The sequence below is a fragment of the Bicyclus anynana genome, chromosome 4 (genome assembly GCF_947172395.1).
Source record: "Bicyclus anynana chromosome 4, ilBicAnyn1.1, whole genome shotgun sequence".
NCBI classification, from domain to species: Eukaryota; Metazoa; Arthropoda; class Insecta; order Lepidoptera; family Nymphalidae; genus Bicyclus; species Bicyclus anynana.
In genome coordinates, this window is record NC_069086.1 from 1,112,096 (window position 1) to 1,184,184 (window position 72,089).

The 72,089-nt window shown below is 35.5% G+C and overlaps 2 protein-coding genes across 2 annotated transcripts; both read right to left on the reverse strand.

Annotated features, from left to right (window-relative positions):
• Positions 1–23,845: 23,845 nt before the first annotated feature.
• On the reverse strand, positions 23,846–31,864 carry LOC112044576 (sphingomyelin phosphodiesterase 1-like). Its single transcript, XM_024080447.2, has 10 exons — positions 31,649–31,864; positions 31,018–31,142; positions 29,751–29,906; positions 29,153–29,314; positions 28,010–28,393; positions 27,713–27,888; positions 27,165–27,359; positions 26,139–26,309; positions 25,515–25,686; positions 23,846–24,232 (listed from the first exon to the last, which is right to left on the reverse strand). The coding sequence occupies exons 1-10, from the start codon at positions 31,719–31,721 to the stop codon at positions 23,903–23,905; spliced, it is 1,944 nt and encodes a 647-aa protein (XP_023936215.2). The 5' UTR covers positions 31,722–31,864; the 3' UTR covers positions 23,846–23,902.
• A 3,476-nt stretch (positions 31,865–35,340) lies between these two features.
• Positions 35,341–36,918, reverse strand: LOC128198057 (uncharacterized). Its single transcript, XM_052881235.1, has one exon. It carries the CDS (start codon positions 36,796–36,798, stop codon positions 35,626–35,628), a length of 1,173 nt encoding a protein of 390 aa, XP_052737195.1. The 5' UTR covers positions 36,799–36,918; the 3' UTR covers positions 35,341–35,625.
• Positions 36,919–72,089: the final 35,171 nt, after the last annotated feature.

The window sequence follows — 72,089 nt, forward strand, 5'->3', positions numbered from 1 at the left end:
TGAGGGAAAAGCATTAAGCAAAATTCGAGTAAAATGATCTTACTTAACGTTCCTAATCTCTTGAATTATTTGAAGTGGCTTTGTGTTCATCTTTATACTTTACTGTGTGTTTGCGGGTGCAGTGGTTATATTAACCAATTAGTTGATATATTAACAAAAAGCATAAAAATATATATATTAAATTAGAGCAGAGTGATGGGCTTAAACTATTTATTGAAACCCTTGTGGGCCTTTAAATATAATGGTAAGGAACCATAGTTAGTGACAACTATAAAATTTATGAAAAAAAAGCTTTCCAATACAGACTAAACAAAACGAGAAAATAGTAGTTACGAAGTAATAATAATTTGAATATCCGTTTGAACAAAATCCTGGTCGAATATCCATTTTTCGGAATGTCACGTACAATGGCGATAGAGAATTTGTGTATTCAAATACAGTACAAAAATTTATTGTAATCGTGTCATATTTCCTAAGAACAACAGGCGGTATGGCTCCCGTGTGGTTTGGTGAAGTCTCATTTATAACTAACGACACGACGAATTAGTATCCTTTTGCTGTCGATGTCCAGTCGACTCACACAGTCGTTTCGCATTGACGTTTCTAATAAGAACAGCGAAGATGTGGAATGCCCTTCCGGCTTCTGTGTTTAATAACACTTATGATTTATGCACCTTCAAGACAAGAGTGAATAGGAATTTTCTAGGCAAGCGCGTTCCAACCTAGACCTCATCATTGCCCTCCACCAGGCATGATTGTAGTCAAGCGCAAGTCTATTTAGAGTAAAAAAAAAAAAAACTTCATTTTTAATGATCGGCAGATAGTCAAATAATATTTTTTTAAAAGTGCACAGGGCAATTATTAGAGCTGCATAATGACTCGTATGGGTTTGTTGCTATACTCGTACCTTTCAAATTCGTTCGTAGCACTCCCGATGGTCCGCGCAGGCCATCTCTGCTCATGCAGCCCCGCGCGCACGACTTCACACTCGCGCAGTCCTTTCTCCCCGTCGCCTACATATCATGGGTATGAAAACGTGCGCGCGGAGCATCGCTACCTCCCTAATTTGCCAAGCTATAATTTCAGTAGTAGTCTGGCTTATTTTGTTACAATTTTAGTAGTAGTAAAGCTTACTTTACAGAACTCGTCAAGGGAAGTATTACCGCCATTGTTATTAATTCTGCTGCTGTGTTTCTGTTTAAAATACAGAGTTGCCGATGTAATTTCAGGCAAATGAGGCATAAGACCCACTCCTTAATGTAGGACATGTTCCTTGCATCTTCTTCTCTTCGAAGTGTTGGATGTTTATAGTGGATGCTTTAAGCTTTACACTTTACCTTCAGACGCATAAAAAATTCGCTTCCCAATAAATAAACTGTCCGGACTGATTTCCCAAAAAATTAACTCCATCACTGACGCCAGCAGAAAAAATTCGCTTCGTTATTTAAATCATGGAATTAAAAAAAATATACAATTACAGGAAATATAATCACATTAAAAAACGAAAAAAGCAATTTTTTATAATCTTAGTCGTATAACGTAAAAAGCTTTAAGGTTTTATATCCACATTTTCTTAAAATTTATCTGTTTAGAATATACCGCTAGGAGACCTCTGGCGCGGTTTTTCAAATAAACTTCCCATTTAACTATTCCGCAGAAAATATTTTCAACAGTTTACATGCAAACATTGTGATATTTACTAAACCTAAGAAGTCTGTGTAGATCAGACCTTCGTCATTTTATAAATGATGCCTCTCTTCGACAATAGGTAGGTTAGTGCGGTAGACAATATTGTGGACTTCTGAAGACCTCTTGTCTCACAGTTGATAGTTGGTTCTCAACATAGAAGACAGAAGTCCTGACTTCGTTTTCCAGCTCGGATCAATTTAGGACGCCCGCGACTTCGTCCACCCTCAGACCTCCTTAACCCGGCCCTCTTGCAATATCCGCTTTTCGCGAACGTCTACTACCTCCCTGACAAATCTCAGTTTTGTACGTGTGGTGTTCGAGATTGCGTGATGTGACCTTTATCGCGCCTTCGTCGCACCGAGTAGAAACCGTTGAAGTTAATGTAAGTAGAACAAAACCTTCATTTATTTATTTATTTATTTTTTTATTTCTTTACAAGTTAACCCTTGTCTACAATCTCACCTGATGGTAAGTGATGATGCAATCTAAGATGAAAGCGGGCTAACTTGTTAGGAGGAGGATGAAAATCCACACTCCTTTCGGTTTCTACACGACATCGCAACGGAAGGCTAAATCGCTTGGCGGTACGTCTTTGTCGGTAGGGCGGTAACTAGCCTCGGCCGAAGCCTGCCATCAACCAGAACTGGATCAATTAAGAAAATTCAATCCCTCAATCAGCAGGGATCGAACCCAGAACTTGTAAATATGCTCACACCACTGCGCCACGGAGGCTGTAAAACTACCATATTTGAGTTAATTAACGTTAATTTGAAATTAACTTCCGAAGTTTATTCGTATGGGTTGATATTGAACATTAACATTTAACAAGTATTATAATGATTCCGCGAGAAAATATGCAATATATTTTTATGAATACTTACATAATATTTTTCCGAATATTACAGTAGTAATCTTGATTAAAACTGCGAATGCAAACTTTTAATCCAGTCGTATGGTATCTGAGCAACAATAAACCCCCTACCAACAGATTTTTGTCTGAGGGCTTATTGCACCACACAATTGCAATTAATTTTAAGTAGTTTCTACAGTCTCAATAGCTCCAGGATTCCCGCCCGCTGGAAAAGTGGTAGTCGATTTTAACAACCATCTAAAATCTTTCCAACTAATTGGAATTAATGGATAATTGCTCATATTTAAAAATAAGATCTGGCAAATATAAATCTTTTTAATAAAAAAAAGTACCTAATGGTGAAAGTAATTAGTGAGTAGGTTTATCTAGTTATAAAAAGTTAACCTTTACTGATACCTTGTTCTCATAAATTTCGTCTTACTGTGGCTAGTTAGAAAACTAAACCAATATTGATAATTTTTTTTACTTGAAAAAATACTCATGCATTTGCATAGTTTTGGATATTGTAATGCTGTTTGATTGTAACTGCACTGCGCAACAAGCCTTATGGTTTTAATTGTCACCCGAGTTTCGTTGACACGGATTTATTTGAAAAGGAGTAATGATTAAGCAAATATCAGAGCTTCACAGGGGAATGTGGTATGAATTGTATGTGGGAATAAAAGACGCCATGTTGTGTGGGAATTCCTATATATTTGTACCGTCTGAACAATGAGATGGACTGATTTTAGTAACATCAGAAGTGGGATTATATCTAAAAATAGTATAAAACAAAGTCCTCCTATTTGTCTATTTGCGATAGAAAACGGATTTTCCTACAGATTTTACTGTGATTTATGAAAAACGTTTCATTATAATTATAATTTGTCAAGATTTAGTAAAAATAAATTAAAATATGACGATAATTGTTGGAAATTTCGTAAGTTTAGAAAGTGATAAACAAAACAACATCACTGCCTAATCCCTTGAAGATTTATAACAAAAATATGCATAGTGGAATAGTTTTTTCATAGATCTCGACGGTGTATATAACTTATATTTCAGGAACAATAAATTAGGGTTATCTAGGCTCTAAAGGGTAAAACGGAACCCTAAGTTTACTTTTTTTGTCTGTCTATAAGACTATTTATTTCTCGTAAAACAGAGTGCAATATGGTAAGTATCAAAAAAGACCCCCATTGGAGCAGCGTGGTCGATCTATGATCCATATCTCCTTACGTATAAGTAGAGAGGCCTGCCGTCTGTTGTTTTTCCATAAATTTGACGACCTCCGTGGCGCAGTGGTATGCGCGGTGGATTTACAAGACGGAGGTCCTGGGTTCGATCACCGGCTGGACAGGCTGAGATTATCTTAATTTGTCCAGGTCTGGCTGGTGGGAGGCTTTAGCCGTGGCTAGTTACCACCCTACCGGCAAAGACGTACCGCCAAGCAGCAACAAGCTAGCCCGCTTCCATCTTAGGCTGCATCATCACTTACCATCAGGTGAGATTGTAGTCAAGGGCTAACTTGTAAAGAATAAAAAAAATATAATTATATATATATATATATATATATATAATTTGAGGAAAAGCAAGTAGCATTAAGTACCTACTTACTACGCTATCAAAGCTGTATCTACTAGAATAGTTATTGTGGCCGCACACAATACCAAAACGTCACTTCTAATCCAAAATTCACCAGAATTTCCATTTATTGCATGCGACGCCCATCGCTTGTGTGACATATTTCAATTGAATACAGCCACGTTGCTGTTTTCCGATACAATCCGGTTTTAGGCAGATTACGCAAAACAGGCAAGAAATATTGCCTGGCGTGTGCATGTTAGAATTTTCCGGCAGATACCGAATTGAGGCGGAATTTTGTTGACTTTAAGTAGTACAACTGAAGTCATACGTTCTAAACTTAACAAAACATTTTGTAAAAATAAAACGACCATTCGTGTAGAACTTAAATAGATATCAGAGGGCATAGTGGCAGTTTGATACTGTTACTATCGCGTTAACGTAAACGCGAATTTCTAAGTAATTCAAACAGCGCCATCTAGTGGCACTACTGCAAAACCTTTTTAATTCTATATAAATTCCCGTTTACATCAACGCGATAGTAACAGTATGAAAATATTAAAAGGCCCATTAGGCACACTGAAACTTAAACGATAACAGAAAAGTTATATAGAATTAACAACACACATTGTCTAGTTACTTTATATTACAAGGGAATTTTCCCTGAGATTTATTTAGTGATGATGTTATTTATTTAGTGTTCCCAAAATAAATAACATCATTTATCTGGAAACTCAATCAGACCAGTTCATTAATAGTAATTTTAAAAACACAGCAAGTAAAGTACACTGACAATTAATCAAAATAATAATATCAAGGTAATTTTTCGTAGGATATAATATAGTGTAGGAAACAGTAGTCTGAGACGGATCTCGTATTGGCTCGTATCTACGCTAGGTGGGACGACTTGTTTCCGTAAAGACTAGGGATTTAGAGAGGGGTAGCGATCGGGCGGAAACGACTCGCGATATAAGGACTGCTCAACCTATTTTCATACATTCTAGGGTATTGTTTTGGTTACAGTTTGATTTGTTAATTAAGTTGTCCTGACAAATATTGCGACATCGACCTTTGTTCGAGATTGTTTTTTTTTTTTATTTTTGTAATCCACTTCTGAATCTGCTTAAATAAATATATTATTCTATATCTATACTAATATTATAAAACTGAAGAGTTTGTTTGTTTGTTTGTTTGATTGAACGCGCTAATCTCAGGAACTACTGGTCCGATTTGAAAATTTCTTTCAGTGTTAGATAGCCCATTTATCGAGGAAGGCTATAGGCTTAATATTATCCCCGTATTCCTACGGGAACGTGAACCACGCGGGTGAAACCGCGCGGCGTCAGCTAGTATAACAATAAAGTCAAATTAATTTAGGAAATCTATAAATCCTATAAAGTAAATGTCGGTACATAAACGTGATACAGGGTGATACACGAAAAAGTACTAAATGCGAAATCTCTCCCAAATGCTTTTTACTTGTCTAGGGGTAAGGCCATTGAGTTTCACGCGATATAGAAGACACCGTTTATTCAAAGTACGTAGGTACGGCTTTTGTGATAAATTCAGGTATGTAGGTTCAAGACAACGATATTATAACTTTCTGTTTTAAGTTACATTATTACTGTGAATTATACCTATAGAAAAACAAATATCATGGACATTTAAATACAATATATTTTTTTAATTGGTTGGTAAAAAAAGTATCTACATACTCGTTTAAAAAAAAAAGAAAAAAAGATTGCAGATAAACGGACAATCACGGCAGATTACTTTTATTTAAACTACGAGTACGTTATAAATTGTATTATTCTTATGAACATAAGAAATATAAATTTAAAAAAGTGAAATAAATGAACATAAGCAAATAGGATAGAAAGCACTAAAATAGGATCTATGGAATTGAGACCGCGGGACACTTAATGAGAGATAAAAAAGATTTATTATTATCGAATAAAATATTATTGGACCATAGGGTCTGATATTTTGATAAAACTACGGTGTTACGTACATCAAACTCTTTGCGGGAAACGGCGGTTTTACTTTTTTGGGGTGAAGCGCATGAATTTTAGATGGATTTTCTTTCACGTCCTCGGAGTCATGGAGTACGAGTCCATTTTGTTTTTATTTTTAACGGACTAAAATTGGAAAGCCGGACCTCTCCGTCGTGTTTCAGAGCCAAGGTAAATGATGAATGAATTTTCAAAGATAAAGTAAAGTATGTAAAAGACAAATAAAAACGTGGGAAAGTGGACTATACTCGTATTTTTAAAAGGTCAGAGTTAATTTGTTATAAAACATAGCTAAAGCTTAAATGATACAACGTCGGAGTATGTCTGACAAGTTTCGAACCCACACGGGGCCCTTAGCCATGAGCTGGTTCTTGCAATGCGACCCGATCCATACCGGTTTCGAAACTAGTCGGGCATACGCCGACGTTATATCACTCGAGTTTTAGCCGTATTTTATAATGAATTAACATGAATAACACTTATGATAGTTTAAATTCTAAAATAGGTCAGAGTTAAAGCTTGAAAAGTATTAAATGGGAATAAAAAAGGCAACAACCTAGCTAGCTCTTGTTTTTGGAAAGTATCTTTTTTATTACTTCATTATCATTATAATCATCTGCATGTGCACTGCTAGATATAGGTTTTTTATGGACTTCCTAATACCAAAGTCTTATTTCGCTAACATACAATGGCTCCCAATTATTCGGTTGATATCTCGATGTGGTGGACCAACACTGCGCTTTCCGGTTCAACGTCACTATTCCAGCTCCTTGGGAATGTCCGCCATCAGCAAGAAGGTCATATCCTCCTAGATGATAATTCTTCGTTCCTGATCCGCACTGCGAAGTTATGGAATGCCCTTCCAGCGTCCGTTTTCCCTACCACCTACAACATTCAAGTCAAGAGTGAATAGGCATATTCTAGGCAAGCACGTTCCACCATAGGCTGCATCATCGCTTACTGTCAGGCAAGATTGCAGCCAAACGATAGCTTTTAGAATGTAAAAAAAAAAAATCCGGGTAGGCCCGTAGCCTCCTTACGTCTACCGGCTCTACGAACTATGTGCCTTGAACATTGCCAGTTCGGTATCACGACTCGCTGAGCTATGTCAGTGACTTTGGTTCTACTGTGAATCTCCTTGCTTCTGATTCGATAGTCGCTCGCTCCATCGCCCGCCGTAACTCTGACTATGAGGCTCATAGTTAGCGACCAAGTCTCGGATCCGTATGTCTTCATTATATTTTTTATAATAAGAAAGAATAAATAGTGCAGCTTAATGTAAACGCTGCTTTATGTTCTAATTGATCTATTGGGCTTCTACCAAAATACAAGCGCCAAGGGCACGCAAAAATTCACTAATTGAATAAAGCTCTCTGAAGATGTTATTACGTAGTTCTTTCTTGCAAAAAGCGAGGGACAGAATTTTAATTTCCACAAAATATTTTTTATCGTAATTGTGATCTTAGATAGTGCTTATATTATACGATACGATATTGTCGTGATACGATTCATCAATATGAGTCTAGTTACATTTATCAATATTGAAATCGGGGAAGCTTCTTCAATTTAAATTACTTTAGCTTCAACAAACTTTGTTATTATTATAATTACCTACCCAATAAAATAAAGAGTGAGTTTCTTTGCTACAATTTATTTATATTTATTACGGAATCACAACCAAGACGACAAAAAAAACTTTTATCGGTGGAAAGCTACATTATCAGCAAGTAACATACGGTTTTTTTTATTGCCGTATTATCGTGGGACTCTATTTGCCCCCTTTGTCCAGCAGTTAGACTATGTGGCTTCGGATAACGAGGTGCTGGGTTAGAATCCTGAGGCAGGCTATGAAATAGCTGAGCTTTTGTTTCTTGAAATTTTCATTATAAATAATTCTCTGTCTGAATTTGGAAAGCTATTTTCGTGGCTTGAAGAGCACGTTTTGTCGCCGATACCTATATGATTTTAAGCCCGTCAACCCACACTGGAGCAGCATCGTGGGTCTTAGTTCCATTACTTCTCCAGGCCATTCCCTCTCCTGGCCCTGTAGTGTTATGTTCAAATAGACTGATAAACTGATGATTTTTCACGGGAACGATTCCATATCGTATCGTATAGTGTAAAACAAAAGTGAAGTCTTACAAAATAATTTGGGAAAGAAATTCGAGTGTCGCCAAGTGTCAAGGCTTCTTTGAAGTTAATTTGAGAATATTTGACAAAGATTTTTAATGGCTGTTAAATGTTTTCATAGGTACAAATTAATGTCATTGAATTACAAAGGTGGAGTTTTAACTTTTTAATTACTCCATAAAGTGGGTGATCTTGAAGCACTAAACATTTAATGAGATTATTCGTATAAAGAAGAGTGGAAAGGAACACCCTCGCATAGTTTGTTAAAAAAATTTAAATGTATTGTAATCATATTTTTCCGTTAACAGTAACATAACAGTTTGAAATTTAAAATTTAAAAGTAATTTTACTAACAAATGCTTTAAGTTATTAGTTCAAACACCACACATTAAAATAAATAGATAATAAAAATTTAAGTGAAGAAAAAAACATTAAAATTTCATACGCCTCCGAACTCCGAAGCGTGTGGTTATCTTTTATGTACAACTGTATAAGGACTTTAAGGTAATAATGTTCAGTTCTTTGGTTTTTTTATTATCAGGACCGACCACTTAACGTACTCTCGGAGGCATAGTAATCAAAGAATTTCTACTAAAAACTTCTTAGAAGATAGAAAACTCAGTACTTCATAGGCAGCCCGAGGGCGAACCCAGAACCTTGTGATTCCAAGCCAAATAGGTTAAGCACTGGATAGTCGAGGTAGTAATTAGCATTGCGATAATATTCCGCAAATTATCTCATTCAAAGATCCTCTATGGCTACTAAATAATGTAAACAATGCTTTTTGCATTGTGGCGTGCAAACCACTGCACAAAATACGAGTAAAATAACATAAAAGCATGCATATCGCATGACTGCCATTAAGCTCAGACCCAGACTAAACGAAAATTTATTCAGGCATAAATTCTTTTGAGAAAAATGTCTCAAAGCTGTACATAAATTTAGGAATATTTTCCCGAAAGCCAAATTGGTTTTCTATAAGTAAAAATGTAAATCACGGAAATGGTTGCGGTTTATAGGTGCCTAATTTGATTTTTATATTTTGGCACAAGTCATTTACATTTGGTTGAAAGTTGGCGATATTTATTCGTGTTTTATGTAAGAAAATATTGCTTTTCTTTATTAATTAGTAAATATTTTCTATGGTTGTATAGGAAAACAGTAAAGCTGTAATTTGTAACTTAATATGGCTCAATAATAATTGTACTGGTATTCTCCTTAATTTACAATTTTATGAATAATAAAAAATATTTGTCCATTCATTACTCATTCATTCTTTACAAGTTAGCCCTTGACTACAATCTCACCTGATGGTAAGTGATGATGCAGTCTAAGATGGAAGCGGGCTAACTTGTTAGGAGGAGGATGAAAATCCACACCCCTTTCGGTTTCTACACAGCATCGTACCGGAACGCTAAATCGCTTGGCGGTACGTCTTTGCCGGTAGGGTGGTAACTAGCCACGACCGAAGCCTCCCACCAGCCAGACCTGGACAAATTAAGAAAATCTCAATCTGCCCAGCCGGGGATCGAACCCAGGATCTCCGTCTTGTAAATCCACCGCGCATACCACTGCGCCACGGAGGCCGTCAAAAGTCAAAAATGGTATGATAATAAAAAAAAATTATCATCATACCATTTGTTCTATGCATTCATTCATTCACACTAGGGATTTTCATTACATAGTTTATTCAGGTGATGTGGTAAGAATTCTGACGCTTTTTTACGATACAAGCAGTTTATACGGTTTATATTTATCATCTCTAACTATTGCAGCAGTTTATGTATTGAAACTAATATGTAACCGCAGCAGCTAACTGCTGACAACACTTGGAGCCGCACCGGCTTTACCTGTAAAATTGAATCTAACAAGACATGAATTATACATGTACGAGTATGGTGCAAGTCAGTACCTGCGAGCGATTTAACAAAATATTTTTTTTGATTATTTTACAGGGTTTTTTTTTTGTTTATTTTTGGGGAATTTATCAGGAAAATACTTAACTTTTTGAAAAAAAAACCATTTTTGATAGTGTTATTTTTCTTAAACGCCATTTCGTAGAGTTTTGAGACATACTTTGAATAATACAACTAAACCTTATCTTAATTTTCCGTAGTTTTACATGAACACACCTACTATCTACTCTTAGATATCTCTCTATAATTTACGGATGAATTAACAAAGACTGTGTGAGTATTTAAAAACTTGAATAGTATTTTCTAAAATGAAACACGTCACATTTAGATAAATTATAAGACATGACTTAAAATAAATTTGTAGCTTTAAGTATATATTTTTTACCTGAAATGGATCTCTCTGGTTCAAATAAACTATTATTAATCAAATTAAAGCGCAGTGTTGGCCGACCCCCCACCAGGTGGACTGACGACATCAAGCGAGTCGCAGGGATTCGCTGGATGCAGGCGGCTCAGTATCGTGATGTTTGGAAGTCCCTACAAAAGGCCTATGTCCTGCAGTGGACGTCCATCGGCTGATATGATGATGATGATGATGAATCATATTAAAAATAGGGAGACAAAATCCTTTTTATTTAAATACAATATTTATAACCAACTTCAACGTCCCGTATGTACGACCAGCTTGTCAAATTTCATAAGTGTATACGTATGTTTGTAAGACTATATGTCCGCGGAATGTACGTTTCATCAAATACGGTTAGTATTCCTTGAAAATAAAGTTAAGTATGTTTGAAGTTAGTTTAATTTTTTTTTAACTATGCTTGTGAATCACCAACATCGCTCTAATCGCTTACAACTTGCACCGCATAAGACGGTGGCGGAGAAATTAGCATTTTATAGCTTGAGCTTCGTCACTCACATGCGGTGACGTAGATCTCGACGAGGATCGCTGGCTAGTTAGTGAGATAAGTGTTACGAGTTTACGACGAAACAGATACGGGGAGATACGAGTACGAAACGTTGTGAACGAAACGGTACGGATTCATAATTGTTTATTCATATTCATAAAAAATTCAGGCATTTGGAGTATAGACCACCACTTTGGTCCAAAGCGGATCGGAAGACTTAGAATGATGGTTGATTTTTAAAATTGAAAAATGGCCGAATTGCATTTTGGATTGTACCACGTTACATGAAACAAGCTCATGGCTAAGGGCGTCTTACGAGTTTGAAACTCGTCTTTCTTACTCCGTCAACAATCGTGAGTAAACGTGAGTTTAGTCGTTTTTAGTATTACGTAGTCCGTCTCTATGGTAGCTCTGTGACTCATAGTTACTTTTGACATAATTTTCGCCATCAGTATCGATCACACCCTGATCATTTTGAAATATAAATACATTTTGAAAATATATTTCATGTACAAAATTGACCTCTCTACAGATATATTAGGTATGCGTATGATATAGATTGAAAATTCACGTTAGTATAATTTTTAAAATAAATCAAGATAATTTTCTTTTGTCTATGTTTAGGAGTCAGCTATTTATCAGTACAAAACCTCACTAGTTCTATCACCGAGTTATCTATGAAGGCTTCAGTTAGTTCCCAGAGGTTGGAGAGGCGCCAACACATCAGCTGTCGCGAAGGCTTTAGATATACCCGTAGGTTCTACAGGAAATTCCTTTTAGAATTTCCAGGAAATGGCGGAATTCGAATTGTTATCCGAACTATTGTACTTTTAGTTCTTGAAGTGAATTCCATATGGTAAAGTCTGTTATTGCAAACAAAGGAAACCTTTTAACTTCTTCTTTGTTTGTTCTGTTATGTTATTTTTGTATAAGTGGGAGGTCTTGTGCATTATTTTCAGTGTCATTTAATTATGTATTTACATTTATTTTTAAATTTAACCTATTTACCTAAAAGTACTCTTAACTGAACTACTTCGTTGGTCCAGTGGTTAGCTTAAGCGGCTTCGGATCGTGAGGTCCTGGATTGGGCTTTAAAATACTGAGCTTTTCTTTATTCTAAGAAATTTTCAGTTAAAATTCTCTGCCCGGAGTAGGAAAATTTATGTGGCTAGTAACCATCAAAATAAAACCTCACTGGCACTATTTTTTTTTTAATTATGACAATATGATTTGAAAAACAATTAAACGATTCAAAATATTCTAACTCAATATAGCAATTTTGTTCTCATTTCATTTGAAACTTGATAGTTTAAAAAGTGTAAATTGATTCAGTTCGGTTGAACCTAGGACCAGACCAGATAATAAAGCAACATGCTAAACATGCTAATGATCGCTAATGTAGTTATTGTCTTCATTAACAACCCATATTCGGCTCACTGTTGATCACGAGTCTCCTCTCAGAATGAGACACACGTAGATAATTAAAAAAAATCTCAGGTAAGTATGCAAGTTTCCTCGTGACGTTTTTAAATTAAAATATACATAACTGAAAAGTTGGAAGTGCATGCCCCGGACCGGATTCGAAACTACGCCTTCCGCATTCCGCATCAAAGGCAAAGGTCATACTCATATCCACTAGGCTATCACGGTTTCCCTGTAATGTAATACTCTGTATCTTTTAATCATTATTCGCGATTAAAAACCTTTGATAAACGCATATTAAGAGACATTTAATTTCGCTGAAAGCATTTTTATCCCATTACTACGGCGGTTTTAATAACAATAAGTGCTTAAAAATATTAGAGCGAAAAACAACATTAAAGGCTGAGAGTAAGTGAACAACTTTTACTAAATGGAAATACATTTTTATTTAACTTTACATCATTATTTACAATGCATTCCTTTAAAAATATTGGAATCTTAAAAATATACTAATATTATAAAACTGAAAAGTTTGTTTGTTTGTTTGGTTGAACGCGCTAATCTCAGGAACTACTGCTCCTGAGATTTAGCGTTCCAGTGCGATGTCGTGTAGAAACCGAAACAAGTTAAACTAGTTAACTCTTAACAAGTTAGATTGCATCTTAGATTACATCATCACTTACCATCATCAGGCAAAATTGTAGTCAAAGGCTAACTTGTAAAGAATAAAAAAAACCCATTTATCGCGGGTGAAACCGGGCGGCATCAGCTAGTATTTCATAAGAGTATTTTATTGTGATACACTCGTACGTGATTGAAGTTCTCTTTTGTATGTAAAAACTGACTTTATGTTTTGAAGACTTACGTATGTTTAAATAACATAAATGATATTTTTTTTCTTTTATATTTTTCGTAAAATATAATAATAATAATAATAAAATCCTTATTCCTTAGCGTTACAAAAGTTTTAGTTGAAATTAAACCTAATGTTAGTAGGTACATAAAATTATTGTTAGTTTTGTAAGTTACAATTTTTTTTTTTGTTTATTTTTTTTTTTAAATAGGTTCAAATTGTTAGTTTATTATAAAATACATTATATGTATTTTTTTTATATATATGTTATTCGTATAGAGTATCTTAATTATAAGGATCCCATATAGGGTATAGGCCTCCCCTAGCTTTTTTTTTTTTCTTCTTTTAATTATTGTACATCTATCGGAGATATCAGAGAATTCTAATAAATATAATAAAATATAATATCATTTAATTAAAATAATAATGCTTATTGTTAAGTTCTAATTATCTGTTATTGAGAGAAGAGAAAAATATAACGTACAATATAATCTAGTATTATCAATTACAAACATGTTACATAATAACAAAATTGATATGTGGCCCTTGACAGTAATACGACTAAGCTAATACCTAATGTTATCGATAAAACTAATAGTTAAAATCTTATCATTACGTAAAAACAACAAAACAATACCATAATCATGTAATATAATATTGAAAATACATCTCATATATGAATTTGAAGCTTGGATAGATAGTTACTTACTCTTAGACTATGGGAATGGTAAAGCCACATTATCTGAGGTCAAATAAAAAGTAAAACGAATAAGTAGTAGAAAATATCTGGATCATTTCTTTTGAAGATCTGCGCTCTGGCTACGGTTTAAGCTTTGTGAATATTATAGCCTTTTCTATTATAGAACCACATTGAGTATCATTATAAAATGACATTGCTTAATGTTATATTTTTAGATTTGATAAGAAAACATCACCAAATTTACTTTATTTAGTAAGGACTTTTATAAGTGAATCTTGTTTTCCAAAGGGTAGACCCCCTTCTCTTTACAATTTATTACACGTATACCTTTACCTACGGCAATAGAGTACAGTAAGTGGAGCTCGAACTCATGGAATTTCAGTATTTAATCCTGCCCAATAACCGTGGAGTTATTCGTTCCTAATTGATTCCGGAATAAATTTCATACACCAGTTATGGTAAAATGTATAAAGGCTCAATTGTATAATATGTACCATCATGTTAAACCTACATTTTCATGAATAAAATATCATTCATTCATTCATTCATTCATTCATTCATTCATTCATTCATAAAGAAATCTCTAATATCTAACACACGTTTGTCTTACAAACTTTGTATTATTTAATAAAAAAATATTAGAATTGTTTCTTCATTTTCCGCCGCAGTGGATCTACGCTCCAAATGTGTGCCATATCCAAATGTGTGCCATATCCAAATTCATTCAGACGTTATTAAGTTATTTATTAATACCTACGTAAAAACTTGAACATTTAAAATGTTCATAGAACCAAATACCTACATAAGCATATTAGATTTAACATTTAAAATATAGCAGGATTAACTAAATTAAAATTAACGTAGCTGACGGTTGCATTAATAAAAATCATTTCTACTAATCCCCCTTCCCCTCCCCCTTCAGATGGAATGGTTGCTATCAGTTTAATCAAGCGGCTCAATTTCCCACGGGATGACAGACATCGCTGGATGGCAGTGGATTAATTTCAGGATATTTATTTTATGCCTCGATTACTATCTTAGTAATAATATTATTTAGACAATCCGACCTACCACACCTATATAAAATACATGGATGGTAACAGTTTTTTAAATTGTACTATATGTAACAGAGTATCTGCAATCTGCAACTTTTGGAGCTACAGGGTTCTAAAGGTTCTAAGGTAGGGTAGGTACATAATGATCGTTAGATTTGTATGGGCGTTCAAACAAAATTATAAATATTCTTTGTTATTTGTGCGTTTATGTTTATAGTTCATACAATGAAAAATGTCACATTTAATGTAAGGAAGCTAAAACTGTATGAATTAATAAGTAGCTAAAACTGTAAGTAGTTAACATTGACCTTACTTACCGGCATGTATTATAAAAATCAATATGTTCAAACCTAGTCATCGTCCCCATTATTTATGTACCTTCATTCAAATATTGAAACCTATACATAATTCTTAAACATTATTTAATTTGCTCTCCTAAATTTGCCACTGTTGTATGAAAGCCTATATTTTTTATTTAGTGCAGCTATTTTAACTAATAAATTATAGGTCAAGAGTACTCTAGAAGGTACGGGTTCGAATTTAATATCGATTGATTATGGATTCGATGAACTATTTTCGTACGCACTACTATTACCACAGTCTTATCGACTAGGAATTATATTCATTTAAAAATATAAAGGAGGAGCCATGAGAGCCCAGTGGATATCACCTCTGCCTCCGCTTACGGAAAGTGTGGGTTCGAATCCGTTCTGGCGCATGCACCTCCAACTTTTCAGTTGTGTGCATTTTATGAAATTAAATATCACATGACTCAGACGGTGAAGGAAAAATATCGTGAGGAAACTTGCATACCAGAGAATTTTCTTAATTCTATGCGTGTGTGAAGTCTGCTAATCCGCAATGGGCCAGCATGGTGGACTATTGGTTTAACCACTCTCATTCTGAGAGGAGGCTCGAGCTCAGCAATGAGCTGAAAATGGGTTGGTAATGATGATGATAAAAAATGTGTAAAATAAATTCAGTCTAGAAAACTTTGTTGTGTAGCGTACAATTATATAATTAAATTAGGAGTCTTGTTAGATTAAGACATTCGTTTTAGTGTTTCTAAGAAAATTAAAAAAATTAGAAACTGTTTATTGAAACAAACCTACTATAAGCCTAAGAAATAGTCTCTAAATAAATCCTCGTAAACAGGATTTTCCAGTTTGCAACATGTTGAACATTTCTGCCAAAAAGTGCAAAAAACTTTTGCTTAATTAAAAGTTCTAGTCATTTAAGTACGAAACCTTTTGGAGTTGTTTAAAAAATAGCACAAAGTAGCCCACGGGTCCAGGCAGAGGCAAGATTACAGCACAAACAGGACCGGCGTTTCATACCTACTTATACCTTGTAGTTCCGTTTCATTTCTTGCAATAGTTTTGTTTTCTTGCTTTGTGAATTCAGCTTTTGTTTTTAATTTTCCCCTCGCGTCCTTTGAAACGGGCGCGGGAATTTTTTAATTTAAATTAAATACGAAGTACGGTGTACTTGTCGACATGATTAAGTAAATTTGGATTTATTTTCATTTTCGTAAAAGAATTCTTGTATTTTTATATTTTCTTTTTCGAGTCGTAACTAATTGAAGCTCAAATTCATATTAATATCAAAACCGTGTGTATATTTTTATTACTTATCACGGTTCAACTACGGTTCGGTTTTTTTGTTTGAAACGGTATAGTCCCCATTTGGTCCCATTGCCATCATGTCAAGATCTGATGATGGATTCCTGGAGAAATTGAGGGGAACTTTCGAAAATTATATGGGTGTCTACTGTGTTCGTAAACTTTTCCATTTAGCACTTTTAAGCACTACACTTTCATGAAGATTTAAAATCGATCTGATGATGGAGCCATAAAACAGATGAGGGAACTCCTCGGCGATTTACAGCAGTTACCTTGTGTTTGGGCTTGATCAATTTGTATTAATGAGAACTTTCCACATAGGTAGGTTGTGACTGTCATTTAAGGGTTTGGTGATAAACACCAAGGACAATTAAGGGAACTCCTTAACAGTTTACAGTAACTGCCTTGTGTTTGGCCTTAATTAATTCGTATTGCTGAGCACTTTCTACCTGGATGAGTTGTGTCTGTTATTAGGGGTCTGATGATGAAGACCAAGGTCAATTATAGGAACCCCTTAACGGTTTACGGTAGCTACCTTGTGCATGGGCTTGATTAATTTGTATTGCTGAGAATTTTGTACCAAGATGGGTAGTGACTGTCTTTAGGGGTCTGATATATTCGTTTAAGATGAAATTTTACACTAAAAATTAAAAAATAATAAAAATTTTAATAAAAAAAATACAACCGACTTCAAAACCTAAAAACGTACCCACTAAACTAAAAAGTGAAAAATAACATCATAATATGTTCTACCTGCTGATCAGTATGAAGGCGGTGCTTAGCCGGTGTTGTCTTAATTTAAGCCATTTCTGACAAGCCACAAGAAACAATACTGTCTGCAAAATCTAAATGTATAAGATATTCTCACATGGCTTGAATCAATACATCACCGGCTTAGCACCGCCTTCATACTGATCAGCAGGTAGAACATATTATGATGTTATTTTTCACTTTTTAGTTTAGTGGGTACGTTTTTAGGTTTTGAAGTCGGTTGTATTTTTTTTATTAAAATTTTTATTATTCTAAAATATTGTAACACTTTTTTAAAGGGTGATTAAAAAAATAAAAGAATTCAACCGTTCAATACAACAAAATACCTACTAGATAATCATTTATCATCATAGCAATATGATCAGCATGCTATATTATATGTATGCTAAATACTTTAAGTGTAACACATAAACTAGCAAATGCTCGTGACTTCGCCTACATGACAATCTCGTACCCTTCAAAGACTTTGACATAAAGTATCCTCACCGATTTCCGTACCATTTTAAAGTTGAATAAACGAAATTTCCTTTCTTGGAAGTTTTTCTAAGGTAATTGTAATTTATTGTAATTCTGATTGAAGACTAGTTTCACTTAATTCTTCCTAAACGATTCAGTTCTTACCTAAAATAATTTAATTATTACCTATTAGGCGAGCTTATAATCATTTCCTATAAACAATATTCTAGTGACGTATAAAAAATACTTTACTCGATCGATAAAAAATACTTTCCTATGCCAACACTATCTACTGTTTTGCCAATTTACTTTTTCAACATGTCATCCAGGGGACTTTCGTACAACAAAATAATGCAGAGTGATATTTTGAGAGTGGTCTGTGAAGAAACTTAAACTAAAATTACACTGAACTTAATATACATTTTTAGTCATAGCCTTGTTTGGTCTTCCAAACACCACAGTCCCGTGTCGCCAGCATCCAGCAACTCCCTGCAACCCGGTTGCTATCGTCAGACTATTCGAATCATGTACTTACCCTGTCCATTGCCATTTAAACTTTGTGACTCACTAAGCTATTTTGGTGACGTCTGATTTGAACGAGAATAGAAATTTCACATTTACTTCATAGCGATCTATGAATCCATCGCGCGCTGAGTGGCGCTATGCCTTCTTTTGAGGCCCCTCGTTATCAACCAAGCCTCGAATTCGTAGGTCAAACATAGCAATACGGACTCTTCGAAAACTTTCGTCTTCAGACATAGCGTGTTATGTATGTCGTAGAAAACGTAGAGCCATTAATAAAAATATGGACAGGACCGCTGACCTAACCTTGGTCATCGGCTCTGCTAATTACAATAGGTATGCTATGCTTCTCACTAATATGCACCTCACTAATCGCTTACACAATAAACTACTCTTAATTTTACTATTTTACCCTGGTAGTTGTGGTAAATGATTAGATTATTAGATAATAAGTCGATTCGAAATAACTGAAGAGTAAACATGATAATTATTAGGTTTGAGGTTATAAATTTTTCAGTGAGCCAAGCTTTCACGGCGACATGTACGTATCAAATCATAATTGGCTCTATCTGACCGCTGTCAAAAAGTCACCCTATATCGGGCGCGGACCTATATCGTCGTGTATTAGGTTACATTCTCATATTTTCTTGGGCCACGTACAAGTGGCGTGTTTGTATCGAAAATATTTTCGCGCGTAATCCAATCACAAAGTTATTGGTATTGAGAAAATGTTATAAAATTGAGAAGGTCTTGTGCGAGTATGTGCCGTGTACGGAACGCGAGGATATATTGGATTTATCTTGGTACGCTAGCTCTATATTATTTTATCTTGATTATATACCTACTGTGTTGCCCATTGGATATGATGGCCTTTGATTCAGAGAGCGTAGGTTCGAATTCGGTCCGCACATGGATCTTTAACTTTCAAGCTATGTGCATTTTAAGAAATTGAATATGTCTCAAACGGTGAAAGGAAAACGTCCTGAAGAAACCTGCATACCTGAAAATTTTCTTAATTCTTTATGAATGTGAAGTCTCCGTAGTATAAGCCTCACCCCTCTCATTCCGAGAGGAGGCTCGGGATCAACAGTGAGCCGTATATAGGATGTTATTGACGATGATGATGGATGACGTTTATATCTAACGTCATCATCATCTTCATTATCAACCCATGAGCTCAAGTCTCCTCTCAGAATGAGAGGGGTTAGGCCAATTTAGTCCATCACGCTGGCCCAATGCGGATTGGCAGACTTCACACACGCAGAGAATTAAGAAAATTCTCTGGTATGCAGGTTTCCTCACGATGTTTTCCTTCACCGTTTGAGACACGTGATATTTAATTTCTTAAAATGCACACAACTGAAAAGTTGGAGGTGCATGCCCGGACTGGATTTGAACGCATATCTACTGGGCTATCACGGCTATATCTAAAATGCGCGTAAGTAATTAAAACCTAGTGCAACACCGCAAAGTTTATATCCCCTGGTTGCTACAGATAATTTTTCAGAAGGATTAAAAGCTATAAATTACATAGTCCGACCTAGGATTCGAGCCCGGGATCTTATGACCCAGTACCACAATTTTTTTTTTTTTTTTTATTCTTTACAAGTTAGCCCTTGACTACAATCTCACCTGATGGTAAGTGATGATGCAGTCTAAGATGGAAGCGGGCTAACTTGTTAGGAGGAGGATGAAAATCCACACCCCTTTCGGTTTCTACACGGCATCGTACCGGAATGCTAAATCGCTTGGCGGTACGTCTTTGCCGGTAGGGTGGTAACTAGCCACGGCCGAAGCCTCCCACCAGCCAGACCTGGACAAATTAAGAGAATCTCAATCTGCCCAGCCGGGGATCGAACCCAGGACCTCCGTTTTGTAAATCCACCGCGCATACCACTGCGCCACGGAGGCCGTCAAAAATAAAATACTAACTACTGAACCACTGAGCATTTAATTCGAGATATAAGTCGTCTGAATATATCTTTCTCCCGTTGACTGGTCCTAAGCTCCATAGTTATTACCAACTGATTACCAACTCTTGTACTACTTAGTGCCTCAAAAGGAGCATTCACGTAAGAGGAAACGTGCTAAGACTTGCGGAGACAGAAGGTAAAGTTACGTTATTGTCACCGTAATCCGAAGACGTAACTTGAACTGTCTCACAGAGGAATGTCTGAGACAGCTAGACAGACGGTTTAGTTATGTGAGTTTGCAGCTTAGGAGTTTGATAATTTTATTGCACACTGCCTCAAACGCTTCTTGGGTAGAGGTAATGATTAAATGCAATTATGTATTTGTATAACAAGCAGACGCAGGAATAGATTATACAGGATGCTCGGGATTTTCCATAACTTCAAGGTGTTGACGAATCCACATAATTCTAAGAGCTGAACTGCATAACTAATATTTTTTTAACTAAAAAATAAAAACTTTTTTTGTTCATACAAAGTAATTCAAATAATTCCGGCTATCCTATGACTATGTAACACACGCCTATGTCTATCCTTGCATTTTAAAATACGTAAATCCAGCTATATCATAATTATAAGGATGCGTATCAGGGACACATTTTTAAAACTATTTACAAAAGAAATATTATTTACCTCGAAAAACCTTTTACCTCATAATTTCATCATTTGTTAACCAATTTTGAAAATCGGTCCTGGTTTCCCCAGCTGGGCCGATTAATGTTTTCTTAATTGGTCCAGGTCTAGCTAGTGGGAGGCTTCGGCCGTGGCTAGTTACCGACAAAGAAGTACCGCCAAGCGATTTAGCTTTCCGGTACAATGTCGAGTAGAAACCGAAATGGGTGTGGATTTCTTCCTCCTTCTAACAAGTTAGCCCGCTTTCATATTCGATTGCATCATCACTTACCATGAGGTGAGATTGTAGTCAAGGGCTAACTCGTAAAGAATAAAAAAAAAACTTAAAGTTTGCTCAAAAACTAAATAACTGACAACTGGGGATATTATCTATACTCTTTACTAATATATAAAGCTGAAGAGGTCAGGAACTACTGATTCGATTTTAAAAATTATTTCAGTGTTAGATAGACCGTTTATCGAGGAAGGCTATATATTATCACCGTAATCTTACGGGAACGAGAACCACGCTGATGAAACCGCGCGGCGTTAGCTATTTTCATATATTATGCTGTGGAAAATATAAAAAATACAAAATTCTTTTCATGCGTTATTTTTGTCCGCAGACATTTTAATATAAAACCTTTTTATATAAATAAGATGAGTGAGTGTTAACCTAATAAGAGCAACGCGGAGGCATCACTTGAGACACCTATACAATATCGCTTTCAGAGTAAATTGAATTTGACGACGTATTCATATCACAACCCACGTACAGCTGACGTCTTCTCCTTATGTATTTATGTACCTCAACGGTGCAGTGCTTAACTTGTTCAAGTGGTGTGATTAAGGTATTTAACTAGAGTAGTTGCACTGGTATGGCAAGCAGACCTCACACAATCACTCCAGTCAATTCAAAACCTAACTACACCAATCGATACCTAAAGGATCAAAGAATTTACCTACTATAGCTTGGCAAATTCTTTCGTAACACTCCCGGTGTTCGGCGCGGGCCGGGGGGCGCGTAGCGAAGAATGAAAACCCCACAACTGATGTTCGTCACATGATTTTACACCCGCGCGGTCTTTCCCCCTGTCGCCCGCATATCATGGGAGTGTTACGAGTATCAACGAACTTGCTATACCATACACAATATTAGCATTAAGATAAGTTACGGAGGTGAATGTAGCGCTGCTATTTAAGGACATTTTGCTCTTTTTTAGGATTTCCATTTATTACTTTTCAATTTATAGATTTTATAACCTATTCCAATTAATGTTATGTCTATATAAGTAGGTATGTTATAAATAAAAGGTCTTTGCGCGGAAATAGGATGGGTTTTACTTACTGTCCGACGGACAGAAATCAAATCTACAAAGTAATTATAAGTTAGATACTACGTTAATACAAATTTGAATAAATTTCTTCGTTGGCGTTTACGTTACTAATATTAATAATATTACCATCTATTTGAGTTTATATAACTTTGAGTTATCGCGAATTTCACTCGAAAGTCGAAACACAAAAGGAATATTTAAATTACTAATGAAGAATGTTGTTTGTGTATAATCTCAAATGTAAATTACAAATTACACAATAGATGACTTATATTATAAGCATTTTGTACATTGTTGTTATTTTATTTGGCATTTTTTTTTATCTGACGGAAATGACAAAATGAAGAACTTAAGGTACTGTTACACATACTCTAAAATAGCATGCTAAAAACGTGCTATTAAGTATGCTCCATACGAGCATGCTTATCATTGGCTTACATTTGCAAGCAAGCATGCTATTTTTAAGTATGCTCCTGAATAAGAATGCTCAAAGCAAACATTCCAATTACATTGTTAATTTGTATCTATCGCTCACTGTCTATAGTATCGTGTTAGACAGGGAGAGATGAAGGTGAAGAGAATACAGAATAGCAATGCTGATCGCCTAGCATCCTCAATAAACAAACCTGTTCAGACGCGCTAAAAGCACGCACCCTTCCACCCGCGCAGCAAGTAGCATCACATGACTACATAAATCACATGACTGTTGATTCTTGAGCAAGCTCGAAATAAACATGCTCATTATTAGCAATGTTGCGATACACATGCTAATAAGTAGCAACTGCTCAATAGTAGCATGCTTTCGTGCTTAAAATGAGCATTTTTAACAGTAGCTTTAGTCTATACTAATATTATAAAGAGGAAAACTTTGTTTATATGTTTGTATGTTTGTTTGTTTGTTTGTAATGAATAGGCTCAAAAACTACTGCACCGATTTTAAAAATTCTTTCACCATACGAAAGCTACATTATCCACAAGTAACATAGGCTAAATTTTATTTTGGAAAAAAATAAGGTTCCGTAAGATATTTGGGTTTTTCGGACACAAGGTGTAAAAAATCAACCAGAAAAGTTACTTATTTTGCGTACGCTGCAAGGTAAGGTAGGGCTATGGGTAGGATAGGGGTGGGGTAAGGGTTAGGGTGGGGGTAGGATAGGGGTAGTTGAAAGTTTACATCGAGTTTCACGCGGACGAAGTCGCGAGCGTCCGCTAGTATTATATATTTTGAGATTTCAGAGATCAAATGGTGTATTTTGACATAAATTCAATTTGTTTTTTATGCGACACATGAAACCCATTTTTTTCTCAATCTGGTACATGTTCGTGGTACTATCTTATAGGGTTTGAAAACATCCTAATATAAGGATAAGTCACCCTTATAATGTATTTATGTATCGTACTAATATCAATATAATCTACAAGATGGCTTTGCTATTTATTTGTAATTTTATTAGTTATTTACTATTTATTTGTAATCTTATAAGTAAAATTTATGAAAAATAAAGATCTATTAACTTATTACATTCCTTTCTATCCCATAACACACTAGTAACGGAATTGCAAATCATTTGAATCTTACAATCAGTATCGCAGTACGGCATCAAATCACTTTGCTTAGACGAAAACACTGCGTAATCGTCTAGAAGGAACTTTCTGTCAGTCACCATAGAATACACTAGCTGGTTCATCGAAGTAGCGGATAGATCGTGAAGTTGGAAGGAATCCTTCATATCATATAGTTTAAACCAACGGGGACTTTTGTCTGGCGTGAGATTCGCTTCAGTGAGATTGTAGATGTAGTTAGTGATGCTTGTGGTCTCCTGAAATGTAAATTCAAGTTAAATTTTGTGTAATAAAATAATATAAATCATTAACCCATATTCGGCTCACTTTTGAGCTCGAGTTTCCTTTCAGAATGCCAATAGTCCACCAAGCTGGACCAATGCGGATTGGCAGACTTAAAACAAAAAAAAAAATAGCATAACAATAACTGTTTGGTTTGTTGGTTGTTCACTCTTTATATTTTGAATTTGAAAATATTTATGATAACCAACCACATGTTTAATAATTCCTCTTAATACACATACTTTTTAACTGACTTTAAAAACAAGAGGAGTTTATCAATTCGTCGGATTTTTTTTTATGTATGTTCACCGATTACTGGAAGCCACCTGAACCGATTTGAAAAATTCATTCTCCGTTTTTTCTTTTATAAAAGTCGTAAAAAATTTTTTAGTTTTCCAAGTCAAGTGCCAAGTATTAATTGATTATGAAACACGTTAATACAACGACGGAGTAGACTAGTTTAGAACCCATACGGGGCCCTTAGTCATGAGCTGGTTCTTGCAACTTGTACGATCCAAACTGTTTACAGTTTACTCCGACGTTGTATCACGTGAGTTTTAGCCTTGTTTCATATTTAATCAATATGAATAACATTCACGATAGTTTAAATTCTAAAAAGTGAGAAGTAGTCAATTTATGACGTACCATAAAAATTAAAAATAAAATAAGCATATCCAACATTCCGCGTAGTATCATCATCATCATCATATCAGCCGATGGACGTCCACTGCAGGACATAGGCCTTTTGTAGGTACTTCCAAACATCACGATACTGAGCCACCTGCATCCAGCGAATCCCTGCGACTCGCTTGATGTCATCAGTCCACCACTGCGCTAACTCGGTCGGTGACCTTGATTCTTCTGCGGATTTCCTCATTTCTGATTCGATCATGCAGAGATACAGCTCGTTCCATCGCCCGCTGTCCGCCCGCAAGTCTCGGAACCATAGGTCATCACTGGCAACACGCACTGTTCGAAGACTTTATGTCTTCAGGCACTGAGGAGTTTCGGACGAAAAGATGTCGCGATGTCTCTTACTCGAAATTGGACCTACCTAACTGGATCATATTATGTCCTAGGTATATGTATTCGCCTACAATTTCGAGTGCAGCGTTCTCAATTATATACCGCGTAGTATACTTGCATGATAATATTAAATCAAAAAGACTACAACTTCTATAATGCTTGAGTTACAAATATCCATAAATCTGTCTAAACTTCCACATTTGTAATAATTAAATATAATTGCATACTTACAAAGTTATCATTGTCAAATGTAACAATTTTATAATTAGGGTTTAAATTCTGATAGGTCGACACAGAGCCTGCGCCCCACGCTACATTGAAGGCTTTACCGTCTTTGTAAAAAATCTTAAAATCATCTGAATGCACATGTCCATAGAATTGTGCGACAATTGTAGATGAAAATCTGAAAATGTAAACTTACCATTATAGTACTAACTTACTACTTACTTAAGATTAATTATTATATTATTAGATTAGGTAAGTCCGCAAAATGACATTTCAGTGACAGTTGCACTTGTCATTTTACTGACTGGAATTAATAGTGGTACTATATATGGTGGTGGTACTATAGTACCACCACCATATATAGTACCACTATGGTGGTGCAAAGCAAATATTACTTTGTGTTTAAGAAATGAAATATTCTTTGTAAAGCCAATAATCGAAAGCTTAGATAAAACGTGAAAAAAAATTATGCAATGAGGGTGTCTTTGATATAAGTCAAAAAATAAGTAATAACATAAATTTAAATAATACGCTAAATAGAGATATTATTTCTAAAACTATTATATTTATTTTCAAGTAGAAATACAATAAGAAACTTAAGCTAACTTATAAAAATGTTAAAAAACTGACCTTTCAACAATCCTGTCATATTCTCTAGTCCAAACGTAAATGAGATCTTGATCGCCGGGTGGAATGTGTGACAGAATATGAACTTTCTCCCCGGATAATTCAGCGTTATGCAGTTCCTCCACGAGCCACTCCAAATGTCTTTTAGGATTGACTGGATCGTATAACACCCACCTAAAAACATTTTTGTAAGAAACGTTATTTTATACCTAAAAAAAAAAATATTAAAAATTTAAAAGATTTTTTTTTATTTCTGTAAATCTCGGTAACAAGTAATGAAAAGATCAGTCAATGTATAAACCTTTTTACATTGACTGATCTTGCTTCGGGTCTTCTTTGACCTATTTACAGAATGAAATGAATGAAGGTGTATTGAGTAACTAACAATAATAATAAAGTTGCTGCATATGATACAGAAGCTTTTGATTTATCCGTGGGGTGTGTACTATATGTAGTGTGATAATAATAATGACACAACTTCCCAAAGTTAATAATAAGTTGAATAGTAGTTGACTCAAATTTAATATAAACTATATTAATTTCGATAATTTCGTAAAAAGATAAAGGGTCCAAAATTTATCGATATTAATTTTATTAATAAAAGTTAAAGATTTCATAGAAAACTTGATTTGAAAATCATGTACCTATTTTTAAATTTTTCCAAACGTCAAAACCCTGACGTCCATTTTGTGACGTCAAAATGTTACTTGATGTCAAATAATTTTCAATCACTAAACCGTTTTGTTAAGGTTTAGTGTTTAGTAAAGATTTAGTGTTTGCGGGTTTACGTGAGGACATTAAACAGACAAAATATAGACCATCATGGCCTATAGCGTTTTGGCTCGTATTGACAAAAATATTTAAAAATTAAATCTTTTATGTATACATGTCACAAAAATTATAATATTTTTTTTTAATCTAGTAGTGCAATAATGCCCAATTTAAGACCATTTAAATAAATATATGAACTAGCCTATTTTTATTTATAAAGATAATTTATGATATTGATCAAGCTACAATTCTTCTCACCAATTAAGTTTGTAAGCTACGTTATTGTTAATAGAAATCACTCTTAGCCCGGGGCGAATCAACATGGAAAATCCTCCTCTACACTTCATAGATCCTGATGCTTCCTTGGACAAATAATATCTCCATTTAGTAGCTAAACTTTTGTACAGCCAAGTGGTATTCAATCCCTTGCCTGTTATTGATGTTGGCGCAAATCTGCAACCAAAAAATATAATGCAGTAACAGTTATTTTCCCAAGATGATTTTTTTATTCGCCTGCTTTAATGCAGTGACGCCTACAATAAATTGGTAGCGAAGTAACTTGGAACAGATATAACTTTACTCTATCTACCGATCGCCTAGATTTCTGCGGTAAAACTATCGTATGTGGTAATAAGCAATGATCAAAACCTACCAGACAAAACGCCAAATTTTAAATTGTCCCAGCTAAGAATGGACCCAGGACCACTCAATAAATTAATTTAAAAATCAGCAAGAGTGTGTTAAATACACTACTATATTTATTTAAAGGATTAATAAGTGCTAAATTATTTATTACTATTACTTACTGATTCACTGGTTGAGAATCGTGATTTCCAATAGTCGGTATTACTAATATGTCCCTTTGAAAAGTATTTTTCATTTTATCAGCAATCAAACTATTGACCTCATCAACTAGTTCGTATGTCGTCTCCCATATGTGATGGTCAATATTATCACCGAGGTAGTAAACTACGTCTATCTCCTGAAATATATAAATTTTCTTTAAGCAAATTATATTTTAAATGCTTTGATTGATTTTAATATTATTTAATAATATTATTAAAAGCAATTAAAATCTAATTTGCTTTAGCTATATCACTTACCTTATGGGATGCAATTTGTTTAAGTACATCTACATAGGACCATAACGGAGTGTCACAATTTCTATAATCACCCCAATAACCTGCTGGTTTGGAGTTATAGTCTGACATTCTTCTGCTAGTTTTATTATCTTTTCTAACTATTTTTGATGCTGCCTCAGTATCAAGTAATATTTCTTCATCATTTTCAACCACACATTCTTGAATGTCTTCATCTATATCCAGAATATTTTTTACTCTTGGGGTTTGACCTTTTCTACAGCAAATTGGCTCGTCACAATCAGCTACTCCGGACGATTCATAGAACATGTCGACATGTATATCTGATAGAACTGCCACTGTCAGAGGTGATAAATTATTATCATAGTCATCATCATCATAATATAGCTGTAACGAAACAGTATTCAGATTAGTAATGGCGACAAAAATAAAAGATTTATTTAGGACTTCATTCAGGACTTGTTTACATAAAAAGTTACATTAATGCAGTTATTTTGAAATATACTCGTATTGACAATTATCCTGATTCTAAGTATTGAGTTTTTTTTAATTATCCAAGATAATAACAGTGTAGTGTCGGCTACATAGCTACAGAATTAAAGAAATACCTACAATTGGAGAATAGTCCAAAATTTTGTTACATTCCCCGTAATTTGAGGAACCACAAATTGGTAACGCTGCTAAAAACTAGTTCCGGTGATTGCAACTTGTGCGTTCAAATATTCCCTGCGTAGATTTCAGTTGCTAGGAAATGACATGTATAAAAATCTTTTTATTATATTCATAGTAAATATAATTAGAATTTGTTTGTTTGTTGTCTCTTCTTCTACTGCTTACTATGTACTTCTGAGTGCTAAATAATAACAATAAGAAATGAGTAGCTAGAGTTATTTTTATTAGAAACTCTAATTTAATTAAAGGATTTTCCTTTCAGGCTTTTTTTCCAAAGTTAACAAAACTTTGAAAAGCTTCCAAAGAAAATATTATGCTCATATCTAATAACACAAAATGTAGTCGAAAAACGTCTGCTATTTTAATTATCTAACAAGATGACTGTACAAAAATTTAAAAGTAATACTCAAATAAAATCGTCGAATTATAAGCCCTTTACCAATAAGAAAGCTTCGCATTTTCGTTCGTACTTACGTGATCTCGTTGGTTCACCTTCGGCGGCAATTCGATTTGCCATTCAAATCTGGGATCATCATACTCGCACGTGTGAGACTGCTGATAACTTTGGAGCAAAACCCCGCAGAATGTTTTAGGTGTGGCTTGTGGCGTTTTTTTAATTATGTACTTCAAGATAGGCTGTAAATATGGATGAAATCTATTTTTTTTAGTCTGCGATCTTACCTAAATTGACGACGCAGTCAACGATGGTAGGTAGTGGGTTTATTTTGAAGAGGTAAAAGTTTATTCTTAAAGTTTGTGGTCAACAAAGTGACTTTATCATTTCATCATGTCTGTCTATCTATAAGCTATATTTTGCATGGGTTACAAATATAATGTATTTTACTGACTTCTTCTAGAAAAGTTAAGTTTTTAGATTATGTTTTCTACTAAAATGACTGTTTTTTTACCATCTATCTAATGATCTGGGATACATTTTAAAAAACGTCGTAGCAAAAAAAATCTTTTTAATAATTTCTAGTTACGTTGAAAAACAGTTAAATTAAAAAGCGTTTATATAATATCTCACCAGGGTAATTATATCTTATAGCATTTTAGGTTATTTATATCTTACCAAGTTAAGACCGATAAATCCACGGCACACTCTTTCAGATATTGCAATAGAGCACAGTTTGGTGGCAGTGTTGATTATCGCCTCGTCGGATACGTCCAGTTTGATGAGAGCCATCAGCGCAGCGAATGCACCTCGGCATACAAAGCAGCGGATGCCCTAAAATGTTATAAACATTTTAAAGGAACAAATTCCTTAATGTAACACAAATTTTCAAGATACACGTACTTAATAGATTGAGAGCCTGTATTATTCAGACATACCTGCAGGGTTATTATGTAACTCGGTGTACCATTCTAGTCATAAGTCACTACATCGTTTTTCATCGCATTTTCGTCATTATGATCAGCAAACATAGTTATTTTAGCGAAATTATATTGTCTACGTCATTTTACATTTTATAGCAATGATATTTTCGTTTAACGGTCATCTAATATGATTATTTCAACGAAATTACGTATTTCGTTGAAAATAATCTTACTACTTGCTACTAGAACTTTTATATTACTCCCACTTTACGTAAAATGAAGATGCTTATGTTGATTCATTGAAATACGATGTTAGATGATTGTAAAACCGCATACGATGAAAAACGATATAGTTGACTGATTGTTTAAATGGTACATCGAGTTACATAATAACCCTGCTGATTTTACGAAGGCTGAAATCATGCTCCTAGCAAAAGTAAGTTCGGTAAACAGTTTAAGTAGTTTTGAATGTTTGGCTTTGATAGAAGGTAGCAAATTTCAACGGAAAAGGTATTTCAGTATTTTTCTTATATTTTCAACGGGATGTAGACTGTAGTACGGGATGTATTAGGGATCATGAACCTAGTCGATCATAGATATCAAAGCTTCGTGGCTTTTATACCTTTTGCAGAAAAGGTATTGTCCAAACTGTCATACTTAGATAAGTATGACAGTTTGGACAATACCTTTTCTTTCTTAAGGTAAGGCTGATAAATTTTCAGCCTTTGAACTGCGGTAAGTATATCTGACTATCACTGGCTCGTAGTCTTTATTAAGGCAGAGAACGTAATAGTCACAAGTGTGGAATGATAATGCTGTGACTCTATATTGGATGGAGATGTCTATTTGAGGTTCTACTATTTAAATTGAAGCTGATTGCTCTGTATCTGTGTGTATATGAAGGTAGTTTTATAAAACGCTCCACGTACTTTCATGGTGAAAGCAGTGATTAATGATATAATTAATAATTATTAAAGAAAATTAAGGACGGATAATACCAATTTATATTAAGAACTACTAACTTTTGTTACACTCCGTGCATTGTTCCAGACATGGCCGTACAGTTGAAGGATATCTTCGATTACTTTGGCTTCTGAGTCCAACAACTCATCTCTAGAATGCCTTATAAATAGATTTGCTAGATCATCTGAAATAATAGATTAATCATTTCATTACTTCGTTTTTATTTACAAAAATATCTTTTATTTTATATTAGCAACTTGGCAAAAATTTAGTGACTGGCAAGTACTCTTAATATTCCACAGAAAACATAAAAAATGACGATCAGTACTTCGTTAATTACTAGTTTGGGCTCTTAAAACCTTCCGCCGTGGCTAGTTACCACCCTACCGGCAAAGACGTATCGCCAAGCGATATAGCGTTCCGGTACGATGCCGTGTAGAAACCGAAAGGGGTGTGGATTTTCATCCTCCTCCTAACAAGTTAGCCCGCCATCCATCTTAGATTGCATCATCACTTACCATCAGGTGAGATTGTAGTCAAGGGCTAACTTGTAAAAGAATAAAAAAAAACCAGCAAGACCAACACGGCTATAAAATTGCCCACCATACATATACATGCCCATGGTAGCAAAAGGTTTCATTCTTACAGGATCTCGAGAAATTTGGGTTATTTGATAATTTAGAATCTTACTTGATCCTAACGAATCTGCAGCGATACTATAAACACAAAACAAAGAAAACACTATTATATTCAATACGTTCATATTTTCCAGAAATCAATGAAGAACTAATTGAAAACAGTTGTTAAAATACACTACGGTATCGGAAATTTTTTATATTATATTCACTTAATTCGTTACAAATTGATTTGTAAGAGAATTCTAAAATGTGTAACAGTGCATAAGCATTAAATATATCTGCTTTAAATGTTTTATTTTTTATCGCATAGATAAATATTTAGGTCACTGCCACCCATAATGTCTTATTAGTTGTTAGCACCTGGCTTTGCCTACATAAAATTATTTCAAAATGTCTAAATTAGAAAACATTTTCAGTATGAAAATCCTTTAAATTTTTTTAATATTTTATACGAATTCAAATCATTACAAAGCAGATTGGGAAAAGTAAAGAACTGGGCAAGTATAATACTTGTTTGTAAAAAGGTTTGCGGGAAAATAACTAACAAACGTATTTTTATGATAGTAGATAAAACGGTGGTCCTTCACATAAGTTACAGACATTGTTTAGTAACATTATTGTGATTCTTTGTGAAAGGTCATTATGTAAAGACGTGTATACATTGCAGCATCGCCGTTTCCTTACAAAGATGCGGGCTCACACCTAGTTAGTCTTACATTTTTTATAATGCAGCGTTCACATCGCGAGATCCGTACAAATACTAATAGTATAAATGCAAAAGTACGTTTGTCTGTCTGTTACTTGTAAACATGTAAAATGTTGAAACGAATTTGATGAACTGTGGTACACAAATGTACATTCACAATAGCAGTAGTGCATTGTCATGTATTATTTAGCTATTAGCATTATCTTCATCACCAATTACTTATAAATGCTTTCATTTTACAAAAGTGACTGGACCGTGAAATTTTGATTTGCCACTATCGTTTTTTTTTTGTTGGGGAGGAAAACAATCCCTCTGGATTTCTGCCAGTTAGTCGAGGGGTAGCAGGGTCTACTCAACTTGCAAGGACTAAAAATAGCCTTCCCTGTACACCGTTGTCAGCGCGGAACCGCTTGGCATTTCTTCGCGCCACTATAGAGGGCCTATATCTTGCAAATTTTACATCTATCAGACTCAAACACATCTTTACAAAAAACATAAATATCGACACCTACAATCTTCTGAAATGATATCTACTGTCATATTCGTTAAACAATTTTTATACTATTAATTATTATTTTTTTGTAGCTTTATTGATTTTATTTAGCTAGAAAACTTGCGTAGTTCTCATTACTAGGACAAAATATTATAGCCTATGTCACTCGGTGAAGTCGTTGCTTTATAATAATGAAATAATTTAATTAAAATTGGTCTTAAAGTATTTCGAGTTACATCATCATCAAAATATCACCTCTTTATAGTATTAGTTTATACAAAGCTTTTTCTTTGATAGTGTGCAAGTGCCTTAACACTGAAATTGTTTCGAGCTGTTCTATTTTTATTTTATGTTTTACGTCGCCCTTTCAGCTGAAGTAAATTACTAAAGTGGAGCGAATAGCGCTGCTTCCTAATGGTCTAAGTTGTTGCCTTATTATTGCCAATATTAAGGTTCATTATTTACACGAGCAGCAACTGCTAACGCCGACTGCAGTCGGCGACGTCTCGGCGGCAGTCAACGGCAGTCGCTGACTGCAGTCAACGACAGTCGCTAACTGCAGTCAACGGCTATCGACTGCAGTCGCCGACGTCTCGGCGGCAGTCGACGGCAGTCAACGGTAGTGGACTGCAGTCGCCGACAACTCGGCGGCAGTCGACTGCAGTCGTCGGTAGCAGTTGCCAGCTGCCATTGGCAACGTGTTTCTGTTGTAAATGAACTCTAATTGTATTTCTACTCAGAGTACTGGGCGTAGACATATAACATAAACAAAATTACAATTATTATTTATTATTTATTTATTATATATCCTTAGTATGCTTACAGCTAAGCCAAAACGCATACAAAGTACAGACTTACAATATAACAATATAACAGATAAATTACAATATAATCACTATACAATACAAACACATAAATTGCATATTTCTATAAAATTAAAATTAAAATTCACAGCTGTTTACAATATCAATAAATACATGAATTTTTATATCAAAAATATCTAGATCTTGGCGCTGAGCAATCAACGAATTGAGCATCGACAGTACCCGATTAGTTGGGGCATTTCGAGCATATTGCGTACGGAACAATACAACATCATAGTAGCAATAGAGCTCTTTGAGTATTTGTATCACCAAATACAGTACAAACCGGTGGTAGAATCTTTACAAATAGTCAACTGACGTTAGGCCAATAGTCCACCACTCTGGCCCAATACGGATTGGCAGACTTCAAACATGCAGAGAATTAAGAAAATTCTCTGGTATGCAGATTTCCTCACGATGTTTTTGCTTCAACGTTTGAGACACGTGATATTTAATTTCATAAAACGCACACAACTGAAAAGTTGAAGGTTGAAGAATTCAAACCCACACCCTTCGGAACCGAAGGCAGAGGTCATATCCACTGGGCTAACACGGCTCTGACATCTGTCTGTCAACATAGAATTACGATCTAAAAGGTTATTGAAACTAATATCACATTATTATGGCTTTAACGTCTACGAGTGCGCTGCAAAGTTGATGAAATTGGATTTTTCGTATTACTCTATTTTCAAATGGAAATAACGTTTTTGTAATTGTAGTTTTTTTTTTAAATAAATATAGCCATTTTGAAATCCTCATGACGAAGCCCTTGAATTTGATACCCATACCGCAATATTCGAAAAAAAATATTTGTACCTCGAGTCTATAGCGTCTCACCGTCGTGTTGGTTTTTTTAACTTCACCTTTCTAAGAACACTTGGGTTATTAATGTTAATTACGTAACGTTATGTTAATTACCTAACGTTATGTTAATTACGTAAATCGGTTCAGCGGTTTTGAATATATGAGGTAATATGGAATCTATACTAATATTATAAAACTGAAGAGTTTGTTTGTTTGTTTGATTGAACGCGGTAATCTCAGGAACTACTAGTCCGATTTGAAAAATTATTTCAGTGTTAGATAGCCCATTTATCGAGGAAGGCTATAGACTGTATATTATCCCCGTATTCCTACGGGAACGGGAACCACGTGGGTAAAATCGCGCGGCGTCAGCTATATTATATACATAAGGACAAGATAAGCTTAAAGAAGATAACCCTTCTTGTAAATACCATTATATCTTTTTAAAATGCTTCGTTAACGATGGTTCACCTACAAGTAACTAGGTTAACTTTATACATATAATGCGCGTGTTTTCATTAAGAAAAATTACTGTTGATTTTTACAGCTCTCGAAACATTTTGCGCGCATTATTTCGCAAAAAATGGATAAAATGGAATAACATTTTTTTTGTTACACCTACGCTCTTTTTCCGGCTTCACGCAACAATAAACAAAAGAAAACGCCCGAGTTTGTTTTCCGCCGTTTTAAAAAATATCTAAAAAATATTTACGCCACCGATGTTCGTATCTGTTTTTTTTTCGGCTAAACCAACCGGGATGTCGATGGTTGACTGTTATTCTTCATACATAAAGCGGGCGACAAAAAGAGAATAATTTGACCGGATGCAGATACTCTCTACAAAAATATGTTTAATATATGTTGTACGTTCGCACATAAGAAATTACTACACTTTTTTCTTGAACTGATTTATTTTGTTTTCCACAAATTCGTAACATTAAATATGACAATAAATATAATGCTTTTACTAATTCTTCATAAATGTTTTAAGGTGTACACGTTGTAAAGATTGTTCGTTTTCTTTGTTCGCGTTGAAAGTCGACGTGTATTCTATTTGACGTATTGGGAGTTACAGCGCCCTCTTGTGTCCTCTCCGTACACCAGTTCGCGAATATGAATTAGCGCGCGAACATACACCCGGCCCTGGGAAGCTGCGTCAGAAGCTAAAGCTTCTCAGAAGAAAGATTGTGGCGCAACACGCAAATTCGGTTTAATGCGCGGCGCACGATTCCCTTTGAAGTTCTGACGTCTGCAACTCGTGGCACCCCGTCGTCTCCAGGATAAAGTCGCTCTATGCGCCCCAAGCGCCAGTAGAGGGGTGGTAGGTTTTCCTCTTTGAGCACAACCAAGTCGTCCACCTGAAGCTCGATAGACTTTCCGCGCCATTTTGCTCTTGTTTGTAATTCAGAGATGTACTCCAAGCTCCAGCGTTTCCAGAAATTTTGTCGCATTTGTTCTATTCGCTGGAATCTGTCGAGACGATTGAAATTAGCGTGTTCAAGACTAGGAGAAGGCAGTGAAGTTAAGGGTCTACCAATTAAAAAATGGCCTGGAGTGAGGGGATAGTAATCGTGAGGTGAAGAGCTTAAGGGATAAAGAGGACGGCTATTCAGGATTGCCTCTATTTGCGTAAATAAGGACGTTAGTTCCTCAAAAGTCAGGTGGTTGTTTCCTAATATCCTATTTAAGTGGAATTTTGCGGACTTGACGCCGGCTTCCATCAGACCGTTGAAGTGAGGTGCGTATGGTGGAGAGAAGCAAAAATCGATGCCTTCGTTGGCGGCAAAATCTTTGATCGCTTTATTATTCGAGCTAAAGAATTGCTGGATTTCCTTTGCAGCTGACGTAAAATTTCTGGCGTTGTCACTGTGAATGACCTTTGGACGACCTCTGCGTGCTATTAATCTATTTAGCGTTTGGATGAAGGCATTTTTACTTAGTTCTGAAACAACCTCTAAATGTACGCATTTATACTTAAAACAAATAAAAACGCACAAGTAGCATTTGGTAATTTTGCAACCACGACCCTTGCGATCCGTGATCATATATGGCCCAGCGAAGTCGCAGCCTACGACAAGGAAAGGAAAATCTGGCGTTAGTCTATCCGAAGGTAAGTTGCCCATGATATTTTTACTTGATCGCCCTTGGAAACGCCTACAAACGATGCAATTTAAGACGGTACGTCGCGCTAGGTTTCTGCCATTAATAGGCCAGAAGCGAGTTCTGATAGATGCTAGCAGAGCCTGTGGACCAGCATGCACCAGTTTGAGATGTTCCTGTTCAAATAAAAGTTTCGTTAAATGATGCTTAACACTTAACAACATGGGATGTTTCATATCGAAGGCGTAGTCTGAGGCTTGTATGCGTCCGCCTACTCTAATTATTCCTTCGTGAATAAAAGGATTAAGTGCCACAATATTTGATTTCGGATTTAAAGACCTTTTCTTTATTAATGCGTCATAATCTTTAGGAAATGATTCTAATTGGGAAATGTATATTAATTTATTCAACGCATTAGTAAGCTCAGAAGCCGATAGGGATCCGCTAAGTTTATTTTTTGTGTTTTGACAGTTGTGTAAAAATCTATTAACGTAACCGAATATGTATTGTAGTGTTTTTAATTTAGAATATCGTTCAATATTAAAACGGGAGATTTCTGCATCAGCTGTTTCTGCAACATGAGCTTTAACCTCTGGCAATTCGTTCGTCTCAACATTAGACTGAGACTGAGATAAAGGCCACTGGGACTCCGACAAAGATAGAAAGGCGGGTCCATGCCACCACAGATCGCAATTCGCAACCTCCTTTGGATCAACGCCGCGGGTTACTAAATCAGCTGGATTGTGACTTGTGGAGACGTGATGCCATGAAGTAGTCTCAGTTAGCTCTCGGATAGTGGCGACTCTATTTGCCACAAAGGTTTTAAGGTTTTTAGAGCCAGCTCGTAACCAAGCTAATACAATACTTGAGTCGGTCCAATACACAATGCGTGCTATTTTACAACGTAAAGCTTGTATTACGGTCGAACTCATTTCGGCAGCGAGTAGAGCGCCCGAAAGTTCGAGACGAGGAATTGTTGTAGGTGAGGAAGCGGGAGCAACGCGTGATTTAGCGCAAAGCAAATTTACACGTACCTGTCCCTGTTGATCCATAGATCGAAGGTAGATGCAGGCACCATAGGCGCGTTGTGAAGCATCGCAAAAACAATGCATTTCGATGCTGATTGGGTTTGAAATTAAAGTCAGCCTAGGAATAGCCAAAGAAGAAATAGATTGAAGACCATCTGTGAAAGTCTTCCATGATTTGACCACTTCTTTGGGGGCTGGATCATCCTAGTCAAGTTTTAAAGACCATAGGGTTTGAATCAAAATTTTGGGAACGATAGTGCACAAAGATAGGAGGCCCAAAGGGTCAAAGAGCTTGAAAGTGGAAGAAAGAATACTACGCTTGGTGACTGAGACGGGAATATTTATATTTAAGGGAAATTTCAATATATCCTGATTAGGGTCCCAGCTTAGACCTAGGGTATTAGTAGTTTCACTAATTACGAGATTACAGTTAGATTGAATTGTCTCTGACGATAGTAAAGATGGTAGATTAGATCGGTATTTGCGCAAGTTAAAGCCTGCCTTAGCTAGGTTTTCAGAAACAGACTGCTGATATGGCGAAGATCGTCCTTGTTATCATGACCTGTCAATAGATCGTCGACATAAAAGTCGGTTTGTATAATGTTTTTTGTGACAAGGTCATCACACTCTTCCCCGACTTGCCAGAGGCAGCGCGTTGCAAGAAAACTTGCACTAGCGAAACCGTAAGTAACCGTTTTAAGCCTGAGAGTTTGTAAAGGTTTGTCTTCCGAATCACGCCATAGTATAAGCTGCAAATTTTGATCAGACTCATGCACTAAAATCTGTCTGTACATCTTTTCAATATCGGCTGATAATACATAACGATACTGACGGAATCTAATTAAAATATTAAAAAGTGAGTCTTGAATCGTAGGACCTACCATTTGTATGTCGTTTATTGACATATTGTATATTCCCGTACGCGCTGATGCGTCATATACCACGCGAAGCCGTGTCGATTCGCTATCGCGGAGGACGGGATGATGCGGAATAAAATAGCCTCCCTCAGGTCGGTCGACTTGTGAAACTGAAAGATGTCCTAGGTTAGCATACTCATTTATAAAATCTACGTAAGCGTCTTTAAGCTCAGGTTGCTTACAAAATCTACGTTCTAGATTTAAAAATCTCTTTTTTGCCATGTGATAAGAGTCTCCTAGACGTTCCGGGTTGTCAGTGAGCGGAAGCTTAACACAAAAACGCCCATCGTTACTTCGTGTTGTGTGTTTTAGGAAGTGCTGTTCGCAATCTTTCTCCGTATCGGTAAGTAACGGTTTTTGTGGTAAGCTTTCCAGTTCCCAAAACCTTTTCAAGTCACTGTGTAAATCGACTAAGCAGCTATTGAGTTCATTATTATTGGCTACATTAGCATAATGACATTGAAATGATTTTTTGTTGATGTCATGAGGGTAGTGCATGGCACCTGCGATGATCCAGCCTAGTTTAGATTGACGTAGAATAGGATTACCCTTTCCTAAAGAGTGCTGTTTGGACAATATTAAATCCCAAAAGACGTCAGCACCGAGGAGTAATCCTATTTCAGCTGGTTCAAAAAAGCTGGGGTCTGCAAGCTCATATGACTTTAAGTTTAAGTGTGTAGTGTCTATAAAAGACTTAGGTATTTTGCCTGCTATTTTTGGGATAACTAAGCAGGACAAAATTGAATTAAATGCACTCAGCTTGGACTGAAGGCGAATCTCGCACCGTTCAGCGCCGAGCTTTAATGGTATGTTGCCTATACCTAAAACGTTATGTGTGCTAGAAGGTAATATAATTAAATTTAAATCGTCTTTTAATTTCTGCGTTATAAATGTGCATTGACTTCCACTATCTAGAAGGGCCTTGGTGGTTATAATTTCGTTAGTTTTAGGATTTATAACATCAACCAATGCTGTACACAATAAAGTTTCAGACGAAGTGGTAGCTGACATCGCGACTGGCTCAGAATCGGATTTATCGATTTTCGAATTGTTAGACTGGCAGAGTATCGTGTTGTGCCTCTCTCGACAGTTTCTGCAAGTACCAGGAAGTCTGCAATTACGTTGGCTATGACTGCGTAAGCAGTTGGTACACAACTTTAATTTGGCTACCATTTTAATTTTCTCGTCAACCGATTTTGATAGAAATTTGGGACATTCATAGATTCGGTGATTGTCACTACATACGGCGCACCTATAACTCGTTGTAGTTGTTGATACGTTTCCCTTTTCAGCGATAAACAATCTTGTAGAATTGTGAGGTTTAATGTTGTTGCTACTCGTATGTGAGGAATTCGGAGGCGGCTTATTCACCTTGCTTGAGTCTTGTTTACTGCGGAAGACTGATTCGAGGACGTCCGCACGACCCTTCAAAAAATTCAAAAACATTTCTAACGAAGGCATCTCCGAATAACTCACATTGTTTTGTATAAATTCCTCCCACTTAAATCGAGTGTTATTGTCTAACTTCGCTGAAACCAAATAAATGATCAATGAATCCTAATGTTCGGTTGGTTGTTTCAATGTACTAAGAGCACGTAAGTTTTTAGTGACGTGATCTACGATAAATCTTAAAGATTTGTCCGACTCACGCGCCTGTTCGATGTTAAATAACATTTTTATATGATTGTTTATTAACTGACGCACATTACTATAGCGCTCACATAATAAATTCCACGCATCAGGATAATTATCATCAGTCACCTCAATATTGCTGATCACTCGAGCTGCTTCGCCCTCCAGATAAGAATTAAGGTAATGAAATTTGTGTATATTTTTAATTCTAGAATTATTATGAATCAACGAACTGAAAGTGTCCCGGAATTCCAGCCATTTGTAGTAAGTACCATCGAAATTATTGATTTTAATTACAGGCAAACGGAATCCGATGACTTCGTGATCATCTTCATCAGCTATCGCGGAGCTGTGGCTGACATTGAATGACGCTGATAACTTTTTTGAGGTAGTGTGCTCTGATATAATCATCTGAGCCGCGGCTATTGAAGTATGAAATGTTTGTTCGATAGCCTCCCTAGTGTCTAACTCGGAACTTAAATTGTCTTCATCCAAACACTCGATTTGATTTTGCACGCCATCGAACTCAACAAAAAGCGCTTCGATCTTTGCTAATCTTTGATTTAGTACGTTGATCTCGGTAGGAGTAAGTTTGTGGCCCTTTAAATCATCCAACTGATTAGTAAATTTGGTTACACGGCCTTTAATAGACGCGCGCTTTAGGTTTAAAGATTTATACTCCATGACGCGAGGTCAACGCACCGATAATAATGAATAGGTGAACGAAATCAGCTGTTTTAAAATGTCATATAATTGCATACGCTCGTCGCTTCGTAATCTGATGTTACCGTTAGCCGGAGTGGCTGCGCGGGAGGCGGTAGGTCGGAGCGCACCGGCAGTTGCTGGCCTGCAGCAGTGCACGCGCGGACACGGGATGGATGACAACCTTGTACTCCGATCGCGCTGTGCAGCTGTCGCTGGAATAGAATGTTGCACAGCTTTGTATATCGACTAATAGTAGTAGGTATTCAAGACGAAGCTATAGGGAACGTATGAAGTTGTAAATAATGCAATTGGGATGAATTTAGCTATAATAGTTATGTTTCGATTGAAAGAAGTGAAAATGGAATTATATTGTGCACGAATAATGTGGGCAAGCAAGCGAATTAAAATAATAGGATAGTTGTTTACAAGAATCAAACTTGGGTAAGTAACTACGTTTTAGGTACAAGAATTTAATAGTTTACAAATTGTATTTGATAGTTGGCACCTTAACTTTAGTTTGTTTAACTTTCAAGCCGCAAAATAGGCGCATTAAATGCAATAATAGGATTTAGGCAACTTGTAAGCAAAGCAAGTAGTAGGTAGGTACGTTTTAGGTTATACAATTGAATAGTTGGTTCATTTACAAAGTGCATTTGATATTTAGGCACCTTAAATATCGTTTGCTTAACTTACTAGCCGCAAAATAGGCGCATTAAATGCAAAATAGGCTTTAGGCAACCTGTAAGTATAGCAAGTAGGTAGGTATTAGGAAGAATTAGGCAAAGATTTTGCTATTAGGTATGAAGTGACAAAGTGCGATTAGGGAAGGAATAAAATGGAACAGGCTCACTCTTTTGCTGGCAAAACCCACGCAGATTCCTGTAGATTCCCGCCGCGAGCTGTCAACGCGATAGACGTGTACCCGCTTAGATATGTTTATACTGTAGTTTGGATCGATTAAATTCACAGATAAACTGCACGTAAATACATAATAGTGTTGTGTAAATAAAATCAATATGTATTGATTGTGATTAAAGTGTACAATAACTTGCTATATTCTTACCAATAGCATATTCAAGCAAAATTCTATCATACTTAACTAATATAAAGTGCTGTTAACTTTTTGTAAATAACTATCAAAAACATCCCTCGCAATGCCTAGAGGACAAGCAAAGACGCTTCTTCCTTCGGAATCGGAAGCAACTCCTTATTCGGATGAGGGTGACGCGCTGCCTAAACGTTCCCGAAGTTACTCCAAACGCCGGCGCGTATCTCCTTCACCCAAGGATGACGTCAGCTGCATGAGAGATGAAATTAGAGATATGTTCGCTGAACTAAGGGCTGAGCAAAACGAAATTTTATCTAAATTAGTCACAGACGTGGCCGATATCAAGAAGCAGAATTCCGAAATGAAGAAAACTTGTTATGATATTGAGCGGTCACTTGAATTTATGAACAAGAACTTCGAAGAAATCAGCCAGAAAATTATCAAGCTTGAGGCGGAACGTAAGGAATTATGTGTCCAAATAAAAAAACTTGAAGATAAACTGGACGATATACAACGGCATACTCGGCATTATTGCATCGAAATTCGAAATCTTCCGTATTTTAAAACAGAAAGCAAAGAGGACCTGTGTCTTAAACTTAAAAATATATATAGTACCATAAACATTCAATTCGAACAGAATGCTCTGCGTGATATATACCGAAAACCGGGTAAGCCTGATAAAAACCGCCCAGTGGTAGTGGAATTAAATAACATATTTTCGAAAAATAATTTACTCCAAGCAGTGAAGAAATACCGAACTCTGAGTAATGGTAACAAGTTAACAACGTCATCATTGGGGATCGCTGGGCCTACATCAAATATTTATATCTCTGAATATTTGACAGACAGCACAAACCGACTTTACTACTTGGCTCGTGACTTTGCGAAGAGTAATAATTACGCATTCTGCTGGACAACAAATGGAAGGGTCTATTTGCGCAAAGCGGAAGGAACCCCGCACAATTTAGTCAAAAATGAGGTTGATTTAAAGAAATTAGAAAAAAATGCATGACTAGTCTATAAATATGTAATAACTACTATTTGTTTTGGCTTTAAAGTGATAATTCAATTTTGTTTTTACATACTCCCATACCCTCTCTCACACACACATACACATACATACACTAAACACATACTTATTATACTTTACTTTAATACTTTTTACTTAAACTACATAACACTATTTAAGTACCTGTCTAACAAACAAAATTCAATTTAGAACAAATAAAACTTCATAATGAAGTCGACAACAGCACGCGCACGAACTGTACGGTAGTCAGTGAGACTCAACAATGTAATCAACTATTAAATAAATACAAAATAAACGACTGCAACTCTTTTTATATTCTCACAGTGAATATACGTAGTATTAGACGAAATTTTGACAACCTTCTTGCATTTATTGCTGCGATTGATATAACTATAGACGTCATTGTCCTTACCGAGTGTTGGATGAATGATTGTTTGGTACCTCCGAACCTCAGTAAATATAACTTATTTTACTCTAAGAACCATCTTAATCAAAATGATGGTTTAGTAGTATACACTAGCGTAATCTTCAACTCAATTTGTTATGAGCCTACTATAATGGATGGTAATTGTCTTGTTGTCACATTGAATAATCAATACTCATTGGTATGTTCTTATCGCCCACCGTGCTTTGCTAACCCTAGTAGGTACCTTAACTCCTTGGATGTTATATTGACAAGTATTACGACCAAAAATATTATACTTACAGGCGATATCAATATTGACATTTTAAAAGTATCAGAAAAGCAAACTTCTGATTACCTAAACTTACTAGCCCTACACGGGTTACAGATTGCTGTAGATAAACCTACACGGGTCAAGAGCTGTATCGACCATTTTATGATTAAAACAAACTATACCTGGCAAAGTTTACTTTTCCCTGAATTGACTGACCATAGCCCCATTCTTCTGTCTATCCAGAGTCCAGACAAATCCAACGTTACTCTTAATAAGTCAACTAAACCTAAAATACGAACTATATATGATTATGATGGTATTCGTAAGGACCTAAGTAATACCTCTTGGTCTGACGTCTGTTCTCAACGAGACGTCAACATAATGGCGGACATGCTAGTAAGCAAATTGCAGTTGATAATTGACAACAATACTAAACTAAAAACCATATCACGCAGGAATCAACCCCTTAAACCTTGGCTCACTTATGGAGTAGTCAAATGTATAAAAAAACGTGATAAACTTCATAAAAAAGCTAGAAAGTCGCCTAGTAATGTTGAGATACAGTGTAAATATAAGCAATACAGGAATATATGTCACAATATTATCAAATCGCTCAAAAAACAATATTATAAAAGTGAACTTGATAATAGCCGGGGTAATCCGAAAAAAACATGGAAGGTTATTAAAGACGTCTGCAATTTAGATAGTAAAAGGACTTTACCTAAAGAATTATTAACAATTGACGTTACACCTGTAAAATCGCTTAACATTGTCAATGATTTCTTCACATCAGTAGGCCAAAACTTAGCAGATAAAACATTGTCACTAATTAAAGAATCAAACTGTAGCTTATCAATGAAAGCTATAAAGGACACAGCACCTTTGCACTCGATGGTCTTGCTTCCCACGGATCCCCATGAAGTGTCGGTAGTTATTTCCTCACTGAAACCAGGTAGTGCTGCTGGATGGGATAATATTCAGACCAATATATTAAAGTACTTCCGAGATGCTGTTGCCTATCCTATCTACTGTTTATGCAACTTAAGTTTCGAAACAGGTTCTTTCCCCGTACGATTTAAAAAGGCAATAATTACACCAGTACATAAATCAGGTGATAAATCTCTACCAACAAACTTCAGACCTATTTCTTTGCTGCCGGTCTTGTCTAAAGTTGTAGAAAAGATCGTAAGTAAGCGACTTAATAATTATCTGGAATCTAATAAATTAATTTCGTGCAATCAATTTGGATTTAGAAACGGCAAGTCTACCGAGGATGCTGTGCTTAAACTTACCACTAAAATTTTGGCAGATTTGGATAGTAGTAAGAAATGCATGGGGGTATTTATTGACCTGCAAAAGGCTTTCGATACCGTTTCTATTCCTATTCTGCTGGCTCGTCTACAAAACGTCGGAATTCGAGGTGTTGCTTTTGACTGGTTTCAAGACTACCTAACTGATCGGCAGCAATATGTAAGGGTTGATGAATTTTCCAGTTCTACTAGTTGTTGTAAATATGGTGTTCCACAGGGTAGCACTCTTGGTCCGATTTTATTTTTGATATATGTGAATGAACTCAGTGACATGAAATTTCCAGGGTCAGAAATATTCATGTTTGCTGATGATACCGTGCTACTGGTTAGTGGTAAGTCCTGGGATGAAATTAAGCGAACTGCAGAGGTGAATCTCTCGATATTAACTAAATGGCTTGAAGATAGCTTGTTAACAATAAATGTTGATAAAACGAAATTCATTTGTTTCAGTAAAACGCAAGTCACGTCTCCCAGTACTAACTTTAATATAACTATCCATGGATACCCATGCAACAGATCATCAAATAATACGCTGGGCAGTTCTTGTTGTTGCAAGCTATTGTGCAGAGTAGAAAATATTAAATATCTTGGTGTCAATATAGATAGCAACTTGAAATGGGATGTCCATGCAGGTGTGCTATCTAAACGTGTTCGTCGATTAATTTATGTATTTAAAAGCTTAAGAGATGTTGCAGACAAAAACACCATTCTATTAACTTATAAAGCACTATGTCATTGTTTACTGAATTACTGTATTCTTGTTTGGGGTGCTATGTCAAAAACATATATGTTACAAATCGAGAGATCCCAACGTGCCGTTCTTAAAGTATGTTTATCCTTGCCGTTTCGCCATCCAACTTCTGATCTATATAAACAAGCTAAAGTTCTGAGTGTTAGAAAAACATTTGTATGTCAAAGCCTACGTTTGTATCATCGTGAATTGGTTCCTTTAATCCCTATAACTTCTTCTAGAAGAAATACATGCCCTAGACCATTAGTTGCAAGCTGTTTTGCTCGTAAACAATACCTATATATTGCTCCACGTATTTATAACTTATTACAAAAAAATAAACTCGGTATCAGAAAATTAGGTAATCATGCTTTTAAGACGTACATATTTAACTGGTTAATTGATTGCGATTACAACTATGTCGAAAATCTAATCGTTCAACATATTCTTTAAACTCGAACACATGAGGATACTTTTCTTAGCAAGCGCGTTCATACTTAATTAAACACACACTCGCATACACACCCACACACACACACACACGCACCCACGCACACACACACGCACCCACACAAACACACACACACACACAAACACACAACCACACAAAAATTTTATTTATTTGTGTTTGATCTTGTTTTACGAATACACCTTTCTTGTTTTGCCTACTACAGATTATCTTAATTAAGTAACAGATTATCAAAAAGTAACACTAATGGGAATCCACTGGCTCCCAAGATACAGTTACAGCTACTTTGGGAGCCAGGGATCTACTCTTTTATTGTATTAGAAATTTGTTACTGTGTGATCAATAAATAATTTTTATTTATTATTATTTTATTTTATTCTCCTTCTTCGCTTTCTTCGTCCGTAATTAGGCTGATGTTGTAGGTTGTGCTCGAATCCGTAGATTGCAGTAAGTATTGTCGACGGTCGCCACTTTATGTACGTTCGCACATAAGAAATTACTACACTTTTTTCTTGAACTGATTTATTTTGTTTTCCACAAATTCGTAACATTAAATATGACAATAAATATAATGCTTTTACTAATTCTTCATAAATGTTTTAAGGTGTACACGTTGTAAAGATTGTTCGTTTTCTTTGTTCGCGTTGAAAGTCGACGTGTATTCTATTTGACGTATTGGGAGTTACAGCGCCCTCTTGTGTCCTCTCCGTACACCAGTTCGCGAATATGAATTAGCGCGCGAACATATGTGTCCATAGAGCGCCGTGATAGCCCAGTGGATATGACCTCTGACTCCGATTCCGGAGGGTGTGGGTTTGAATCCGGTCCGGGGCGTGCACCACCAACTTTTCAGTTGTGTGCATTATAAGAAATTAAATATCACGTGTCCTAAACCTGCATACCAGAGAATTTTCTTAATTCTCTGCATGTGTGAAGTCTGCCAATCCGCATTGGGCCAGCGTGGTGGACTATTGGCCTAACCCCTCTCATTCTGAGAGGAGTCTCGAGCTCAGCAGTGAGCCGAATATGGGTTGATAATGCTAGTGGTGGTAATGTGTCCATACCGCCGTTTTTTTTCAACTGATGTATTGACCAGTTTTGTCGTCAATCATCTATAAATATAAAAATTAATCTATATATACCTTGGTCACGCCATCACGCGTGAACGGCAGGATCGATTTCACAATTTCTTTTTGATGAGTTTGTTATTGTCAGGAGAAGGTTCTTATGACAAAAAAAAATTGGAGGGGTAGGGTAGGGTAGAGTAGGGGTAGGGGTAAGGGTAGAGGTAGTTGAAAGTTTACATCAAGTTTCACGCGGAAGTCGCGGGCGTCCGCTAGTATAAAAATAAAGAAAAAAAAATACATTCATAGTTCACATAACAGCAGTTAACCTACGTGACATCGAGTGGAAAACGATGCTTAGAGCCTGTTAACCGGAGGCATATGTGATTATCCTCAGTCGGAATTTCTTGGTGACGGGAATAAACGTGGCTATAGTACAGATGTTAACGCCAAGCTATTTAGCGTTCCGGTACGATGTCGTGTAGAAACCGAAAGGGGTGTGGATTTTCATTCTCCTCATAACAAGTTAGCCCGCTTCTATACTAGATTGCATCATTACTTACCATCAGGTGAGATTGTAGTCAAGGACGAACTTGTAAAGAATAAAAAAAGTCTCGAACGAGTAGATTTGGTACTACGTGTTTAGTCAGAAACTAGAGTACTTTGTGATTTAGTAGTACTTAAGTAGCTGCCCTGCTTTGGTAGTAGATTTGGTAGTACGAGTTTTGAAATGAAGGTAAATGAGGGTAACAAATGGTTGTCTGACCATTTGTTACCATAATTTCTTAAAAAGTTTCATTTCAAATTACAAAATCTTACAAAAATATCTGAACGAAGCACAAATACATGATCTATGGATAGAGTTTTGTCTAGTCATGTGCAAGATTACTAACTAGATAGCAACTAAAACAAATGATGTTAACGTCTGAAGTTTGTTTTCAAAATACTAAATATTAATGTTAGTTGTGTGACTTGCGAAATTATCATGGTTTCATCTAAGTAGAAACACCTTGGAAGCCCGTGAAGCGCTTGCAGCATAAAAAGGTGTTAAAGGTTATAGTGTGTAACTGTAGTGTGTACTTGTCTGTGACGTCATAGCTTTTTAACATTCAGACGCGAGTATAGCTTTTAACATTCAGATAAAAAGCAAAAAGTTGTCTAAAAACACAAAATAACCGCTTACATATTGCTGTATTTTTGCTCGTATTTAAACTTGATTAGAGATAATATACAAAGCCTCCAGATTAAAATTTCGATCAATTATCTTTTCTCTGCTTATTATCTCTGTAGATGTTCTATATCCAAAAATCCACTAACAGCAAAGACTCATCTATACTTAATATATAACGAGGAAAGATTTGATTGTTTGTTTGTTTGATTGAACGCACTAATCTCAGGAACTAGGTACTGTCTGGTTTGAAAAATTGTTTCAGTGTTAGATAGCCCATTTATCGAGGAAGACTATAGGCTATATATTATCCCCATTCCTATTCATTCGGGAACGAGAACCACGCGGGTGAAACCGCTTCAATTTGCAATAATTAATTTCCTACTGATGCCCCGGTCTTATAATTTAGTACATGGGCTTACAATAATAACAAAATAAATGTCTCAGCAACAATAGTGATAAAATGGAAACATGAGAGGTCTAATCATAATTTGTCATATTATGTATCATGTTTTTACTGTGCTATTTTTAGATTTCAAACTATACCTAAATTTATGTTATGTTATTGTGCATATTGTATATGTCGGCTCACACTTCAACTCATTTATATAATTTTAGTATTAACTTACAAAACAGTCTCTTATTGTTATGGCTCTCAATTAAATAAAGATACATTTATTATAATAACATTATGTACAAATTATTACACCCATAGCGAACTAGGTAAACAAAGACTTATTGAAAATGTTCTTTTTAATTTCTTTAATATTTTGAAAAATTATTACACATGTCCAGTACATTTATTCTCTTTACTACTCCTATTTACATCATATTTGTTTTGTAATGGATAAGGTTCTATCAGTTTATTATCAGAACTGTCGCGGATTACGAACTAAACTCCACACAGTCTATATGAATATACTTATGTACGATTATGATATGATACTTTTTACAGAGACGTGGTTAACCAGTGATATTTTTGACAGTGAATTTATAGACTCGCGATACCACGTACACCGTTGCGACAGGAATCGAGTGGCGAGCGGGCGGCGGGACGGTGGCGGCGTTCTGATGGCCGTGCGCCGCTCGCTGTCCGCAGCGCCCCTCGCGCTGTCGCCCGCGCACTCCACCGCAGCGCCACCGCCACCGATCGTGGACTATTTGCTGGTCGAGCTGCTCACACAGAGCGGCCGCCACATCTTAGGCGTAACATATATACCGCCAAACTTAAGCTACGACATATACTCAACATATTTTGACTATTTACATGAAGTTATACTAAATAGTTCTAATTGCTTTGTACACCTTGCTGGTGATTACAACCTGCCGTCAATAAAATGGAACCATACTGGTAGGCATTTAGAACCCCTACTAACGAATACTCAATGTTCAGCTAGCCAACATCTCTGTCAATTTATGTCAGCTTTGAATTTAATACAATTTAATTATATTGAAAATGATAATGGACATGTTTTAGACCTATTACTGTCTTCTGAACGTGAATGTACCATATCAAATGCACCTACTTCATTAATACCGCCTGATAAGCATCACCCTCCTCTTTATATACAGCTTCCCTTTGTCCATAAAAATCTTATTATTCCCTTAAATATCCAAACTCGTTATTGTTTCAAAAATACTGACTATACTATTATCAATAAAGAAATTTCAAGTATTAATTGGGGAAAAATATTTAAAGACAAAACTGCTAATTGTGCTGTTGATACATTTTATGAAATAATCTATGGATTTATTCGCAAACACATACCATCTAAAACTATAAAATCTAACACTTTTCCCGTTTGGTTTAATTCCGCTTTGTTCAAAATATTTAAAAATAAGAAAAAGGCATGGATTAAGTGGAAAAAATATAATAATGTATCTGATTATGAAGTATTTAGTATCTTTAGAACTAGGTTTAAAGTTGAATCTAAAATCCGCTATGATGAATATATGAATTTAGTCGAACACAGTATTAAAATTAATGTGAACTACTTTTGGCAATACTTCTCGAACAGGAAAAATGGTCTATCCATACCATGCAATGTATTTTATAAAAATGAGACAGCAAGCAGTCCTACTGGAGTTTGTATGCTATTCTCAAATTTTTTCCACTCTGTGTTTGTATCATCAGATCTCACTGATGATTTTAATTTAGAAAATATTACACAAGGTAGTGATAACGTTTCGTGTGATGTTATAAACCAAGTAACTATTACTGTTGAAAATGTACTGCTAGGAGTAAAAAAATTAGATGTAACAAAGGGATCTGTGCTAGATAATATTCCACCAATCTTCTTCAAATCAACTGCTGATACAATTTGCAAACCATTGTGCATATTGTACAGCATGTGCCTTCAACAAGGCACATTCCCTACAAAATGGAAGATGGCACGAATAGTACCAGTGCACAAAGGAGGATCTAAGAAAGATGTGGAAAACTATCGCCCAATTTCTATATTACCTGTGCTCGCTAAACTTTTCGAAAAAATTATACACAACGCCATTTATCGTACAATTCACAAAATTATTATACCACAGCAACATGGTTTTGTTCTTCAGCGATCCACGGTAACAAACCTCCTGGAATTCACCTCTAAATTATTTGAAAGCTTAGACAACAACAGACAAACTGATACTATATACACTGATTATCAAAAGGCATTTGATAGAGTAGATCACAAAATGTTGCTTGTAAAACTAGCTTATAACGGTATACGTGGTAATTTATGGAGATGGTTTAAATCGTATATAACAAACCGTACTCAGAAAGTGGTTATTAACGGTTATGAATCAGACATAGTTGTGATTACGTCCGGTGTTCCACAAGGTTCTATCCTAGGACCTCTATTATTTATCATTTTTATCAATGACATTTATAAATGCTTTGTCCATAGTAACTTTCTACTATACGCCGATGACCTTAAAATATTTAAAGCTATCGAAACGCCGGATGATCATCACAACCTTCAAGCTGACTTAGATAGATTTACAGAATATTGTTTGAGAAATAAACTTAGTTTAAGCCTAAATAAATGTAAATATATCACTTTTACGAAGAAAAAATTTGTAAGTAACTTTAACTATTCGCTCTGTGGTGTTAGTCTCGAAAAAGTTAATACTATCAAAGATCTTGGAGTTACATTAGACTGTAAACTACACTTGGACATACATATTGAAAACATTATAAATAAATAATATAAAATGTACGGATTTGTAATGAGAGCAAGCAATAATTTCAAGAAAGCACTACAAATGTACGAGAAACCGCTTATCCTATGAACAACTTTTAAAAAGATATAAACTGCTCTACTTAAAATCAAGACGTAAGCAATTGGAAGTCATGCTTTTATACGATCTGTGTCACAATAAATATGATTGTACAGCTTTAACGCGTAAACTCTGCTATAGTGTGCCATATAAAATGCGTGCACGTAGTGGTCGCGAACATTGCAACTACTAGGTGCCGCACAAATGCAGGTAAACGGTCACCAATAGTAAGAATGACACAGACGTATAATAAGCACTTCAAAAACATAGACATTTTTGCCAGTCGAGTAGGTACTTTTAAAAAGTTGGTCATCGGTACACTTACAAGAGATTAATAATTTTGCTATTTATTTATATACTTTAATTTTATTGTAATTGTGTCATTTCTTTTTTTATTTCATTATTTTCTTTTCTTTGTATAAAAGCTGTTTTTGTTAGATAATTTAATTTGAATATCATTTTTATCAGCCCCATCTACATTTTGTATAATTACTCGTGGATAGAGATGTGGGTTGTGTATGTAAACTATTTGTTTTTAAAATTACTTTAAGCTTTGTAATATATATTATTGTACACAACTGTTTTCGATCCCAAATAAATAAAATAAAATAAAATAAAAAAATACATTTAGGTAACATTTTTAAAATTTTCCACACTTTTACTTTGTGGTATTATAATAAATATTTGCTGGTCCCTGACTATTAAATTATTCTAGTAAGTGCTGCAGCAGCGCCGTTCACACAATGCATGGGCACCATAAATTCTAGCTAACGGGACAAACTTGTCACGTCGGCTTTCGAGGGACTTACCAGAAAAATACATTTGCGGAATACAGTTTCAGACATAGAGAGAAATTACAGTAGGTAGGGTAAAAAAATAAAATGAATATCATAGATAGCATTATGGAATAAGTTATCTATGTTATATATTGTACTTGATATCTTATTTTTTTTAAGTTCTTGAGTTTTTTTAATCTATGGTTATCTAAGGATGGCTTATACCATAATCTGTGACATGTCTTCAACCTATGATGGGAGTGGTTACAGCAAAAACAGTTCAAAAAGGCTAAGGATGCAAAAGAAAAATACGGCAAAAATTATTAGGTTATTTAAATAAATAAAGAAAATTGGTTTATTAAGTTTTTATATACCTACCTCTACAATAGTTTTAAAAGTAGTATAAAGTTAGACAATAATATACGAAACCCATCCTGTTTCTGATTTGAAGAAAAAATGCTAAGTACCTACTAGATATAACTGTAAAGATGTAGAAATAACTGTAGGTAAGAACGTTTTTGCCTATAGTTATAAATTTTGCTTAAATTCACTTAGTCAAATCACTTGATAATTATAACGCTATAATAGATTTACGCAGTTTTCCTTTTACTATTTTGCCACTTCGTATCCTTGCTGCTTATGCCCCCATAAAAAACTAACTGCGCCTAACATCATCATCATCATCATCATGTCAGCCGATGGACTTCCACTGCAGGACATAGGCCTTTTGTAGCTTTTAATTTGATTAAAAATGTTGCAAAAAAAACCTTTGCTTTTAATCTGCAACATTTATTAGTCTTAGCTTTCGTGCATTACAAAGTCTTCTTTATTTGAAACTTCTTTGTTTACACTCGTATGCTAAAAAATCTGGTGTTCACAACAAAGTGTCAATGAATCATATTGGTATTATTCATACCCTCTCTGGTACAGTTAGAAATACCTTCTTTTATAACCTGGAGGAGTACGATTTACTGAAGTTTTAAAAATATTTATATAAACCATTTATACATACCTACACAAAACCTTAAAAAAATAATATACCTGTTCAGCATAATTTCAAAAGTAATTCGAAAGTGATGTTCACCAAAATACGGAAAATGATTTTTATTTATATAAATTAACAACAGTAAACATCAAAACCAAAATGTTTTCCGTAATATTCAATAACTTGTTTACCGAAATGCACCACAAAGCTTTACCCAACGTATTTGTTCTTTTCGACCGGATTCATGTGTTTGTTGTTTCCCCGCATGCATCCCAACTTATGCAACTATTAATTGTAATATTTTACATTTGTTCACTTTTGAAAATATTATAGAAGTTCATAAAGCGCTTGCTGTAACAAAACTAAATCTCAATTATGTAAATCTCTATGTATATATAAACCTCTTTGGCACAGTTTTTTTTTTATAAAACTTTTTAAAACTGTGGTTCTACGCAATGTCTTGGGTTCGATTTCTAGTTAGAGACAGGATTTTATATTTCCTAAAATTACTCAGGTCTGGTCTTGTGCTAGGCATAAGCCGTGGCTGGTTACAATCCTAATGGCAAAGACGTACCGGCAAGCGATTTAGCGCTCCGGTATGATGCCACGTAGAAACCTTCAGAGGTATATGCAGAATAAGCTTACACCTCCTTCATCTAAGAATGTAACGTCACTTAACATCAGGTGAGATCGCAAGTCAAGGGCTAACTTGCCACTAATAAAAAAAAAATGTGAGCCGTCATGGGACGCCTGACAGATGTGGAACGTCGACATTATTTTGTTAAAAGTTAAACAACACTGTATACACTACGGAGACACTATAGGTATCCGAGCTCAGTGTAGCGAGAGAGATGGCTTAAAGTCGGATCGAGTGGGAGAGAATCGTACAGTCGATTGCGCATGGCGACGCGTCGCCACATCGAACACACTACTGCATATAGACTGCATATATACCATCATATAGCGTTGTGAGGCGTCGCCACGGCATGCGTCGCCACGCCAGAAATCGGTTTTACGTGCGGCTAAGATGTTTCACATCAAAAGTTCAAGACAAGATGACATCTATCGTGTCTTCTATTTATGATTATTGTACATCCAGTAATTTATTACTTTTTTATCACCCAACATACAAACTCCAACATCGACGCAAACGTCAAGTAGTCGTTAAGTCCCATATTCAATAACAATAATACATCGGGCGCGCTACTCTACGCTCTTGTAATTTAATTTTGCTGAAGAACCTTATAAAAGTGAAACTTGGCTGTAAAAAGATATGGGTGAAGTCGGGCGTGGTGCAAGTTTAAAGTTTTTATTGAACAATTACTATCCAATATCTTTAGGCTTAAGATTAAAGACGCACATTTAATAATTTCGAGACGAGAAAAATCGTTTCATTTAATACAGTTTAGCCATTTTGTTTGATTATGTAATAAACATACACACTTTAATATTCATATTATGTACTGAAACATATTCATCAATATATACTCAGAGGCACAATTATCCGCCCACTTTAATATACTCGCGTCATATTAAAGAGGTTGGATAATTGTGCCTCTGAGTATAGATATCATTATAATAAAATTCAACTTATTGGATTTAACAATTATAAATAGACAGTAAGCGTTATTAATATTATATATAAATTTAATTAAACACAATATACTATAAAATCTTAATGTCTCACATAATTCACAAGAAATTGAGTTGTAATTAATTAATACAAGTAGAGTGTAGAAACAGGATGGTGCGATTTCTAGTTTTGTACACTTTCAAATTGATTCGATACATAATCAAAACATAATCCGCTGTATCTTATAACTTAAACTGAGCTTACAAGTAACTTTACGATACAGGGTGTCATTACTCTGACATTTGTGTTAAGTTTATATCCCCAACTTTATATCGTACGACGTAAATTGTTTTCTATTAGAACCCCTTCATATTTCTACATTGAACTGACTATCTGTGACATTTTCAACCAGAATTAAAAAATAAAAAATAATACCAATATGACATTTTTTTAGGATTTAGTTGGTTACAGTATTTGATAGAAAATTATAAATTGTGTTTAAAAAATTAGCTAACCACCTTTAAGATTAGCCATATATGGAGACAATTGTTATACCTAGTGCAGAAGTGCATGCTCAAACACCTATGCACTCTCTGTATTCCTTCACCCTTCGAAATATACATTTTAAGATGAAGCTTTAAGGATCTTTCAATATCATCCCTCATGATAACTCGTAGAAAATAAGTGTGAAAAAAAAACGTTTTATACTCAGACAGTTTAGCATCTGCACCCTAGAAATTTGATACCTTCGAATACCACCACGATACAACCTCCATAATTAGTTACTGTACTTAGCTGTAGAAGCACAAGCTAACATAGCTTTCATAAAATGTGGTATATATGCAGGCGTATCTATAGGCAGGGTATATCTCGGTCTACCAGGTTTCGATTGAGATTTTTTTAAAAGTAAAAGATTCAGTAGCTCAGTGCTAAAGGGGCTGGACTCATCACCGAGAGATGATGATTTGATCCCCGCCCGCTGTTCACTGTCGCATTCAATCCTTAGTGTTTTACGACTACTTAGAGGGGAAAGGTAATATGATATTTAAAATATAATATAGCAAATGTTGTTTTTTTTAATGTCTTCTTGTTTTAGGCCTGATCAGAGAACTTGAAACCTCATTATAAAAGCAAATTTATCACCGGTCCAATGAGGTAGTTTTATAAAGTTATATTATTACTAGCGGACCCGCTCAAGCTTCGCTTTGACTTATGATGCACTTCTTCCCTATACCTACCCTACCCTACTCCCAACCTACCCCTACATTTCCTCTACCGTACCTCAACCCTACCCCTACCCTAGTCATACCCTACTTTTACCCTACCCCTAGGATTTAGGGGTTTGAAAAATAGATATTCTCATAGATACCGGATAAACATAAAAAATTTCATCAAAATCGGTCAAGCCGTTTCGGAGGAGTATGGCAACGAAAACTGTGACACGAGAATTTTATATATTAGATAGAACATGTGTGAGGCATTATAGCACAAAGAATATGACCTCATAACGTTAATGCTGGCAGCATTAATGACGCAGTATTCTGTGGTAATGGTTCCTCCTGACAGACGGCATCCATAATGAATGTTATGGAGGGAAGTATAAAGTATGAAAAGTCTTATTTTATCTATTTTAACAGAGGAATTTGTTTAACAATACACAAGCCAACTTCAAATTAATTTATATAAATATTAAGCGAACAAAAAAGGTACTCAATGGTTTTCTCAAGCCTATATTTCCGAGTATGGTTGTAACAGTATTAAGTATTGACAAGCTCAGAGCCAGCTGTTACCACTGGCAAGCAGAAGTTTATAACTTTCAAAATATAAATTTAAACGAAGTTACATCGAACAAAACTTCGTTATTTCCCGCAACTTGGTATGAAGTTTTCACTAACAAAACTTTCATACTTTATATACTTGGCAACATTAGCTAATATTTTCTTTTTGTTTGTTTTTCCCTTTCTTCATATTTTTTAGTTGGTGTGCATGAGCTAATTTGTTTAATATGTTTAATTATGTAATCTAATTTTTTTTTTTTTTTTTTTTTTTTATTGAGAAAGAATACAATAAGGAGCTTAAGCTAACTTATCCTAATAACTATACAAATCATGCCCACGTGGAATGGTGGCAAGAATACTGGCAATAAAAAAAAAAATAAAAAAAAAATCTAATTTTAACAGCTTTTAGTATCATATTATAGAAAAAAAGCTTCCTTTATTTATAAGAGAGGGAATCGGGTCTAAAAAACATCACACTACTCTAAAGCAGACTTGCCGACTTTCACTAATAGTACAGGAAATCTAAAAAAAGTCGTATAAGATATGTAAAAGAATTACATGACTCGAGACTTTTTAACCAACGGTAGGGCGCAACCCGCAACAAGCTTAACTTGAGTACATAGCCCTACTCCCCCTTGGAGTGACTAAAAACTCAAAAAGTTTTTGGATTGTGTTTTCTCCTAAAGTATGAGTTTTACATTCATCTAAAAACATCTACAAAATGTCTGTTGTACTAAAGTTAAGTTTGTTGGGTTGCTCCCTACCAATGCTTAAAATATCTCGAGATAAGTAAGTAATTCTTTTAGTCATATTTCCTAGATTTCCTGTACATAACAGATAATGATCGGTATCGACGCATGGCTTAACTTGTATCCACTTATAGCTTCTACTGAGAATTAATTAGAAATTAAATTCTCAGACTAGGTCTCGCTTCTCATGATTTGTAGCTAAATGTCTTAACTAATCAAAGAGAAATATTATTTCCGAGTAAATGTTTATTATCCCCACGTTAATATTGTAATAATGATAATAAATCTCAACGTCATAAGCACTTCATATCCTGACCTTGTTTACAATGAATCCTCAAGCTATCCCTCTCAAATCACAAGGGGAAGATAAAGATAGATATAGAGTGTCACGACAAGTATCTCCCTCAAAGAGGTTTGATCATGAATTATTCTTAAGCAAATAACTTCTCATAATGAAAATGGAATTTCTGATACCCTCCGGTTAGATTGGAAACCGTGATTTATAATCATTATTGTAAATGACATTGGGGCTGTAATAAGCCTTATAACAGGCACGATGTAATAGACTAACAAGTTTCCTTAGTAAATTTTGAACAAGATTTTTAGTTTGACACTTTTTGTAGTAGAGTACCTTATACATGACTTAATTGGACTTAACTTTGTTAGTTGGGAAAAATATAAACCAGGTTTTTGGAACGAGCGAACCAAGTCAAGCTTCGCTTTGACTTGTTTGACTTGACAACTTCACCCCATTAGCTAGTAAAGCTGTATTAGCCAATGGGGCGCTAACTACGCAAGTATCCAATAAGGCTCAACCTTTCGACGACAAAAGAAACTTTAGTCGCTTATATATAAGACTAGCTAACGCCGCGTGGTTTCACTTGCGTGGTTCCCGTTCCCGTAGGAATATAGAGATATTTAATAATAGTAGCCTAGATAACGCCTGTAGCCTTTCTCGATAAATGGGCTATCTAACGCTGAAATAATTTTTCAAATCAAATCAGTAGTTCCTGAGATTAGCGCGTTCAACCAAAGAAACAAACAAACTCTTCAGCTTTATAATATTAGTATTATTTTTTCTTATTATAGATTTCTTCAATAGTTGACAAAAGGTTCGTTGTATGAAGATTTCCAAAAAAAAAAAAGTTGAGAGCGTATTAATTGTAGTGGTACAGCTTTCTGATATATACTCCTGTGAAAATACAGAACAACAACACGGTAGCTTGTTTCTACTGCCAATTAGCATGGCTCTATTCTACCTATGATTTGGTTAACCGGCAAAGGGCAGCATTGTAAAGTGACTTCCTCGCATGTCCTACGAAGTGTTGCTCTATTAAATAAATAAATAAATAAATAAAGTCTATGCGACATGGTTTGTATCACGTGAGCCAATTACTTCAACTAACACCAGCAGGGTTATTACGTATCTCAGTGTACCACTCAAATAATAAGTCACTACGTTTTTCATCGTATTTTGTTTTCTAACATTGCATTTTTATTAGTGTCATTTTGTCATTTCACGTAAAGTAGCATTAGTATAGTAGTGATAGAAGCAAATAGGAAAGTCATTTTAACAAAAAATCGTTATTTACGTAATAATTACGTTAGATGATCCGAATAACAAAAAAAATAACTAGTACTTGATGTATTACTATCATAGTCAACATCAAGTCAATAACCACGTGGTTATTTCAACAAAATTACGTAAATAACGATTTTGCATCTAAATGATGTTGTTACTAATGATATATAATTTAGAAACTCATTGTTTGAATGGTGAGATACATAATAACCCTGATGGTTGGCCATATTTTTATAATCAATCAAGGTACTATATTCCTTGAATCATAAATTCGTATTAGGACTACAAACCAACAAACCATAACTATAATTAAGGTGTTATTGTGTGGGCAGAGGACTGACTGTCTGGCATCAAATGTTAGAACAGTGCCAAAACTTAAATCTAGTTGTTGTTTGGCAATAGAGCAAGCGTTGCCTGTAATTCTTGATGTATTGTACGAGCTGCATTGTGAATGTGTTAGTATGCAAAGAAATACAGATCTGGCTAGTGGGAGGCTTCGGCAGTGGCTAGTTACCACCCGCAAAGGCAAAGGCGTACCGCCAAGCGATTAAGCGTTCCAGTACGATGTCTAATAACCGAAAAGGGTGTGAATTTTCATCCTCCTAACATCATTATCAACCCATATTCGGTCACTGCTGAGCTTGAGTCTCATCTCTGAATGAGAGGGGTTAGGCCAATAGTCCACCACGCTAGCCCAATGAGGATTGGCAGACTTCACATACGCAGAAAATTCCTCCTCCTAACAAGTCTCAAAAAAAAAAATTCATCCCGCAATCCATTTTAGATTGCATCATCACTTACCAAAAGTTAAGATTGTAGTCAAGGGCTGACTTGTAAAAAATTATAAATATCTTTTTTATTTTATCTATCTAATTAAAAGTGGATTAGGTAATTGTTGGAGTCAAATTTTATCAACCCATCATTAGTCTTGTGGATAACTTCTGACTTGAGATCTTTAACTGTTTATGAGATACCTACTAATAATAAATAATCTTTACTTTAAAAAAAATCAGTTCAATTTCTCAGCATGGTGTTCGGAATTTGATGGTGTTACACTTCTGTGTCTCAGACCGTCGTTGTGCCACCCCAAACATTATTAACATCCGATCTGGTCTTTCTTTTCCTTAAAAAATAATATTTGGCATATCTTTCAAATATAACCAATATTTCCCTTCCCCTCATATTAATCGCCAAATACTGTATCAGGAATATACTGTGTACGACAATAACGAATTGATGATCGAATTGATGACCTCTTGGTTATAAATCCGGCCCCTTTACTGTACAGCTTCTGAATCTCTGGTAGATCATCACTATCGTCGATATAAGTCTTTCTGCCGCTTACGCTTATGCTAAGCAAGTATGCATGCAGTATGTAAGTAAGGTTGTGTTCTTTATGCGGTGCAGCTTTTCTCTACCTAACTAGAAAGTAGTACTTAAACTCGTAAGTAAAAGATACAAAACCTTCTAGAGCAAGTAAACTATTCGCGTTAGATCGGCTTCCTTTTGTACACGCTTCCACCCTGTGAACAAAGTTACATGCAAACTTTAACAGAAAAGTGTTTGTACGCCCACAGGAATTAGCGTTCACTGAAAAAACTCAACACATATACGACACAACAGTTAAACAAAAGTGTACTCTATTTCAAAGGAGCAAGGTCTTTTTCTGGATATTAGGAAAAATGTTTCGGTACTACAGTGTGTTAATTACATGGTAACTTGTTAACTAGTTGCTCACTCGTTATGTACTTTAAAATGTTACGAATAAACGTCTTAATGTAAATTGGCAGAGTATACCTACACATACTGTTCTAGTTGAGAGGATAATTATGTTATTTTTACGTTTTTGGAATTAAACTGAAAGTTAGAAGTTAAGACAAACAAAATTTAGTCATTTTATAATAGCTGAAAACCATCCATGGAGGTACATAAGGAGAATACAGAAAGTTTGTAATAAGATTCCTTAGTTTTAAACTATTTAGAGACCCTCCTGGCTGCCTCTTTGGTCCAGTGGTTAGCCTATGTGGTTTCGGATCACAAGATCCTTGATTCGAAACCTAGGCCTGGCTATATGAGATACTGAGTTTCTTTCTTCTAAGAAATTCTCAGATAGAATTGTCAATCCGGAGTTGGAAAGTTGGTAGTATTACATACTCGTGCCTCGGAAAGCACATTCAGTTGTCGTCATTATCATCAACATCTTATAGTGAACGTTAATGAATTTAATATTATCACCCGCCAACCCGCCAACCCGCATTGGATTAGCGTGGTGGCTCTAAGCTCCATATCCCCTTGCCTATAAGAAGGGAGGCGTGGCCCTGTAGTAGGCCGTTGAAAATAGGCTTAAATGAGAGGTCTCCCTAAGTGTATTTTTAATAATAATCTTATACCTACCATGTAGTTAGCTTGGTGTATGCGTCACAGTACTCAATAACCATAGAAAATATTAAAGAACTACTAATTTCTATGTTTTCATGATTTTATGTTTATGTAATTTTCGTGGCATTTTATTAATATAAATTCTTTTGCTTCAGCATCTTGATAAAGTAAAATTGCTTGGAGGCCATTGGATCAGCTTCCACCTTCACACAGGAAGTAAAACTATAAGAAATTGTAATTGTAAATTATAATACTGTATGACTTTTTCATTTCAAAAGAGCAACTGTTGAGTTTCTTGCCGGTATCTTCTCAGCAGAACCTGCCTTCCGAACCGGTGGTAGAATCTTTACAAATAGTCAACTGACGTGTCAAAAGTGCTTGTAAATTGAGCCTACTTGAAATAAATGAATTTTGATTTTGATTTTGATTTTGATTTTGATTGTTAACGTACTAAAAAAAATCAAATGACGTGTCGCCTTTAAAGATATGTTTACGTCAAAAATAAGTTCAACTTCATAAAATACTAATCGATAAGTATTAAAGTTAACTTTTTACGACATTGCGGCGATTTGATGGCGCTTTACAAGAGATTTAGTGCGAAACTTACACTCGTTAAACTACGCCAACTAACATATTTCTTGATTACTTTTTATGTTCAGTCCCCAAGTACCATCTCGGGGTTTAAGTGGTTTATTACGAGTTCAGAGTTGAACTATGGACCATACACTATAATCCATTTAGAAATATTATGCGAGTTAACAAACTACAATAATTTTGCAAATGATCTTCAAATTTTAAAATTTTGTTTAGTATCTCTCTCTATAGTCGTTCCTTTATTACTGAAGATCGTGGTCCTGGTAAGATCCCAGCCTCCTGCGGATCCACGGCTCCTGTTGTTGTTGGCTTGTTTAGTATTAATTGTTTTATTTAACATATTTGTTACCTAAATGTAATGTTATCTCCTGTTTAAATTATAAAGATATTCCCGTATGCCAGCCAATTATAAAGATGTCCATCGCGATATTGTATACACAATTCCTAATACATACGTTCGTCTCAATTTTAATGGTGTTGTTCATACGTCCTTATCAGCTGATAGACGTCCACTACTGGACATAGGACTCTTGCATGGACAGCGATCTCGAGCCGCCAGCATCCAGCGGCCTCCTGTAACCCGCTTGATATCCTCGGTCCACTTAGTGGGAGGTCGACCAACACTGCGCTTTCCGCTGCGGGATCGCCATTCCAGCACCTTGGGCACCCAACGTCCATAGGCTCTTCGAACTATGTGGCCTGCCCATTGCCACTTCAGCTTCGCGACTCGCTGAGCTATGTCAGTGACTTTGGTTCGTCTGTGGACCTCCTCATTCATACGTGTAGCTCAAGAAATAAAGTTTGAGCGGAGTGATGCCCTACATAATATAGCTCACAGATGCTATGGCTAACTTTACAGTGTCCTCTAAAGGTAACAGACTGATAAAGTGTTAAAATTAGAAAACTTTTTTATACTTATGAATTTAGCTATAACCTTTATGTACTTAATTTTTTTTTTGTATAAGCCTCCACGCCTGATGGTAAGCGATAATGCATTTCATGGTGGAACGCGCTAGCTTAAAAGATGCCCATACTCTTGACTTGAAGATACCAATATTTATAGGTGGTGGGGAAAACGGATGTTGGAAGAACATACCACATCTTTGCAGTGCGTACATCCAGAAACTATATACAAATAAAAAAAATAAACTACAAAACAAAATCAGGTCTACTGAACCTTTATAAAAACAGTATAATTGATGGTGATCCCCTCGGTCCAGCAATATTTAGTTTGGCAATAAATTCAATAATCCATAGTCTAAATTCAAAATTAAATGTATGGTACCTCGATGACGGCACTTTGGGTGGTGATTCACAAACAGTTTTAGCTGATTTATTACAAATTTACAATAAATTTAGAGATATTGGCCTTGAGCTAAACTTCAATAAATGCGAGTTGTATATTTCTGACTCCGTAGATTCTCATCTGGCATCACAAATTCATCAAAATTTCAGTAACGTCGCGCCAAATATTAAAACCGTTTTCAAGGATAGTCTACATCTCCTTGGATCACCCGTCTTTGATGAAGCCATCCCTCCTCTTCTAACTAATTCGATTTCAAAATTTAATAACCACTCGGACCGCCTACTCAAAATTAGCCGCCACTCTGCTCTTTTTATTGTAAAATTCTGTTTACTAATACCAAAATTCACATACTTGCTCCGCTGCTGCCCTATATGGAAACATGACCATCTAATTTTACAAATAGATTTGCTTTTAAAATCACAAATCGAATCCATTTTAAATATTAGTTTGAACGAACAGGCATGGACCCAAGCCACTCTACCGATTAGGTACGGTGGTTTGGGTACTCGCAAAATTTCCGATATTGCTCTGCCAGCATTCTTGGCTTCAATCCATAGCACTTTCGATCTCGCAGGTAAAATCCTCAAAGCCCCTTCGGCTACAAACTGCGAGATTGCATGCTTGGATGAGGCTAAGAATGCATGGCTAACTGGATCAAATCATTTCCCGACCAGACCAAAAACACAAAGGGCTTGGGACACTATAATATCAGCTTCAACGTTGAATTCTCTGCTTGAAGTCACATCTGGCAGGGACCGGGCGAGGCTTCTGGCATCTTCTAGACCAGAGTCAGGCCATTGGCTCCATGCTTATCCATCACCTAATACTGGGACTTTAATAGACCCAGAATCATTCCGCATTGCCGCTGCTCTTCGGGTTGGAGCTGTGCTATGCGCGGAGCACAATTGCACATCTTGCGGAGCTCGCGTAGATGAGCTCGGCCACCACGGACTCGCCTGCCCTTCAGGCGCCGGCCGCTTGTCCCGCCATTCCGCGCTTAATGACATCCTTAGAAGGGCGCTCGTCAGTGCTAACGTACCTGCCGTTCTGGAGCCTCAGATCGTGCGCAACGATGGCAAGCGTCCCGACGGGATGTCATTAATTCCCTGGAGTATGGGTCGTGCGCTGGTGTGGGATGCCACTTGTGCAGACACTTTAGCTGCTTCATACATCCAGTCGACCGGCAGACATGGCGGGGCGGCGGCAGACATGCGGGAACGTCAAAAGTTTTTAAAATACAGTTGTCTCGGCGCCCAATATGAATTCGTCCCGTTTGGCGTCGAGACACTAGGTCCGTGGGGCAGGAGCGCTCAGACTCTCCACAAGGAGATCTGCAAACGCCTCAGAGAGGCAACAGGCGACCCTCGGGCGGGCAGCTTTCTCGCGCAAAGAATTTCTATCGCAATTCAGCGCGGGAATGCTGCCTGCGTGATGGGCACCCTACCAAGGGCGGCAAATTTCGATAATTATTTCTAGGTATTAGTTTTAATTTATTTTAATTTTGTAGTTGTAGTTATATTTCCTTATATTTTATTTTTATAATAAGTTTAGCTAATTTAAGTATTATCTTCATTATGTATAATTGAAATATTATTAATATTACTCTTGACACTTTTATGTTCTGCTTAAGTATTAAATTAGAAGCTCACAGCCGGATAGCCTTTTATCTAATAAAAAAAATTAACAACACATAAAATACAAGTCTATGAAAGTAACTAATAACTTTGCACTCGTATTTACTTACAAAATTTAGTAGAAACAAAGCAAATTAATGTGCATAATATTTCATCTTGTCCAACATGCAACATTGGAGCGTGTGTTTAGAACCAGACTTTGCACTTTGTATAACAGTTTTCAGCTGTAAAGTAGTCAAGAGTATAAAGATAAATGGTTCAAAGTACTTTGTTATGGTATATGACAAATAATATAAAAAAGGTCATCCGAGTAGTTCTTACTCTAACGTGGTATTACCTACGGTTTTGTTTGTTATTTATTTTATAACTTATTGGATAGAAGCAGGCGTTACTTTGCGGAAGTTCATCATGAATAGATAATAATTTATTTATTTTGCTATCATACGCGAAAAGCGCACGAACCCATGCGAAAACGTCACACAGATCCGACAAAATACTCTTTATGTACGTTTCACCCTTATAATTTATTGTTATTTTATTTATTTAACAAAAAATTATGATAAATTTTAATATTTTCAAAGGAAATCCGACGAATTGTTGCAGCCACCCATAAACGAGCAAAAACTCTGAAAGTTTCCTCTGATATTAAAAAGTCTAAATATTTGGCAACTAACTAAGACGTATATTCGTAAGCCCTTTGAGACAAAGGGCAGACGCTTTTTAATGTTAAAGTAGTTCAGTGCTGCTTTGGATTAGTTAGGTCACCGAGCTAGAAGACTTTTAGATAACGCATTGATTTGATTTAATTAAACCTTGTAGCATCGTATTAGCCTGTCAAGACGGTTGTTCTAAAAGATTTTTTGATATGAGTGATGCAATGTGTTAAAACATTCACTAATTCGAGGTTACTACACTACAATTGATGAATGATAAAGATGCTGAGAGGCCATTGGATCAACTTCTGCCTTCACACAGGAAGTAAAAGATATTGTTATGATTTAAACAAACGAATACAACGGTCGGTAAACAAATCATACATGTATGTTTTTTTAAACCGACCGATAAGTATATAAGAAGAGCAACTGTTGAGTTTATTGCCGGCTCTTCTTAGCAGATCCTGACTTCCGTACTGGTAGTAGAGCCACTACAAACGGACTGACAAGATGTTTCAAAAGTGCTAGTTAACTAAGCCTACTTGAAATAAATTAATTTCTTTTATGTTGACTTAAGACCTCAACGTCAAACGACTGTTCGAATAATGTAGTGAAGTTAATACTTTTTTAAAAAATATTTTAGAGACACTTCACAATTTTGTTCCTGTTTATCCTTTTTACCACAGAACAGCAAGACACAGTCAATGTTGGCACCTACGTGGTTGAAATCCAGGCGACCCGGACTAAACTTTGCGTAAACGTTTTTAATCCGAACAACTACATTAGGGCTTTACGGTGTCTATTTCAAATGCCACTTACAATCAGTAGTTGTTTTTTATCAGGCATAATATTAGTCCATTTCCAGCCCAATTAATTACCATAAAAAATAGGTGTAAAGATTCAAAAAAACAAAAAAAAACAAAGTTTCCCGAAGTCGAGGTGGCCGCAACCTAAGTGCCCTAATCTCACCACAGAACAGTATAAAACAATTCCCCAGTGTGATTGCTGTGTGATTGGGTTGCTGGGTATCTCTTCCGCGACCCGTGTCATCTGTCATCCTCAGTGCGTGTGACGACCAAAGAGATTTTTATCTTACGAAAGGACCAAATTAACATCCTTTCGTTTAAGCCTTCCCGAATAATAAAGTAGACCCGTGTTATAATATTCCTTTTCTAAAAGAAATTATAATTAAGGAAGTGAAGGTTCTTTGCATGTAAATTTATTTTTTGTTCATAGCTATACCTGTGTATTGTGCGTACATACATCGCATTTCAACACTTCAAAAGAAATTCCATCTGGTCTTAGAAAAATCTCAGTACCAGCCCGGATTTCTAAAATCTGGTTTCCTTAGAATATTAAGCCGTGTGTCCTGGTCATTATCTGATCCTAGATTTGCTGATTAAAAAAGCATTGTTGGCTTGTCTTTCACCTAGTAGGAGGTTTTATTGACACCGAGTTTGTGATAGTTGGGTTACCTTCCTTCGGTGCAAGTTATCACCAGAGGGCGCTTTTAAATTTAGGAATAGGTATACGTGCCTATAAAAATATCTAGTTAAAATTCCCGAGCGTGCCCGTTTTTATTACCTGTTGAGCACGTCCCGGTAATTAATTTTATGCGGACGAGTGTAATAAAAGTGGGCCGAGTTAAATGAATTGAAATGCCTATAAAATCTATTTAAGTGTACATCGAGTCATGTAAAATGAACACTGTTTAGTGGCACTCAATATGTATTGAATAAGTTTTGTTGGTAATAATATATATATTAAGTACATAACAATGTGCTATAAACCAAGTTTTTATTAATTATTATTTAATCTATATTATTAATTAGTGTTTACGTTATGTCAATACTAAACTAAGTGTTTAATTTATGTAAACAGCCACCTGTCTTGGTAGCTGTTCTCTGTGGCGACTGTCAACTGTCAAGTGTCACCTGTCACCGGGCTTTTAAGAGGGAAAAATATTGTCGTGTCATCGAGGACTGAGATGTTAAAAGTTAAACTAAAAAGTGTATAGAATTATAAAAGATTGTGTATCGAAGGGCTTTAAAACAACAGTGATAATCTAATTAACAGTGGAACAGCTTTAATTGTTGTTTCTCTTTCAATAAGAGCAACACAATAAACTACAAAGCAATAAATAAAAAATCTCTTAACTTACAGTGTATTGTTATTTTAACATAAATAACATTATATTTATATTATACACTTAGTAAAAACCCTCGAATTCGAAATGTTGGCAGTAAGTGTGATGTCAAGAAAAGCATACGTTTAAGATAAAAGTTATTTGAAAAGTCCCGAATTTCACGGGGGCTACATCGTAGATGATGATGATGATTTATTTGCAAGAAAAGTTAACGTTATTAATATTATGGCTTTATAAGAAGTTTCAAGGTGTTAAAACAGCTCATTCATTATCGTTACAACATTAACTGAAATCGCAGTCAATTAATTATGTAATTGTATTGCTTTTTTAGAACCCCTTGTTCTTTTTACGTGATTTAAACTATAAAGGGTAGATATTTGAGCTGGGTCAGTAAAGGCAGACTAGGTAGATTAAAATCATTACCTTCATGGTAATGCCAAAATCGTTCAAAGCCCGGACTTAGGTTGTAAGGTCGAATTATATTCTAGTAGATAGAAGGGTCAAATTTATAATACTGTATTAACTGTACTTAGCACTAATAATAATAATACTGTTTTATTGTATAATTGGTTTGAATTCGAAGCATAGACGATGTTGTTATACTCTAATTACATTTAATTAGTTATCAAAGCTCAAGAGTATTTTCATGTAAGATCCGTTATATCAATTATTATTAATTTATTAAATTCCAATTGCCCTGACAACTACTTTGTCAAAATTGGCTATACAATTTACCGACTGTTGAACGTACTTATAAGTAGATACATATTGCTAAAATCATAAGCCTTACCCCTAATTGGGTAAAAAAATGAAAAATGTCATTATAAAATGCAGCTGTAGCAAAATTTTTTAAGCAAAGACCCGTTTGGGACTGCTTTTTTAAATAAAAACATCAAAGTGTGTCAGTTTAAGAATCTTACACACCCCAGATCACATGTAGGGCGCGTTTCCACCCCTGTTCCTACGTTAAGGCTACTTGACATGATAAATTACCTCTTTTCCCTATCTATGGACCTTTTAAGAAATGGAATAACCCACATAGTCAGTAATATGATAAACTTGTTTGCGAATTGAATACGCCTTAATGATTTAAGTTGTTGTATTTGAGGAAGACGCTTTGGATGCAGTAGTAGGTACACAAAGGTTTTTGTATGTGAAACGTCAGCAAAGCAGAAACACAATGGGGATAAACTTGGAAACCCGCTTTCAAAAACTTTTGCTTATAGTATGACTACTGATGATAATTAAATAAATAAAAAAAAATCGGGTATTTCAGTTTCTAAATTGACATAAATACATTCGAGTGTGGAACCTTCTTTTAGAAGTAGTATAAACTACTTCTGTATTAGAAGACCCCGCTCTTCCATAGCTAGTATATAGTAAAATAACAGATTTTAAATGAACATCACTATATTAATTAATAATAATAGGTGGTTTGAAAACACACACAGTGTGTGTTTCAGGATATAAGTTTTACTTTTTCTTAATTCAGAGACGATAAATATTTAATAACTGTTTTCTTGCTTTCCTTAAGTATTACTGGGTATATGTTGAGTTTTTTGTTTAACTTATTATGTAAACATCATAATAATGACAAACATCAATGTCTCAAACTGTGAAGGAAAACATTGTGAGGAAATTCTCTACGTGTGTGAAGTTTGCCAATCCGCATTGGGCCATCGTGGTCGACTTTTCGTCCCGTCTCATTCTCAACAATGAGCCGAATATGGGTTGCTAATGATGACCGTTATAGATTTATATGTGTATTTTTTTATCCCGTCAATTTGCTTTTGAGGAGCGTGGTAGTGTTCCAAAACACCTCTTTTATAAGAGTGAGGTCACTAAAATAATAGTCTGGTGATGATATTGGGTGATGGTAACAAATAACTTAGGAAAAATTACCTTAAGTGTTATTATTAAAAATACAAAAAGACCAATTAAAAAAATTCAAAATCAAAAATTTTAAATATTTTTTTTAAACTAGGTTCTTTCTACATTTGCAGTTTTCTCATGCCTATTTGTATTAAATAGTTAATTGAAGTGGTCGATTGTATCAAACATTTCCGTTTTTGGCTTTCAAATCACCATATTCAACAGGAAACCGAAACACGCTTCAAAGAGACCGAACACGCTGTATTGTGCAACTACAGATGTTTGACCATATTGCCGTCATGTTGAATAACCAAATATGCTTCCGATATCCACAAAGGAGTGTTCATACACCGCCTCAATAACTTATAGCACTTTAATACGTATTTATTTTTAAGGCTCTGACTTACAAGTTGCAACCTTTTTTAGCCTCATTGCATATTTGTTATTCATTTGATCATCAAACTTATTAAGTCCATTTGTTGCTGCAGACTTTGCTGATTCTATCTGTGAAACCTCATAAAAATCCATTAAGCTATTCCGGATATTACGGTAAACTGACAGAAACACAACTTTTTTTAGTATAGTTGATTTGCAAACCATGTACTACCATCAATGTTTCACATAATATGTAGACAATATACTCGTAGCTAGGAGCAGCAGTGAGCCGAATATTGGTTGATAATGATGTGTTATATTATAATGAATTTTCAACTGATTTGAAGTACATACTCAACTTAATTAAGAAGTGAAAAAGTAACTAAAAAGGCAGCAGTTCAAAGATATCAGAACCGTAATATTTATTGCTCGTTATAAACTCTGAGGCCGTTTCAAGCGTGAATCATAAAAAAACTTGTTTAGAAATTTCGCCCATTAAAAGTTTCAGTATATTTATCGCGGATCTCAAAGCGTTTCATACACACCAATTGCGCCGATGTCTGAACATTACAACATTTTAAGTTGTTTTTTATCGCTTGGTCTTGTATAGGCTGTAAAAGTTTTATCTCATATTATGTTTAAACGAGAAATTATTGTGTGTAACTTCTCTTTTGCTAAAACAGTACGCACATGAATAACAAAGGCGCTTGAAGGCAATTGGATTAGCTTTTATAGCCACAGAAAAGAAGTAATAAAATATTACATTATGATATAAGTTAGCGGTAAGTTGAAAATTACAGCCGAGCCTTGGCGAGAGCTATAGTAAGGAAGCAGAGGCTGTAATAATCAAAGCGCACGTATGTCATACGACATTTTATACCACATTTGCGAGGAAACACACTTTTAACACACTATCTGAAAATTAATTTGCATCTTTGACGCCCGCGACTTTGATGGGCCTACTTTCTTAACCTGGCCTTGTCGCAAAACCTATTAGTGGACGTCTATTCTATGAACTACCTCTCTGCTAAATTCCATCTTTGTAGTTGAAGTGGTCTTTGATATTTTCCGATGATAATTAGTTAATGAATTTCACTTTTAGCTTTTACAAAAGGCGATAGGTAGTTCTTTAAATGGCGCGTATTGAAGGAAGTCCCGCAAGCGCACGAATGATTTTTTTTTACAAATTTCAATGCTTTGTTTTAAGTCAACATCGTAAAATTAAAAAAAAAATTATATCGTAAATAATTATTTTATCAATATGTCTTAAAAGAACAAATCCTGAATTTACCGGCTCTTTTCAGTAGAAAACTCCGTCACAAAAAGCCCTATCGTGAAAAACAGCAATTTGTGGTTGAAGGAAGATAAGCACAAAAAACAATATTGAGGCAGCAGATACATCGGCAATTCGTTACATTATGCAGCCCCACAAGGCGCAACGTTATCCGCTGACAAGATATAATTAATTTATACGCCAGCTTAGTTTCGGAAAAGGCAATATTTCTCCCAAGACGACGTGTTAATTCGACCGTTAACGGAAAATATGGCCGACGATACAATAAGGCTTTGACTTTCGTGATTGTGGTAAAGATTCTTTGATAATAAACAGTCAGGGTTTAATAAACGTTTTCTTAGCTACCTTAGTCGTTGAGGATTTTTAAACAAGTCCTGGATTCTAAATCATAGATTTTAAAAGAATGATTCAGCCCCTATAGTCAAGTAAACTTCGTTTTTTTTTCTACGATTGCAAACGCTTCGAAAACTAGAGAAATGTATCGGAATGACAGATCTTGATAACGTGATCTGTCGATAGCAAATGTAATTCCCATATATTTTTCTATTTTTGGAAGCGTTTGCGATAGTAGAAAGAGAATCGTCGTGCCACATGGCTACGGCGGCAGGACTGTTAATGATAATGACAGGTTCGACGACTTAACACACAAGCACCAATTAAGCGCATGGGAGCTAATTAAGAATTTTTTTAGATAAAAATCTAATATTAATAATCGCGCGAGTCAGGGCTTAAACCTTTGACCAATTTCGTCTGTGTTCATCCTTCTAGCACAACGATCTAAAC

Bases quoted from the DNA above. Each gene is read 5' to 3' on its own strand.
- LOC112044576 (XM_024080447.2), bottom strand. From the start codon at position 31,721: ATGAACGTATTGAATATAATAGTGTTTTCTTTGTTTTGTGTTTATAGT. The intron at 28,394-29,152 runs GTAAGTACGAAC...GTTTCGTTACAG, and splicing joins AGGTGAACCAACGAGATCAC to CTATATTATGATGATGATGA. The intron at 27,889-28,009 runs GTAAGTGATATA...TATATATTTCAG, and splicing joins AACAAATTGCATCCCATAAG to GAGATAGACGTAGTTTACTA.
- LOC128198057 (XM_052881235.1), bottom strand. From the start codon at position 36,798: ATGAAACATCCCATGTTGTTAAGTGTTAAGCATCATTTAACGAAACTT.